The 52,158-nt window shown below is 40.9% G+C and overlaps 1 protein-coding gene and 1 pseudogene across 1 annotated transcript; both read right to left on the minus strand.

Moving 5' to 3' along the window:
• Window positions 1-8,220: 8,220 nt before the first annotated feature.
• On the minus strand, window positions 8,221-26,450 carry LOC147610840 (uncharacterized; annotated as a pseudogene).
• Window positions 26,451-45,147: 18,697 nt separating this feature from the next.
• On the minus strand, window positions 45,148-47,465 carry LOC147610841 (cytochrome b5-like). The gene is made up of 3 exons (XM_086785461.1): window positions 47,189-47,465; window positions 45,612-45,678; window positions 45,148-45,521 (listed from the first exon to the last, which is right to left on the minus strand). Exons 1-3 carry the CDS (start codon window positions 47,264-47,266, stop codon window positions 45,268-45,270), a joined length of 399 nt encoding a protein of 132 aa, XP_086641587.1. The 5' UTR covers window positions 47,267-47,465; the 3' UTR covers window positions 45,148-45,267.
• Between the last annotated feature and the right edge of the window lie 4,693 nt (window positions 47,466-52,158).

Here is a 52,158-nt window from a genome sequence, read left to right on the forward strand (position 1 = left end):
GATCTTCGGGCTCCATGTTCCAGACATAGTTTATGTGGAGCATCAATAGCTTATCCAAAATCCTGAGTCTTGCATGTAATGTGCACACATGCACTTGACATAGTGGAATGTCCAAGATTGGGTTCCAAGCATTGTCCTCCTGGTCACGACTAGGTGGCTTGCTCTGGTCACAACTTAATATGCCATTATGCCATACCTTTGATCCTTTCCTCTGTTCAGCATAAAAAACGATTGCTTTTTTTGCACCCACCTGTTTTTGACTTTTGCCTTTGCTAGGTTGTTTCCCTTTTACTCTTGAGTCTACTGCTGTCTTGGAATGACAACACTAAACACATGAGAATAAAGTATTCGCACCTGTTTTACAACCCAACATACACTTCAAGGTTTTTAGATCGCCACCCAAGTGCCATTCAACGTTAAAGCAGCCTATTCCGGGAACATCAAGCTTTTGACCATTGACCTGACAAGAGACGACATGTTGAATGCCAGACCGTTCAAAATACCACCTCAAGGTATCATGGTTCTCTTTTGGGAGGACCCATGCTGCTTGCCACCAGATGTTCTTCTTCTGATTGAATGCCGTAGTAGTCTTGCTTATGCCCTTGATCCCTATTGTTGCTGTCTTCAGTTGCATCCAACTCTTGGGTCTCTAAAGGCTTTCCTCTAAGTGCTCGGCTCATCAAGGTTAAACTAACACGCTCCAGTCTTTGACCTTTAACCACTTGACATTCATCCAGCTTCAAGACAAACACAGCATTTCCACCTGTCTCTTCAAGTGTGAGGCCATAGTACTGAATCATTGCTTTTTGTAGCACTTCCATGTCAATGTAGACATTGTTATATGCATTGTATTCAAAGGGTTTGATTGTTGGCATTGGCATAATATCCTCCACCCACTTGTACCCACCATTAAACATGGATGCAATATCACCATTAGCACACTTCTTTGCCATCTGTAAGCTATAAAGTGTTGGAAGCAAGGATTGCGTAACTCCCTTTGCTCGCAACCCTAAAGTGATTGACCTGTACATTGCTCTATAACCTTTCTGGCTAATACCTGCTGAGTCACATATATCAAGCATCTCTTTGGGTGTGACAATTTCTTTGATTTCCTTCAAGAAATGTTGATGAAGGGTCTCTCGCAGCTTATCATTACCAGAACCTATTATCATTTCCATGATATCCTTCTCCTGAAGGACATGCTGAAGAAGGGAGACATTAACATTGTCCTCAGCGTTGTTACATCCTAGTATAGCTGTTGCACATGCCCTACAATCGCAAGAGTCACCCATGAGAAATGCTTTATTCATTAATTGCTTCTCAAAGTTGCTATAATTCCTACAAAAAAATTTACCTGGTTGTTTGTTTACGCCTCTTGCATGCACCTGCTGTCTTAGAAAGTAACCCATCAGCTTTACGTTTTCTTTGCCTTGCATGATATTCAATGGGAAGGTGAGTGAAATGGTGAACACGATGCTGAAGATTATGAGTGGAGTGTTGAAGACGAACATAATTATCGGTAAATTGATTTATTGTGCGCACACGATCCGCTAAATTATTCTTCTGCACCTCAAGCTCCTCTGAGAGCTCTTTAATCCTCTGCATCAAACTATTGATCTGCTTAGTCAATGTCGCTTGAAGCTGGTCGAAGGCAAATTGTGTTTGCCTCTTTTCAGCTGCCTCATCTACCCACAACATGTGTAATCTCTTACAATAGCCAAGAAGCCCATTGAAACCATCACCAACAAACTTAAAAAAACTTGTAATGCTTTTGAATGGTGGAGGGGCACCAGATATTGGATCTGGTGGATAAAGATTTCCATCAATCCAAAGATCAATGGCCTTTGCTCCTTGCATTCGAAGCTGATCGTATGAAATATTGGGTGCAACATGCCTACTGTGTAGGGTTGCGTATTCTGTCTCCAAATCAACCTGAAGGCAGATCTTAGAAGGCTTATTGGTGATGTCTTGTAGTGCCATCTACAAGAAAGTAGGCTTGTAAGCTTGGGTTGAATAGGAGTGGAAGGAGCAAGATATGGTATCAAAAAATAATGGGAAGAATGGAGATGAGGGTTGCTTCTCTAGAGCTGCATTGTGGATAGAGAAAGAAGCCAGAAAGGGAGCCAAAGAAACATAGAGAGGGTTGGCAATGGTGAGACGAAAATGCAAAGGAGACAATGCATCATGGGAAGCTTCTTTAGTGCAAGCTATGGCTGCTAAGCAATACAAAGAGAGAATACATCATGAAAAGGTTCTTCTGTGCAAGTCATGGCTACTACTATGGGTTTAGAGAGAGAACCAAGTATTGTAGAGAGAATGCTCCTGGTAAGCTTCTTCCTTTGCAAGCCATGGCTACTACTGTGGGTTTGGAGAGAGAAGGCTCATTTAGGAGTACAGACCTGCTAGCTATGGAGAGAGGACCAAGTATTGTAGAGAGAATGCTCATGGTAAGCTTCTTCCTTGCAAGCGATGGCTATACTACTGTGGGTTTGGAGAGAGAAGGCTCATCTAGGAGTACAGATCTGCTAGCTATGGCTTTTGGAGTAGAGAAAGACGCTTTTTTCCATGGAGAAGGAGTGCAGGGCATTTTAGAGAGAGGATTTAGAGAGAGAAAGAGATCTGGTGCACACACAAAAAAGGGGGGAAGAAAGTGACGAATTTTTGGAATGTTTGAAGTTCGAAAAGGTAGAGAAGGCTATGATAACTGACTGACAGCCCATTACAAAGCTTTAAAGACACCTAAGTGGCCCGATCTAAGAATATCTCCTTTTTTTTATTTTTTTTTGTTTTTGTGAAAAATCAAATATATGCTTTTAGGACTAGGCCTCTAGGCTTGGTCAAAGATGGATTAGCATTTTAAGCATTTCACTAAACGTCTAAATTAAAGGGCCCAAGAAGACTCTATTGAGTTCCTAATGAAAGCAGATGGGATTCCAAAGGCCTTTGAATCGTTTGGTACTGACCCCATGGAAAATATTATGACAATGGGGTTGCCACCAAGCGATATAAAACAAACAAGACTCCAGAGGGCTTCGAAATGCTTGGTACTGACCCCACAAAAAACATTATCACAATGGAGTCGGTACCAAGCGATATAAAGCAGACATGATTCCGGAGGCCTTTGAATCACTTGGTACTGACCCAGTGACCAACGTTATCACAGTGGGGTCGGTACCAAGCGATATAAAACAAATAGGACTCTAGAGGGCCTCAAATCGCTTAGTAGTACTGACCCCACGAAAAATATTATGACAATGGGGTCGGTACTCTAGAGGGCTTCAAATCGCTTAGTACTGACCCCACGAAAAATATTATGACAATGGGGTCGGTACCATTGGTACCAAGCGATATAAAACAAACAGGACTCCAGAATCGCTTGGTACTGACCCCATGACCAACATTATCATAGTTGGGGTGGTACCAAGCGATATAAAACAAACAGGACTCCAGAGGACTTCGAATCGTTTGGTACTGACCCCACAAAAAACATTATGACAATGGGGTTGGAACCAAGTGATATGAAACAAACAAGAGTCCAGAGGGCTTAGAATCGCATGTTACTAATCCCATGTCACAGTGGGGTCGGTACCAAGCGATATAAAGCAGGCAGGATTCCGAAGGCCTTTGAATCGCTTGGTACTAACCCCATGGAAAACATTATGACAATGAGGTTGCCACCAAGCGATATAAAACAAACAGGACTCCATAGGGCTTCGAAACGCTTGGTACTGATCCCACGAAAAACATTATGACAATGGGGTCGGTACCAAGCGATATAAAGTAGATAGGATTCTAGAGGCCTTTGAATTGCTTGGTACTGACCCCACGAATTACTTTGAATCACTTGGTACTAACCCCACGAAAAACATTATCCCCTTATGGATAGGATTCTAGAGGCCTTTGAATTGCTTGGTACTGACCCCACGAATTACTTTGAATCACTTGGTACTAACCCCACGAAAAACATTATCCCCTTATGGAGTCGGAACCAAGCGATATGCAAAGAAAAAAACCCACAGGTCGGAACCAAGCGATATGCACAGATAAAAACCCACAAGTCGGAACCAACAAAACGTTAATAGAGGGTCTGAAAGAACTCTGAAATACCTGCAATGGATGTAGAGGTGATATGCATAGACAAAAACCCACAGGTCGGAACCAACAAAACGTTAATAGAGGGTCTAAAAGAACTTTGAAATACCTGCAATGGATGTAGAGGCGATATGCACAGACAAAAACCCACAGGTCGGAACCAACAAAACGTTAATAGAGGGTCCGAAAGAACTCTAAAATACCTGCAATGGATGTAGAGGCCGATGGCGTTTGGCTCAGTTTGAGGAGGCTGATGTAGTCGGAGACTTGGAGGACGATGGATGTAGCAGCGATGACGTTTGGCTCTTGCTAGTTTTTGAGAGACTCAGAGGTGAAAAAAATAAACACATGAAAGAAAGGAGAGGAGTGAGCACATAGTACATACCATATTGATGTGTCATTAATGCATCCAACCTTTTAAATGTCCGCACGAGTGGTATGAGTCGATAACGTCCCAAATCTCCGTTGGGAGCAGTGTTCAGCGAAAATATTTTTGAGAAACGTACCCAAATTCCCATTGGACTCTTCTCAAACCAGCAAATCAAGCAATTTGGGACATATATTTTTAGAACTTTACACTATTTCATAAATTTTCTTTGTAAGCTAAAATCCGTTTAGGTCTAAGTCTAATTGGAAATCCTCAAAGCTAACCGGCTTTGTGATAAGCTGAGACACCCATTTGCATTGAGTAAGATACGTTGCATTGAGTAAGATACGTTGCCGTCCCTCTGCATCACCAACGCCATCGCCCCTTTGTCTTGGAAAATTGAAGCTTTCAATTTTTTCTGCAGGTATGCCCATCTCTACCTCGCTCCCTCCCTCCCTCCCTCTCCCTCCCTCTCTCTTTCTCTCTCAAAAACACTCAAAAGGTACAAGATCAACACACACACACACACACGATGAGGTGGGGGGGCGAGCCAGTTTGAGCCCCCCTCCACTAAAGCAAAAACCTTTATATTTTTTTTTGTAAATATGAAGGCCAAGTAAGTTTATAGGCTTTCACGTTGAAGGTTAGGGCAGGCCATCAATTTTCAGGCTTGGAAGACATACTATTTCAGCTTACAAAATACAACTAAAATACAAAATATACCGCTTGTATGTTTAATATATAAAGGCTTCATCTAAAAAAAAAACTTATTGGCCCCTTTAAGTCTCTTTAAATTTAGGGGTTAGTACTAAGCGGTGAGATAGGCTCGTGAATTCCACGTGAGCCCTCTACCGCTTGGTATTGACCCCTCTTTTTTAGTGCTAGTACATGGGGTCAGTACTAAGCGGTGAGATAGGCTCGTGAATTCCGCGTGAGCCCTCTACCGCTTGGTATTGACCCCTCTTTTTTAGTGCTAGTACTAAGCAACAAGGGGCTTGCATGTGTATATCCAAATCTCCTTACTGACCCCATGTATAACAAGCGTGCATGTTCTAAGCAATAGACAAAGTCATGAAGAGGAGGCTTAGCCGTTGTCTTGAAAAGATTCCCAACTGCATTAATAGAGTAGAGGAGAAATGCCCAATACACTCAAAGAAGTGTCGCCTACTCCAATTTAGTTATGGTTTTCTTTGTTTTTTGCATCTTCTTATTGAGGACTCAAAGCCCGAGATAGTGATTTTGGCAAGCACTCAAGTGCCAATCGAGGATGATGGGGTTGAGGAAGAGGTGGCTATAGACCCAGCAGAGGAGAGGGCAGAAGCCAAAAAGGAAACCTTTGAGGCTAATGCATCCCTTATCCCCTTCGATGCAGCACCTATTTCATTGGAAGACAGTCAATCTAATGAGAATGAATAGGGGGAGTTGTCACTACCTTCCTTGCCCAACTTTACTATGGCAACCCAAGCTGATTATGTATTATTAATAGACATTATGCAACATTTCAATATTCGTGAAGACTACTGCTTGGCTGCCTTAGCAAATTTTAGTGAAGCAGACATGGGCTGGATAGAGGAAGGAGTTGACAATTATCTACTAGCTGATTCTACAGTCCAAGACTTTCAGTACCTGCCTGGCAAGGAGATATTAAAGAAGATGTTCGATGAAGCTAGGACATATGAAACCCAATTTCCTTCCGAGGAGGAGGCTGCATCAACTGTCGACCATCTTGGTTTGGCAGATATGGGCAATTTTTTGGCACTTGTTGTGCATGAAGACAGTAAGTCCACGATCCCTTTGTGGACAAGATCCATGCTTGAGGGTGATGAAAATCAACAAGTAATATAGCCGAAGATTTTTCAAACTATAAGAATTTGATTTACGTGGACTTTGTCGATTATGTTAATTAAACATATAACATTGGTACCAAGTTTTTGTATATGATGTGATGATTTCCTAAACAGAGCGGGAGGCTCAAGATCATCCGGAGCTTCCACTTCAAAGTCAACAGGTCATTAAAAGGATGTTGCTCTCGGTCAATATATAAGACATTTGAATCCTCAAAAGGTATGCGCAATTTATGACACTTGCTTAAAATTGACAATAGCAAGCAATGACATGAGTCATGATGATTACAATTTTAATACGCAGATCATTATATTTCACAAGGAGTTCTCAATAGACAATGCAAAATCCCCTTTATTCGCATTCAAAGTACTATCCAGGTGGTGCTTGTTGAGAAACAGTTTGCACTGCGGGTGTTTGGTCAGGGGTATGGTTGCCAAGCACTAAGATGCCCCTACTACCTGTCATATACAACGCATGCTATTGTAGCGGGAATTACAGACCCAGACACATTGCATCCATATGGCAAAAGATATCTAATAACGACAAGAAAAAGCCGGTTGGAATTGTTTTCTCCAACGGTGCAGATGCCAAAAATAGATCTCTCGGCATGAAGAGGAAGAAGAGGAAAAGGAAGATGAAGAAGGAAGACCACTGAAGAAGATCAAGCCCACCTCATCTAGACCACCTCATCTAGACCACCTTCTCCCAACCCTGACTCTTGAGCGACGCCACAACTGATGGCGCTCTCTCGCAGTTGACTAATTCCAAGCGCATTATCGCTTTTCTTTGTTAATCAAGCCCACCTCATCTAGACCACCTTCTCCCAACCCTGACTCTTGAGTGACGCCACAACTGATGGCGCTCTCTCGCAGCTGACTAATTCCAAGCGCATTATCGCTTTTCTTTGTTAATCAATTGTATTGCACGTGTCAATGATGAGGACTTGAATGTGTCTTTTGTTTTGCTTTGTGAATCAATTTTTTGGAAGTCCATTGATGTAACTCTTAAAGACTATTGGCTCGATTGTTGCCTCCACCATGTCTAGTGTGCTTAAAGTAACCTGTTCTTGCCATGTAATGTGACTTCTCCATGCTTTGAGTTAACCATATTGACAATGAACCGTATGTCTTTGCGAAATATGGTGAATGATTATATAGTATATGCTGCAATCAATGACAAAACAGAAAAAAATCAGATGTATGTATTAGTTGGTTTCACAGTATTGAGATTGCAGCAGTTTTTAAAGTTCTTACCATGTAATGAGTTACATGTTGATCACTCCATCCTGCAATGAATGTCTTCCTCCAAGTCTCTAATATGTTTTCAAATAATTTTATCTCATTATTACTCTAGATCTTTTTCTTCATTAATGCAAAGATCTTATCAAGTGATATCCACACATCTGCCTTCCGATTTTGGATTGAACCTTCATTTCCAATGTCCTTTACTGCATTATGTAGATCTTTCCATCAATTTTGCTTGTTTTTATCTTGATAATCTTTGAGGCAGTATGACAAAAATCTTTTAGCTTTCACACACCACCGATTGATGGTTTTTTTGGTACTTTGCTGTCCCCTTGTGACCGCTTATCGTCCTCCTCAATTTTAACATGCCCCCCATGCAAGCCAATGTCTGATAGCACTTTTTTTATTGCTTTGATTGCTTTTAAAGATTCTTTTTTAGGCTTTAACATCCATGCAAAGCATATGTACAAATACACCAGCTTCTCTACAATTTTACATAGTGCATGCAATGTGCATATGTGCACTCTAGATAGAGGAATATTAAGCATTGCTTTGAAATCTTTATCTTTTAAATGCCTATTAGGAGCTTTGTTCCATAGTACACGATCTAAAGTCTTGGCACTTGACATGCAATATAGACATGGACTCTTTGCATTTGCGCCTTTGCTTATGTTATACATGCATTTTTAGAGTCTTCAAATCACCTGCCATGTGCCATTCCACTTTATAGTCACCGAAACTAGGCACATGAAGGGCCCTTCCATTTATTTGCTCACTAATTAGTGATGGAATTGTAGTTTGATGAAACACCCAATGCAAAATTTCAAAGTCTTCTTTATCCACCTTTGTCATTAGGAGAAGAATCTCATGTTTAATACAAGTTTCGTGTCTAAATTATTTCAACGTAATACACAGTCATATTCAATGATAAAGAAGATACCTCAAAAGATCCAAGCGGCAATATGTTATTCTCCAATTGAACACTAAAATATCTTGCATCATCATTTGTAATTGATGTGTCTAAGGCCCTGTTCATTAGAGTGATAGTAACCCTCTCTCCATTTTTCTATTCTTTAAAATCTCACACTCATTCAATTTCAAAACAAATTTTAGAACTCCTTCACATTCTTCTTGACTAATCTCAAAGAATTGAACTCCGTACCTTTGCAAAGCTTCAAGATTAAAGAAAATATTGTTATGCTGGTTAAAGAGTACCTCTTTGTCTTTAGCCAACGAATGTTGCTTCAATATGTACTGGTGAATCAAGCTTCTCAAACACCTTTGAGTTCACATGTTGGCGTGCAGAATTTACTTGCATTAGTTTTGGAAGTAACGAATCTTTATGCTTCTTACTTTGACATTTCTTTGCTAGTGCCTTAAATAGTATACTATATGCTTTCTGAGAGATGCCAGTGTCATCCAGCATTGCTTGCACCTAAGTTGCATCGAGCTGGTTCTTGTTCATAAAAGAAGACACATGCTTCTCATTGATTTTTTGAAACTTCTTTTGATACATCATCTCTTCCACTATTCCTTTTGGTACCAAATGACTGTAATGCACTCCAGCTTCGGAATGTACCTTTTCAGCAGCCAGGAAAACTGAAAAAATGCAGGGGAGAAGAGAGCTTGAGCTCTTGCAAGCACACACACACTCACAAAACCCTAAAAGAGAGCACACAAGGTGAGAGGGTGAAAATCTTCTTCTTCTTCACTCAACACTCAACACATCATATACAAAGATAAGAGCACACACTATATGAAAAGGTACTTAACCAAATACATACTAGGGTTCTCTATAGTGTAAACCCAACTAAATGAGCTGGCGCTATAACTATGCCAGTCTCTAGAATGGCTGTCACACAGCATGTCATCCCACTGGCCGCATATCACCCATGATCTCACCAACCATGCCAGTGGTGTAAGTGTGGGGCCTATCCCCCAGGCGGGTCATCAATGTCCACCGCCTCACTAGATGAGCCCGATATCTCAACACTCCCCCTCGAAATCAACTCCATCTCATGTACACCAAGTGAAGCCCTGAATTTACGGAGCTTCTCTGTACCCAATGCTTTGGTGAAGATGTCAGCAACCTGATCCTGTGTGTTGACATAAACAAGGTCAACGTCTCCTGCCAAGACCTTCTCTCTGACAAAATGGTAGTGGACCTCTATATGCTTCGTACGAGCATGAAAAATTGGATTCCTGGCCAACTGTATACTGCTAATGTTGTCACAGAAAATGACAACTTGTCTATCCACTGATAGACCCAAATCTGCAAGTAGCTTTCTCAACCAAGCTACCTCACATGCTGCCATATTAGCTCCTCTGTACTCGGCCTCTTTACTGGATAAAGAAACCGTAGGCTGCTTCTTGCTGCTCCAAGTCACAGCAGTACTCCCCAAAGAAAACATGAAGCCACTAGTAGATCTTCTATCTGGTATACTACCACCAGCCCAATCAGCATCTGTGTATCCATGTACACATATCTCTGTCCCAGTTTCATAAAATAGTCCACAATGCAAAGTAGACCTCACATACCTCAGTATGCGTCTAAATGCATCCAAATGCGGTTTCTGAGGAACCTACATAAGCTGACTCACCAACCCAATAGCATAGCTCAAATTTGGCCTGGTGATCGTCATGTAGATCAAGCTTCCTACTATGCGCCTATACATAGTAGGATCCTCCAAAATCTCTCCCGAATCTGCACTCAACTTGCCATTCTGATCCAATGGCACTGAGATAGGCTTATAGACTGTTATACCATACTTGGACAACATGTCCAAGCCATACTGTCTCTGCAGTAATCCAATACCATGTGGTGACCTAATCACCTCAACGCCATTCTGATCCAATGGCACTGAGATAGGCTTACAGCCTGTCATACCATACTTAGACAACATGTCCAAGCCATACTGTCTCTGCAGTAATCCAATACCATGTGGTGACCTAATCACCTCAATGCCCAAGAAATATCTGAGCTCCCCTAGATCCTTCATCTCAAACTTCTGTCTAAGCAAGATCTTTACATCAAAGATCTCTGCATCATGGTCCCCTATAATGATCAGGTCATCTACATAGATGACAATAAAAGCACAACCCCTCTATCACCGTGTCTCACATACAGCGAGAAATCTGCATTGGCTACATGAAAGCCAATAGTGACAGGATATTTAAAAATCTTGTCAAACCATGCTCTTGGTGCTTGTTTTAAGCCATACAAGGCTTTCTTCAACCTGCAAACATGCTCGGGGTGACTCACATCCTCATAACTAGGTGATTGCAACATATACACCTCTTCCTATAAATCCCCATGTAAGAATGCATTCTTTACATCCATTTGATGTAAAGACCATTGCTTTGACATAGCCACTGCTATCACAACTCTCACTGTTACCATCTTGGCAACTAGGATGAAAGTTTCCTCATAATCAATGCCATATGTCTGCACATATCCTTTGGCTACCAATCTAGCCTTGTACCTGCTTATGCTTCCATCACTGTTATGTTTTACTTTGTACACCCACTTGCATCCAATGGCTTTCTTGCCTTTAGGCAATTGCACTAAATCCCAAGTCTCATTTCCATATAGTGCATCCATCTCCTCATCCATAGCTTTCTCCCAACACACATTCCCAACAGCCTCATCAATGCATGTGGGCTCTATAACCTGTACAACTTTTGCCATGTATGCATAGTGATGTGCCACATAACCATCATAGGTAAACCTCTGCACAGGATTCTTCACTCTCCCAGATCTTCGCAGCTTTGCATTCATGGCTTCCATAGCCTTCTTTACACCAGGTGTTCTCATAGCTGGTATCCCAAGCTCCTCATCAAGGCTCATCTTTAAGCCAATAGACTCTCCACCATCAACATGAGAATGCCCTGCAAAAATGTCAGGCAGACTAAGGAGCTCAACCACTTTCTCTTTGCCTTTATGTGATGTACTAATCACATTTGTAGGACTAGTATTATGATGCAGCCTACCACTCCATGGTCTATCAACTGAACCACTAGATGAGGACTCTCCTGGTCCACTCAAAGACTGTGATTACTGACTTACATTCTATGCAACCACATTTCCACTCACATCAGTCCCAATAGCTTCTTTTTCAGCAGCATACCAGCTGCTCATCTCATCAAAAACAACATCCCTGCTTACCCTCAACTCACGTGTAGCAGGGTAATAACACCTGTATCCCTTTTTCTCAAGGGAATACCCAATAAACACACATTTTTCAGCTTTTGGATCCAGCTTAGTTCTCAGCTCATCTGGCACATGCACATATGCAATGCATCCAAAGACTTTCAGATGAGACAAATCAGGTTTTCTACCAGTAAACCTCTCCTCTGGAGTTATATCATGTATGGCTGCAGTAGGAGTTCTGTTCATGATGTAAATTGTTGTAGAAACAGCCTCATCCCAATAGCTATGCGGCATATTCTTCTCTTCACATGCGCAATCTCGACAATGTGCCTGTTTTTTTGCTTAGCAACTCCATTTTGCTGCGGAGTGTATCTGCACGTAAACTATCTCCGAATACCATTCTTCTTCAAAAATTCAGAGAACTCATTGGAGAGGTACTCTCTCCCTCCATCTGACCTTAGGCACTTTACATATTTTCCTGTTTGCTTTTCAACCATAACTCTGAAATTCTGAAAATGAGTGAACACCTCACCCTTCTCCTTCATGAAGTATACCCACACTTTCCTTGTGTGGTCATCAATAAATGTCACATAGTACCTGCAGCCTCTCATAGACATGGTCTTCGTAGGACCCCGTACATCTGAATGCACAACATCTAGTGCATTTCTGCTCACATTTCTGTTACATGAAAATACATGCTTTGTTTGCTTTCCAAATTGGCATGCTTCATATATTTTTTGCATACCTTCAACTTTAAACTTTGGTAGCCTTGTTGTTGGAATTAGGGTTGCAGGAATGCACACACAACTTCAAGAAGATGAGGAAGCTTGAGCACAACACAGTAGTGTATTATGAGTGCCAAAAATGAAAGATTACCAGCCCTAGAAGATAATGGGCGTATATACAATGCACGGGGGAAAAAACCTCCTAGTGAGGGAAAAAGTGCCCCGGCGGTCCTAAGTGTGTTCACACACATCACTACTATAATATGGTAACAAATCCCCCCTGGAGTGATGCGGTGAACAAGAGCTAGCACTCATGTATAGGGAAGTGTCTAGCTATGTGGACGAATCCACAAAAGGGAGTAAGCCCAAAGCTTTGCGAAAAGCTTCGAACTTCTCACGAGGCAGAGCCTTTGTGAAAAGGTCTGCAAGGTTATCCTGTGTTGGCACATAAGCCAAACTGATCTCTCCTGCAGAGAGTCTCTCCCTGACATAATGGTAGTGCACCTCAATGTGCTTCGTACGAGCATGGAACACTGGGTTCCGCGCAACTGCCAATGCGCTCTGACTGTCAGTGAAGATGGTGGTGGCAGATGGCTGCCCAACACCCAAATCAGCCATAAGGCGTCTGAGCCACACACACTCAACCGTAGCTGTGAAAGCTGCCCTGTACTCAGCTTCACAACTAGAAGTGGCCACAGTAGGCTGCTTCTTGCTCAACCATGATATGCATGAGCTTCCAAGCATGAAGCAAAAACCACTCGTGGACACGCGTGTGTCATAACAACCAGCCCAGTCAGAATCTGAAAAAACATGTAAATCTGGCGGCAATGATCCCCCCTTGGGATAAAACAACCCAAGATGCCGAGTACCACTCAAATAGCGAAAGATACGCTTCACTGCCTGCCAATGCTTAATGCCTGGGCTATGCATAAATCTGCTCACCTGTGAGACTGCAAACTGAATGTCTGGCCTCGTAATGCATACATAAATGAGGCAACCAACAGCTGTCTGATAGAGTGTGACATCAAAGTGATCTCCAGCATCATGAAGACTCAACTTCAAACCTGTCTCCATTGGAGTAGCAATAGGCTTGCAGTCTTCAAGGCCAAATCTCCGCAACAATGTTTCAATATACTTTGTCTGACACAAAGCAATACCTCCATCACACTGCTTAAATTGTATCCCCAAATAATGATGCAAATGCCCCAAATCTGACATCTCAAAAGAGGCATTCAAATCAGCCTTAAAATCAGCAATATGACTCTCATTTGGTCCTGTGAGCAGCATGTCATCGACATAGAGAGCAATGATTAGATGTACACCATCCACACGTTTAACATACAAAGTGCTTTCTGTTGGACTATTCTGAAACCCATGTGCAGTCAAATATGCATGTATTTTTTCATACCAAGCTCGTGGAGCTTGCTTTAAACCATATAAAGCCTTTTTTAACCTGCACACTTTGTTTTCCTGCCCTCTTTGAACAAAACCACGAGGCTGCGATACATACACCTCCTCATGCAAATCTCCATTTAAGAACGCAGTCTTTATGTCCAGCTGATGTACATTCCAACCATTATGAGCTGCTAATGCACAGATGCTACGAACAGTGGTCATACGACATGTGGGAGCAAAAGTCTCATCAAAATCAATGCCCTTCTCTTGAGCATAACCTTTTGCAACAAGCCTAGCCTTATGGCGATCCACTGTGCCATCAGGCTTACGCTTCAATTTGTATACCCACTTAGTGCCAATGGCCTTCTTGCCAGGGGGCAAGTCACATAAAGACCATGTACCATTCTTCATAATAGCATCGTATTCTGCTTGCATAGCAGCCATCCAATTTTCTGAACTTTGTGCCTCATCAAATGAAACAGGCTCACTTTCATCACACATACTAGAAACAGCCAATGCATAACAATCTGACGCATAAGAGGCACCATGAGAGCCAGAACGAGTGCGACTAGACAAAGGGGCATCCAACTTGCTGTCACACAAAGTCTGCACCAGCCATCTAGGCATATTCCTAGAGCCCTCAATCTCTTGTCTCTCATCCTCAAGTGCATCATGCACATCTGCATCAGATATAGGCTGATCTGTGCCATCATTTAAAACCTGCATAGGCTGAAAAACTGCCTCATGAGGTATTGCACTTGACTGTGCACCACTGAAAAGAGGCAACAATGTATCATAGACATCACGTGAGCTGATATCTGTCTCCTTAGTACATGAAACCAAGGGCTGAACTGCATCTTCCACAAATACAACATCACGGCTAACCAAAATGCGCTTTGTTTGTGGATGATACAAACGATAGCCTTTGCTCTCAGCACTATATCCAACAAAAATACATTTGACAGCTTTGTCATCCAATTTTCTGCGATGTTGCACAGGCACTAATGCATATGCCAGGCAACCAAAAACACGTAAATGGCCAACAGATGGCTTGCGGCTATGCCAAGCCTCATATGGAGTGACAACCTGTAATGCTTTGGTGGGACACCTGTTTAGTACATAAGTGGCACACATGACAGCCTCAAGCCAAAAACCATGTGGTAGACTTTGACTCTTAACCATACATCTTGCCATTTCCATGAGAGACCTGTTTTTTCTCTCAGCCACACCATTTTGCTGTGGTGTATACGGCACTGTACATTGGTGTTTTATCCCACGCTCAGCCAGAAATGCATTAAATTCTGAAGACATATACTCCCCCCCTCGATCTGAACGGAGGGTGCCCATCTTACTTTCTGACACATTTTCAGCCATAACCAAAAACTGTTTGAAGCACAAAAACACTTCGGACTTTGCTTTCAAAAGATATACCCATGCATGCCTGGTAAAATCATCAATGAAAGTCACGAAGTAAAGGTAGTTTCCAAATGATGGAGTTTGCATGGGACCACAAACATCACTGTGAACAAGCTGCAATCTGCGTTCAGCTCTCACTGATCCATCTTTGGGAAAGGAAGTACGCTGCATTTTACCCAATATGCAGCCCTCACAAACATGCTTGACAGGTGCCTCAAGCTTAGGCAAAGAAGACACCATTTCAGATTTCTGCAGGCGCAGCAAACTTGCAAAATTCAGATGACCAAAACGTGCATGCCACAGTTTTGCATTTGAAATAGCCTGCGTATCCATAATAGCACATGCTGAATCCTCTACACATTTGCCATCCATATTGAGCTTATACAGCCCTCGACATAGTGAACCAGATGCTACAATGATGTCACCACAAGAGAGATCATGAACAGTACATCTGTCATCCACAAATTTTACAACCAAACCTGTTTTGGCAAATGCGGAGACTGACAGCAGATTCTTTTTGATCCCTGGCACATACAATGCATCAAAAAGTGTAAAGGTGTTGCAATTTGCAACATTCAGCACAATCTGTCCAACTCCTTTAACGGGATAAGAGGAGTTATTGGCACAAGTGACAGTATTCCCTGTGGGAGCAGACTCAAGGAAAGTGAATAAACTGCGCTGCGAGGTGATATGCTTAGTGGCACCACTGTCAAAGTACCATACATCTGAATCTACTGCAGACATACATGTGTCATGCAAAGATGGGTCATAACTGCACTGCGCATTGAATGCCCATTCTGTATCTTGAACAACATTAGCAGATTCATTGTTAGAAGGAGAGGCATCTGCAACAGCCATACCAGCCTCTTTCTTCTTAGCCTCTTTCGCAGCCAGCTTAGGACACGCTTTGATGACATGATCATTTCCCTTACAGTACTTGCAAAATGTCTTCTGTTTGTCACCCTTCTTCTCATCTTTGTCTTCCTTCTTTGGTTGCGCAGCATTTGCAGATTTCTGCTTACTAGAAGAAAAGCCAGCTTTACCTTTCCCGCTTCTCTGACTAGCAACGAAAGCTTGATCTGCGACACGCATAATATTCCTGTTTTGCCTTGACTGGTCTTCTTGCAGCAAAACAGAAACTAACTCCTCAAATGATAAGGCATTGGGATTGCCTTTCATCATCAAGCGAAGAGTGGAAGCAAAACCCTGATAAGAATCTGGTAGACCATTCAAAACAGTCTGCACAAGTGAACTGTCTGACAGGATTTCATCTGCAGAAATGAGCTGCTCTTTGAAATCCTTGATCTTTGTCAAAAAGCTATCCATAGAATCACCTTCGTTCATATGCTCACTCTCCAACTGTTTTCGGAGGTAAGCAACACGAGCCTCATTTCTTGCCTGATACAATGTGGCAAGTACATCCCAAGCATCCTTAGAAGTCCTGCAGGAGCGAATATGTGGGATAATGGTACGTTTGACAGACAGCGCAATCAAGGCATGAGCCTGCGCATCTCTACCATCCCAACGAATCTGCTCTGCTGAAAGTGGTGGTTCTCGAACAGCTGCTACAGCACTTGTGCCTGCACCATCATCAACAGTACCTGTTTCTGATGTGTTTGCAGCATTCCCAGCCACAATAGGACGTGCATCAATACCCTGCACAATGTTCCATAACCCCTTTGCTACCAATACATGTCGCATCATATATGCCCACAATGGATAGTTGGTGCCATCCAACTTATCCTCAGCAGCCAACATGCGGAATACATCATTGTTGTCAGCCATGGCCAATGACTGTACTACTAGATGTAAATGCTGTCTGTAAGAGGTAAACCTGTATAAAATCGACCTGTGCTATGTAGCACAACCCGAAACAGACGAATGGGCACCTGTCCTGCAGATTTTAATCTTGACAGAAAATTTGCACAGTAGGACGATTTTGCCTGCGCAGTACTTGGAATGCAAAAACGGAGGGCGAAATGACTCCAGATCAAAATTCTGAAACGAACATGCCCTACGGGCTCTCCCACGGCATATACTAACCTGCAGACGCTCGTGAAACCTCGTCGCAATCAGAGGAGATGAAGCGGCAGGTGTCGGTGATGCTGCCCGGGAGGAGGAAGCCTGCTCTGATACCAATTGTTGGAATTAGGGTTGCAGGAATGCACACACAACTTCAAGAAGATGAGGAAGCTTGAGCACAACACAGTAGTGTATTATGAGTGCCAAAAATGAAAGATTACTAGCCCTAGAAGATAATGGGCGTATATACAATGCACGGGGGAAAAAACCTCCTAGTGAGGGAAAAAGTGCCCCGACGGTCCTAAGTGTGTTCACACACATCACTACTATAATATGGTAACACTTGTCACAATTCCTTTAGTCTATATAGACTTCATTCTCTGCACATTCACATGTCCAATTCTTTTATGCCAAATGTCTGTGTCTGCAACAATTCTTGAACCATTTACAAACATCGCAGCACTCACTTCAGGCATGTTTACATTCAACGTAAACATTCCGCCCACTCTATTGCCTTTTGCAACCAACCTGCACTTGTCTTTAAAGTCTTCTACATAACAACCATCAGGGTTAAACCGAACCTGCAAACCCTGCTCAATCATCTGACCAACTGAAACCAGATTCTTTGTTATGTTCGGAACATGAAGTACATCTGCAAGATACGTCACTTTGCCATCCTGTGCATAGACAATGGCACATCTCCAACATGGGCAATTAGATGAGCAGTGTCATCCCCTGTTTCCACAAAACTTGGTCTTTCAAGGTTTTTCATCTCCTTGAACCACTCCCCATGACTTGTCATGTGGTTCGAAGCACCTGAATCAACGTACCATACATCATCTTTATGTGCCTCTTCTACATTTTCAGACATGGCATTAACGACATGCTGCATAACAAACAACCTTTCATTATCCTCATTGTTTCTGCTCGTCGAGGATGCATAGTTGTTTTGCTGCAATTTTTCATTTTGCATGTCAGCCTGCTTCTTATAACAATCTGCTTGCACATGTCCAGGCTTACCACAATAAAAGCATCCACGTGTATTATTATACTGCCTTCGCCAATTTCCACGACCTCAACTGCTGTATTTTCTACAGCGGTACTGTAGTACACTCAAATGTCACAACCAATGACCTCAATGTGCATACATACACCCAATGGTGGCAACTGTTGACCTCCTTGCAGCACACACAGTGTCTGCAAAACCAATCTATCTTCCTACAGTTCTTAAAACAGAGTTCCATAGAGAATCGATGACTTACCCACGCAGTGCTCAAAATCGCCTGCTTTCTAAAAAACGGAGGTCGTAAAACGCACTCAAAACGTGTTTTCATCCTGAAAAATGTTGTCCAATAGGATAGCTTTACTCCTGCGACGATAGGACAAAATAGTTGCCCTATAACTTTACTCCTGTGAAGAAAGCTCCTCAATTAGAGATCGTTTGCCGATGCCTCCCGTAGAGCTCCTGACAAGGGTGTAGTCGCCAACACAAATAGGGAAGAGTAGTTGAAGCTCTTACCCTCATACCGCTTCCTGTGCTTCTCTTCCTTGTAGCTCATCCCTTAGCATGAACCAAGCTCTGATACCATGAAAAGATGCAGGGGAGAAGAGAGCTTGAGCTCTTGCAAGCACACACACACTCACAAAACCCTAAAAGAGAGCACACAAGGTGAGAGGCTGAAAATCTTCTTCTTCTTCACTCAACACTCAACACAACATATACAAAGATAAGAGTACACACTATATGAAAAAGTACTCAACCAAATACATACTAGGGTTCTCTATAGTGTGAACCCAACTAAATGAGCTGGCGCTATAACTATGCTAGTCTCTAGAATGGCTGTCACACAGCCTGTCATCCCACTGGCCGCATATCACCCATGATCTTACCAACCATGCCAGTGGTTTAAGTATGGGGCCTATCCCCCAGGCGGGTCATCAGTGTCAACCGTCTCACTAGATGAGCTCGATATCTCAACAAAAACCCCCATGGTCGAGATGATGATTAAAGCTTTCCTTGAATCTATTAAATGCATAATTTTCTCAAATCTGTGAAATATTGGTTCTGATGACAAGTTTTACGTACATCCAACAAAGAATGCTGCCTCATGATGATGAAACCTCATTGAAAGAATATGTATATTTTAATATATTTAAACCTATATTATAATAGTAAAAAATATTGAATTGCAAATTTGGATATATTTTAAACCTTTTAAACCTTTTTTATTTTAATTCCATAACCATCAATAACACCACTGAGCTAAACTTGTGGCAAAGTTGTCATGAAATGTTAGACGAGGAATGTTAGAGCTATGAGTTTGCCTCACTTCTAGAGCCGAAAGGCTCTAAAAATTGGATGCACATTCTTGTAACTACAGACATCCTCCCAATTTGAACATGCAAGAGATATGCCATAACAATGGCAAGGAAATCACTTCCATATATATGTTGAGCGCTACAGCAAAGCAACATGTGCCAGAATTTGAAACCGCTTCCATATATATGTTGAACGCTATAGCAATGCAACATGCACAGCACCATAATTTAAAGGCAATGTCCACAATCAAGAGATGGGAGCTTGGGGCCCAAAAAGATAGAAAAGGGCTAACCTATATCTTTTCTAGGGAGGAAAAGAAGTCCATTGGCTTTGATACGTTGAAGCCATAGACTCCCATGTAGACTTCTACCTTCAGTGGTAGAAGGAGCTTAATCTTCCTAAAGTCCCGGTTAGGTTAATGGCCCCACTAAGAGAGATGAACATGCATGATCGAATGAGTCTATAAAACTCTCTTACTCAATAGGAAGAGGTCAGTTGGTAGAAGGAGCTTAATCTTCCTAAAGTTCCGGTTAAGTTAATGGCCCCACTAAGAGAGATGAACATACATGATCGAATGAGTCTATAAAACTCTCTTACTCAATAGGAAGGGCATAGAACAAAGCCTTGGCAGAGGTTGAAAAAGAAGCTAAGTGCATTCGCTACAAGAGAGCGCCTGCACTAATAAGTGCATAAGCATTTCAAAACATATAATGTGGGTGACCACTTTGTACACTTTGAGAAGGTGAAGAGAACCTTTGACGGAAGCCTGGAACATCTTACGATGGACCGATTGAAGTTAAGGAGGTCAATATAGCAGGACCTGTGAAAACGAGGATCCCAAACCTGTATACATTTGAAAGGACCTCTCTCTAGAAGAAGAAAAATACCTCATTGACCTACTCATAGAAATCCAAGATTGCTTTGCTTAGAAATATATTGACATGAAGGGTGTACCCCTAGAGAAGGTCAAACACACTATTCCCATTGTGGAAGGAAGACGGCCATCAAGGCATAGTCCAGAATGGTTAAGGATGAAATTGAGAAACTCATCGAAGCTAGATTCATTTACAAGATAGAGCCAATAGAATGCCATTACCATTCATCACAGAGTATGTGCTGGAACGAGTAGCAGCTGTAGGCAGCTTCCTTGATGGGGCTTCGCGTGCTATAATCAAGTGGAAATAGAGCTGAATGATCAACATGAGACTGTATTTTTCACATAGTGGGACACATACATACATGGCCTATCCAACACCCCATGCACTTTTCAAAGGCTTATGTGTACAGCATACAAGGAAAACCTTATGGAGTTCTTTGAGGTTTTCATGGATGACCTTTGTGTCAATTCCAAATGGAAAGCACATCTCTGGTGCCTTAGGAAGGTCTTGGAAAGATGTAAATTATATAGAATATTCCTTAACCCACTTAAATGCCAATTTTGGGTGAGGCATGGAGTAATACTAGGCCACATTGTTTTTTAACATGGCATCTCTATGATGACAACAAGGTAAAGCTAATTCTTGAGCTTCCACCACCCACTAACTTCAAGGGTGTCCAATGCTTCATGGGACATGTCAGATAGTATAGAAGATTTATAATCATGTACACTGACATAGCAAGACCCATGTACATGCTACTAGTCATTTTTGAGTGGACAAATGAGTGTCAAAAAGCCTATATGACACTCTTAAGAAAGCGTTAGCAAGTGCACCAATCCTAAGATCTCCTAAGTAGGGTATTATTTTCCATGTTCACATAGATGCCTTAGCTTTCACAATTGGCCACATTCATAACATGGGTTTCCTTGTTAGCTTTACCAGCCGTGCATACCAATTGAACGATGCCCAAACAAAACTACCCCACCACAAAAAGGGAAGGAATCTTAATGGTCTATGCTATAAAGAAGTATCCCCATTATCTACGAACAAATTCATATTTTTCATAGACCATCAGGTGCTTCTCTACTTGGTCAATAAGCCTTGTGCCATGGGAAGGATAACCCTAGGGCTCTTGATCTTACTAGAGTTGATTTCACAATGATGACGATGTGGAAAAACTCATAGCATGTTCATGCCGATCACTTGTCGCGCATCCCCAATCATCGTTGGCAGTCAGAGTGGAGGATGAACTTATTGTTGCCTGACTATTCAAATTTTGCATTGTTCTAGAATGGGCTGAAGAGATTGCCCACTATTTAGCTAGCAGTTTTTCCTGCAAGAGAGATAGAGTACGATGCTTTATCAAAAAGAGAGCCCCTTACCAATTGATTGTGGGACAATTGTACAAGTTAGTCCAAGATGGGATCATGAGGCGCTATCCTTAATAATTTGAATACGTTGATATCCTTGAGTAAGCCCACTCTGATGTAGCTAGAGGACATTTCTCAATAGACACCATCGCGAAAAATTTCTACTAGCAAGCTTGTGGTGGCCCAATTTATTTAGAGATGCATCTGAAATTATAAAAGGTTGTATAATGAATGTTAGCGACTCACTAGGGTTCACAACCGTGACAAAATGCCTTTAGTGCCTCTACAACCATGTGAGAAATGGGGCATTTTGTCATCAGACTGATTAGTCCAATAGCTTAGTCCAATAGCTTAGTGAACTCAAGCGTGATTTATCATTGCTACTGCTACTACTCACTAATACTATACAAAATGGGTGAAGGGCCATACTACCACAAAGGTTAATGCCAAGGCAATAACCAAATTCCTTTATTAAAATATAATCACTAGGTTTGGGTGTTGAAACCACTAGGATCACGGGGAGACACACCATCCAACCGAATATCATATGGTTCATTACTTCAATCATATTACCATAACTGAAAAATTAATAAATAATCAGAAAAGCATAGCATAGCATGAAAACACAAGAGAGAATCATTGGGTGCAATCTATCCCCCCTCAAGAAGTGTCAACTTCCTTCCACCTCTTGAGTATTTATGCTTTATTAATAAAAAATAGACCATAAGCCAAAAATAGATGTACGCTTATGCATGGGCTTGCTCTTTACAAAAATGGGGGTTGCTTTTAACACAAGCTTAGGTAAAGTGTTTCTATCTAACCACTAAAGGATAATTACAAAAAGAACCCCAAGGGCTAATTCACGTGTAAATAAATAAGTCCACGTGCCCAATATAACAAAAGTGGGTGGCTGAATAGGTTCATGCCCGAATACATCAAAATGGGTTGGCCAATAACAATACAAAATCTCATAGTAGATACTATGGCAAAATACCAAAATGAGAATCATCCCGATAATAGATCGCACCATATCGCCACCATCACATCCCAGCCATTCTGGCTTACGAGCACAAAGCCCGTCAATCTCACCAACCTAAAAGGTTGTCCATTCAAACACACTACAAGTTAGCAACACATGCTAAAATTCCATAGCACATAAGTAATAAATTTAACACTTAGTTCTAGCTATCCCTAATTTCATATGTCCTACACATAGAATATTTGGAATCACCCAAGTGCCATGCTATGAACATAGTGGTAATTAGGCATCCCCAATTAACCACAAAAGGATGAACGAACAAACCGTGACATCCCTCCTGCCCGGGATAACAAATGCCCTCAGTTGCATCATATCAACTGGCTCGTGTTTGAAAGTAAGATTGGATGATGTCAGGATAGGTGCGAAAAAACTGCTCAGGTAGGAATGGGTCCCCTATAAGGTCTCAAAAGACTAAAATGAAAGGAGTTATAAATTCTCCAATGAGAAGGAAGTGAAAGCCTATATGCTAGGTCATTAACCTTATGATGAGCAATTTGAAAAGGATCATAAAAACGAGGAGCAAACTTAACAACAGGGTTAGTCTCAATACTTTTAAGACATCTCTTTTCAATATAAAGCAAAACATATTGATCTTCTTGAAAAACCATGTGCTTTCTTTTCTTATTAGCTTGTTTAGTGTATTTTTCTTGTGCATTAGAAATAGCTTTACAAACATGATCATGAATGGAGGTGAAATCAATGGTGAATTGATCTGTAGCTTCAATAGTATGTGACAAACGAGTGATAGGAGTAGGTAAAACTTTTCCATACACAATTGCAAAAGGTGCTTTTCCAGTGAATGAATGAGGTGTTTTGTTATATGCAAATTGCAAAATATGGATATACTTAGCCCATTGTTTAGGTTGTGATGAAATATATGCACGAAGTAAATCAAATATTGTGCTATTTGTCACTTCTATTTGATCATTAGATTCAAGATGAAATGTAGTGAAAAAATCCAATTTAGTGCCTAGATTATCAAATAATGTAGTCCAGAAATCACCGTAAAACTTAGAATCTCTATAAAAAACAATCACTTGTGGTAAACCATGATGTGTGAAAATGTGTTTAACAAATAAATGTACAGCTTGATGTGCAGTAAGAGTATTTTTACAAGGAAAGAAATATGCGTGTTTGTTGCTAAACCAATCAATAATGGTCCAAATCATATCATTATGGTTTGTAGTCAATGGAAAACCAATGATAAAATCCATAGAAATCTGTTCCCAAAGAGCGTTAGGAATTGGAAGTGGCATGAGTAAACCAAGTTTCTTACCCTTATAACTTTTCACTTCTTGAGACAAACATCACATTTAGACACAAATTTAGCTACATCCTTTTTCATTTTAGGCCAATAAAAGTCATTAGAGATAGTCTGGAATGTAGATGAAACACCTCGATGCCCCGCATAAGGTGGCTGATGTAATTCCTCTAAAGTAGAATGTATAAAAGGTCGAGTAATGCATAATCTTTTCTAAGATATCCATCATCGTAGGAATACTCAGCAAAAGGGGTCCAATGATTTTCTCTCAATCCAAACCAAATATCACTAAAGTCAAGGTCTTGGTCATAAGTCTCACACATAGAGTCAAAAGATGTATTCTCAATCACAAAAATATTTTGAATGGAAGGTCTTCTACTCAAAGCATCAGCCACATTTTCTTTACCAGGTTGGTATTGAATAATAGGCTGAAAACTTTGAATAAAAGTTGCCCATTTAATATGTCTATCCGAAATAAGTGGTTGAGAAAGCAAGTGTTTGATACTCTGCTCAGTTTTTATAAGAAATTCTGAGCCCATTAAATAATGTTTCCAAATTTTCAATGCATGGATTACAACAGATAACTCCTTGTCAAATAGGTACTATACTTACTTTCAGGTAAGAGGAAATTTCCTACTCTTGAAAGCAATAGGATGACCATTGCATTAATACAGCACCAATGTCCTTACCACTCTAGCATCGATTACAACCACAAAGAAAGAACGTGAAAAATCAGGTAATTGTAACATAGGTGCATGAGTAAGTGCATATTTTAATGCAAGAAAGATTTATCTTGAAGTTCAGTCCATTTATAGGGTTTTGTTTTCTTGAGAAGTTCAGTGAGATAGTGTGTCTTATATGCAAAATTACGTACAAATTTGCGATAATAGCTACACAACCCTAGAAAAGATCGTAATTCATGAAGATTCTTGGGATGCGGCCATGTCGCAATAGTTTCTATTTTCTTGGGATCAACATGGATGCCTTTAGCAGAAACTATATGTCCCAAATACTCAATCTCACTCTGGAGGAAGAAACCACTCTTTTCGGGATTAATGTAAAGTTCATTTTCCTCGAGAAAATTAAATACAATTTCCAAGTGTTTTTCGTGCTCTTCTTTAGATTTACTAAAAACTAAGATATCATCGAAAAAGACAACCCACAAAGTTTTGATGTTCAAGAAAAATCCTATTCATCATACGACTAAAAGTTGTAGGAGCATTAGTAAGACCGAATGGCATCACTAAAAACTCAAAGTTACCAGTCTAAGTTCTGAAAGCAGTTTTATAGATATCTTGCTCGGTCATTCTTACTTGATGATATCTAGATTTTAGGTCAATTTTTCTAAAGATGCTAGCTCCCCTTAATTTATCTAGTAGATCATCAACTCTAGGAAGTGTTCTTGTTGAGAGCCCTGTAGTTTACACACATATCGATAAGTACCATTTGTCTTTTTTACAAGAAGGACTGGTGCTCCATATGGCGAACTACTTGGTATGATGTCCTTGAGAAAGCAATTCCTCGATTTGAGTCTAAATTTCCCTTTGCTCAAGAGGGTTAACTCTATAAGGTGCTCTACAAAGCGGTGCACTACCAGGAATAATGTCTATCTGATGATCTTCAAGACGTGATCTAGGGAGTCCATGAGGTAACTCATTGAGAAAGTAGTCAGAGAATTCAGAAATGAAAGAGTGATGGGATATATCCCTAGGAGGTGGTTCTTGAGCACTAAGCTGGTTAACCAAAATTAAAAAAGTTTTCTCCCTCTTCCTCAAAGCCCTTTTGGCTTGAGCATGGCTCAAAAGTGGTTGATCCTTACCTTAAAAAATTCCTTGTAAATAAACATTCTTACCATGATGTATAAAAGACATTGTGTGCTTTGCATAATCAATATGTGGTGTGTACTCATGTCGAAAAGGCATTCCCAAAATCATGTCAATACCATGCAAAGGTGCTACGAAGACAGTACGTTCATCCGTCGAAAATTATGCAATAGAAAAAGCAAGATTCTTCACTTTCTTAGTGCAATTATACTTTTGGTTTTAAAAAGCAGCCTTTACTTTAAAAGGAGAAGGAATCATGTCAACATGAAGAGCATGTGCAAGACATTCAGAAATAAAATCATATGTACTACCATTACCTTATCTTGAAATTTTTCCTTCATTTTAAGTAAAGTATGTGGTGAAAAAGAATGAGGATCAAGGTTAGAAGTACCTTCTTGATCAAATTTACCATTGAGCTCGTTACCATCAAACTCTGGCTCGTAGTTGTCGTCGTAAGAATCATCATCGTCTCTAGTACCAGTGTCTTCATCTCCATCCACCATGTTAAGCCATGCAATTGGCTTCTTCTTGTTGTTGTTGTTGTTGTCATTTGGATACTTATTAGCATAGTGTCCTCTCTGATGTGGTAAGTGTAACATCGAACATTGTTTGCTTTTTCATCTCGAGTCAATGAATCTAGAACATCTGTCTTCTTTGGTTCTCCACTCACTCCATTACTATGGTTGCCAATCTTTGCTTTAATGTTGTTGTTGAATTGCTGGCTTCTTTGATCTTGACCCTTGTTAAAAGGTCGTTTGAATGAAGAATTGCTGGCTTCTTTGATCTTGACCCTTGTTAAAAGGTCTTTTGAATGAAGAATTGCTGGCTTCTTTGATCTTGACCCTTGTTAAAAGGTCGTTTGAATGAAGAATGCCTGTCAAAACCACTAGAAGATGTCGAATCTTTGGAGAATTTAGAAATACGATTCTCTTGTTGGAACCTTGGCACAACATTTTTCTTTTCACAATTTAATGCAAGAGATTTAGTAGAGGTAAGAGTATGAGGACGAAACATATTAACCTCCGCTCTAATATTTTGATCCAACCCTCAGATAAACTTTCTTTTAAGATGCGTTTCATGTACTTTTTCTATAGAATGAAAGAGCATTCCAAAATTTTTCAATGTAAGTTTGGACATCCTCCCCTTTCAATTGTCTAAGAGTGTCCCAATGCTGTCGGGTTTTGGCCTTGTACTAAGGAGGTAGAAAGTGTCTCTTAATTTCGTGCTGAAAATCCTCCCAAGTATGAGGTTTATGTTGCCCATTCTTGGTAGCATTCCACCATAAAGTAGCATTCTGAATCAAAAGATTCGCAGCACACTTGACCTTGTCTTTCTCGAAAAATTTCTCCCCCGAAAAATAGTCATCAAATTGGCTAAGCCAAGCTAAAAGAGTGCGTGCATCCTTCTTTCCATCAAAATTTTGAAAAGAAAAGGCCTTACGAGACTAATGCAAGATTCTTTCTGAGAGCCGTTTTGTTGAAATATCAAGCTCGTATACAGCTGGAGGATAGCACATGGGTGCTGACAGAGTGACAGTATGGTAGATAGATATCGTGTGGTGTGTTTATGACCGCGTCCAGTTGGTCATGTGTGGTGTGGACATTACATTAGGTTTACTTTGTAGTGTGGACATAACACTATGTTGTGTTCCCTTTTGTGTGTGTGAGAGAGATGGTGACTATGGCTTCTCTCTTTCTTTATGGTTGATTATTATGGATTAGGGTTTGCTTCTCTTGTGTGTGTTACATCCTGCTCCTGTTTTTTTTATCATGGTATCAGAGCCAAGAGCTCATTAGCTAAGTTGTGAGAGTGAGTGAGAGAAGAGAGAAGAAGAAGAAAAAGCTGTGAAGGAAGCCATTGGAGCTTGGAGCAAAGGAAAAGCTGTGGAGCACACACCGGCATCAGATCTGAGAGCTAAGGACCATTGGTGAGTGTAGCAAGACCCCCTCTGCGGATTGCAGGTATCAAAGAGCAAGTTCAGTGAAGATTAAAGTGCATAAAGCAAGCAGAAAATTTCTGGTTTTGAAGCTTTCATGGAAAGCTTGTGAAGGAATGTATTTTGTCAAATGTATTGGGACAAATACAAAGGAAACACAGAGGTTCTCATGTATTGTGAAAGGGCACATGTATTAGCAACACTGGAGCAAACCATTGCATGAAAATTGATGCATTACAGGCAATTTGTGAAGGAAAAAATTCTGGTTTTTTGGACTCTACAAAACCAGAGAATATATGCCCCGTGGAGGATCAATTGTGGCAATTCTACTCAAAATTGGAGCTAGCCCTTCATACCCATGATAGATTAGGTCATTGCTAAGAGACCTATCAAGTCATTGGTGATTTCCCCTCTCTCCTAGAGCTCCAGGAGAGCAGGCGGCGTTTTCTGGATGAGTTTCTTGGAAAGTTTGCAATGAATTTGCTCTAATTCACTCATTTGGACACCAAATTGAATGCTTTAAAGCTTGGAGAGTTTAGCAAAGACATTGCTAAGGCTTTATGATGATTGGTTGCAGCTCATTTCATGCATTTGGAGCTCATTGAAGTGATTTATCAGAGGTGTGCAGGTTTGCAGAAATTCTATCCAGAAACAGAGCATTTTTAATCAAGGCATTAATCTTTGTCTATATCAAATTGGCCTAATTCCTTTGGTACAAGTAAAGTCCTATGAGTTGCTAAACTTTTGAATCAAAAAGTTTTGGATTTGGAGAAGATTTGAAGGAGATAGAGCAATTTTAGTGAGAGGTGGTACCTGACAGGTGCAGAAAAATTCAAACCAGAGGTTACAAAAATTGGTGGTTCTCATTCCCCTTGAAGAATTGGATCAAACCCTTCTAGGATATGTTGGAGCAATGTGTTGGGAAGCTAATGCAAGTTGAATCATTGAATTTGGACAAGATTTGAAGGATTTAGAGCATAATCTTGACTGGTTACTGGCGAGAATTTACTGGCGAGAAAAAAACCAGAAAATTTTTTGTGAAGGAGTTTCATTTGATTTCAACTTTGATCGAGTGTACATTGTTGGTGAACCATTGTGGGATGTTAATGCACACAATTTGCAAGCATTTGATGTGATTTGGAGAGATTTGGAGCATTACAGGTACTTCATACATTGCATCGAAAGGGTACATCTACTCTATTTTTTTGCAACAATGGGAGATGGTCCGATACAGATTGTTGGCGAGAAGCTTGATCGCACTAACTTTCAAGTGTGGAAGTTTCGAATGAAGAGTTTTTTGAAAGGCAAAGGTTTATGGAGTCTTGTCTCAGAGGAAGATCCGGAGCCATACTTACCTCCTCAACCAAATAATGCTCAGTTACTGGCTCACAAGCAATGGGTAGAGCGATCTTCGAAGGTGTTGCATTATTTCTCAATATGTGTAACAGATGCCTTGCTCATTCACATCCAAGATGCAGATACACCGAAAGAAGCATGGGGTATATTGTGCCGAATGTATGAGACAGACACTGGTGCAAGGAAGATACAACTGAAGCAACAGATTCACAGTGTAACACGAAGGAATAGGAGCATACATGAGTATGTTCAGGAAATCAAGGGTTATGCAGATTCCTTGTCATCGATCCATGCCCCGATGGATGATGATGATTTGGTTGCTCTCACATTGCGTGGTTTAGGCAAAGAGTACAAATCCTTTGACACTTCCATCTCAGTAAGATTGGGAGGAATGCCAGACTTTAATGAGCTTGTGTCATTGCTCATTGTGGAAGAATTGAAGCTTGGCCTTGGTGGTATGAGTATTACAGGTGCTGCATCCTCGTCAAGCAATGATGAACATGCAAGAAATCAGGCTTTTTACTCATCTAGAGGCTCTCGAGGCAGGGGGAGATTTACCCCTCGAGGCCGTGGAGGACGTGGTTGGAATGACAGGTCTACTCAACCACAATCAAATCAGAATTTTCAGAATTCACAGTCCTCATTTGGATCACGTGGAGGTCGTGGATTTCAATCCCATAGGGGGAGATTTGGAACAGGTGCTCGTGGTAGAGGACGATGGCAAGGTCCTCAACAAAATTTGAATGGGATTGAATGTTACTATTGTGGCAAACTTGGACATTTGGCAAAAGATTGCTACAAAAAGCAGAATGATGCGAGGAATGGAAGACCACAACATGGAAATTATGCATCTACCAGTAACAATGATGGGAGTTCAAACCATCTTTTTGCAATGAAGCATGTTATGGGGACAATGGATTCTCAGAATGCTCGAGATGAGTCATGGTATATGGATTCAGGTGCCTCAAACCACATGACATGTCATGGTGAGTGGTTTGAGAAGATGCAACCATTGGATACAAATGGTTATGTGGTCACAGGAGATGATACTCAGCATCTTATAACACATGTTGGCAGTGTGCCTTTGAAGATGCATGATGGAAATGTGAAAAATATGTCAGAAGTGTTATATGTACCATCCATTACAAAGAGTTTGGCATCAGTAGGCCAAATGGTTGAGCAGGGATTACAAGTAAGATTCAATGAGAAAGGCTGTTTTGTGGAAGATTTCAAGCATGGCTGTAGATTGGTTGCCAAGGGCAAGAAGGAAGGAAGGTTGTTCAAATTGGATGCAGGCATACCAGAATTGAGCTCAGCCATGTTTTCAAAGAGCAATGGGATTGTGCAGGACATTGACATGTGGCACAAGAGGATTGGTCATGTCAATATACAGAGATTAAAGAACATGCAAACAAGGGGCATTGTCAGTGGATTGCCTCGATTCAAATATGATGGTCATATGCATGTTTGTGAAGCCTGTCAGTTTGGAAAGTAGGCAAGGTTGAGGTTTCCTAGGGAAGGAAACATGAGTAATAGACCACTTGAAATAGTGCACAGTGATGTATGGGGCCCTGCACAAAATCCATCTATCAAAGGAAGTCTATACTATGTGACATTTATAGATGATTTCAGCAGGATGACATGGATATATTTTTTGAGAGAGAAGAGTGAAGTGCTGGAAAAATTCATGGATTTCAAGGCTCTTGTAGAAAAACAATATGGCTGTTGGATTAAGTGTCTGAGAACAGATGGAGGTGGTGAATACACCTCAAAAGCCTTTGAGCATTTCTTGCGGAAGCATGGGATAAGGAGACAGTTGACATGCAGGTATACACCTCAGCAGAATGGTGTGGCTGAGAGAAAGAATCGTGTCATATGTGAAGTGGCAAGGGCAATGCTCAATGAAAAGAGCATGCCAGATTACTATTGGGCAGAAGCATGTGCTACTGCAGTGTATATCCTGAACAAATCACCTACAGCAGCCATTCATGGAAGCACGCCAGAGATGCGGCTTACAGGTTACAGGCCAGATATTGGACATCTGAAAGTCTTTGGATGTGTAGCTTATGTTCATGTGCCTGATGAAACAAGACGGAAGTTGGATCCTAAAGCAGAGAAATGTGTCTTTGTTGGATATGCACAGGATCGAAAGGCTTACAAATGCTATAACCCTCAAACTAGACAAGTAGTCATCTCACGTGATGTGGTGTTTGATGAGCTTGCTAGTTGGTACAAAGCAAGAGATGAGGGAGTCATTGACACACTTGAGGCTAATGTACCTCTGAACTTGCCATCACAAGCAAGTTCTAGTTCTACTACTATGTCTGGGCCAGCAGCAGAAGCTGAGAGTAGTAGCAGTGTACGTCCATGGTCAGGACGTCTGAGGCATGAGAGTGTGAGCACTGGCAGTAGTGCTATGGATAAAGGCAAGAAGAAAGTCGAGGGAATTGGGATCACAGGGGAGTCCTCTAGTTCTGAGAGTTTGGATGAGGAGCTCGGGATACCTGTTGTACGCACACCTGGTGTTAGGCAGGACAGATATGTGCCACCACATGCTCGTGTTACAGGTGTACAGAGTGACCCGCATGCATTGCGGAGATCCCAGAGAGTCAGATATCCAGTTGAGAGACTGACATATAGAGATTTTGCTATGCATTATGCATACATGACATCTATGGTAAAGCATGTGGAACCTACATGCTATTCAGAGGCTATTGGAGAGCATGTATGGCAGAAAGCCATGGATGAAGAGATGGATGCTTTGGACAAAAATGATACATGGGAATTGGCTGAGTTACCTAAAGGAAAGAATGCAATTGGATGCAAATGGGTGTATAAGGTAAAGTGCAAGTCAGATGGCAGCCTAGAGAGACATAAGGCAAGGCTGGTCGCTAAAGGATATGCACAAACTTATGGTCTTGATTATGATGAAACTTTCAGCCCAGTGGCTAAAATGGCGACAGTGAGGTCTATCATTGCATTAGCAGCACAAAAAGGTTGGGCTTTACATCAAATGGATGTCAAAAATGCTTTCTTGAATGGTGATCTACAAGAAGAGGTGTACATGGAACAGCCAGAAGGTTATGTACATCCAAAATATCCGACTTTTGTTTGCAGGTTAAAGAAAGCACTCTATGGTTTGAAGCAAGCACCTCGTGCTTGGAGTGACAAAATCAGCAGATATCTTGTCAGTATTGGATTTGTGGTTGGAAATGCAGACTCTTCACTTTATGTGAAGAAGACACATGATGGTATCGTGATGATAGTCATTTATGTTGATGATTTGATTATCACAGGTGATTGTGGGAAAGGCATTGATGAGGTTAAGGCCTCTTTATGCAAAGAGTTTGATATGAAAGACCTTGGTGATTTGAGGTTCTTTCTTGGCATTGAGGTGATTAGAACAGGCAAGGGTATATGGTTGGTGCAAAGGCAATATGCACTGGACATGCTGGCAAAGTATGGTATGACAGCATGCAAACCAATGTTGACACCATTAGAGCAAAACATGAAGCTTAGGGCTGATTTGGGTGATGAGCTTGATGATATCACCATGTACAGGCAAATGGTTGGTAGCCTTATCTACATGACCATTACGAGGCCAGATCTCAGTTATGCAGTTGGTTTGGTGAGTCAGTTTATGCAGAGTCCTCGTAAACCTCACTTGGATGCTGTGAGACGGATTCTGAGATATGTCAAAACTACCGCGCATTATGGTCTTTTCTATGAGGCAGGAAAAGACATGCATGTCTATGGATATACAGATGCAGATTGGGCCGGTAGTGCATATGACAGGAGATCTACCAGTGGCTATGTTTTCAGCCTTGGTAGTGGAGCTGTGAGCTGGAGCAGTAAAAAGCAACCTACAGTTGCTTTATCTACCACAGAGGCAGAGTATCGTGGAGCAGCCATAGCTGCATGTGAGGCTATGTGGTTGAAGAAATTGCTAGATGATGTCAGGATACAGAGTGATATGAGAGTTGTCATTCATTGTGACAACATGAGTAGTATTCAGCTTGCTAGCAACCCAGTTTATCATGCCAGGACCAAACATATTGAGGTCCACTATCACTTCATCAGAGAGAAGGTGCTAGATGGGCATGTTGATTTGACATATGTGCAGACAGATGAGCAGGTTGCAGATATCTTTACCAAAGCACTTGGTAAAGATAAGTTCGAGTATTTCCGTACTAGATTGGGAGTCCTAGAGATGGACATGTCGAGCTTGAGGGGGAGTGTTGAAATATCAAGCTCGTATACAGCTGGAGGATAGCACATGGGTGCTGACAGAGTGACAGTATGGTAGATAGATATCGTGTGGTGTGTTTATGACCGCGTCCAGTTGGTCATGTGTGGTGTGGACATTACATTAGGTTTACTTTGTAGTGTGGACATAACACTATGTTGTGTTCCCTTTTGTGTGTGTGAGAGAGATGGTGACTATGGCTTCTCTCTTTCTTTATGGTTGATTATTATGGATTAGGGTTTGCTTCTCTTGTGTGTGTTACATCCTGCTCCTGTTTTTTTTATCACGTTTGAGCATCTAAAGTTGCTTTCACGGTTCGAAGAATAGAATCCTCATCACTATCGCCTTCAATGTCATGCTTATGCCTTTTACGTGATTTCAATTGGTCTTCTAATGCAATTCTATAAGTGCGTTCATTGAATAATTGTGCTTGGAAAGCTGTGAGTTGCTCTTGAATAGATAGAAGTGTAGGTAAATTAGCCCATGAAAAATAAAAGATAAGAAAAAGTTAGAAATACTTATATGATTTTTCGCTTGTGGTAATAATTTTGAAGATCATGAATCCCGTGGCAATTAGAAGAGTGGTGTGGTCATCCAACACAATCACCAAAGTGCTTAAAGTAGCCTCGATGCATTGGAAGGTCGTCCGATAGAAAAAAAATATTGAGAATCGAGAGTAAATTTAAGCTTCAGGAAGGCATAAAATAACAAAATTTGAAAATCCTGCAACTTTGAATTGCTGTAATTTATTGAGTCGAACTAGAATAAGAAACTGAAAATATTTCCAGTTCAAAGCTGGGCCAAATTTGGACAAATTCGAGCTGATTTTGATGAAGTTTTGGCTTGAAGAAGCTTGGCATATGAATCCCCTCTTATCTTTTTAGACCTTTTTGAGTAAAGAAAAGATGTAATTTTTCTCCACCGTTGATTTCTACAGAGCTTTCTCCACCGTTGTAAATTCAAATCCCTGGATCTTCCACAAAACCCCTCAGACAAGGTATAAGATTTATTCAAGAGGACACGTTGGACGCATCTGACGGAGCAGATCTTCAAATCGGTTGCAGAACTGAAAGCCAAATTCCCAAGCAAAGAAGAAGGCATCGTTCGCGTTTTTAGGGTGGCTTGACGGGCGGGAATTCGCAGTCGTGTTTGAAAGCTAAGCTTAAGCTTTGTTTTAAAAGCTTTGCTTAAGCTTTGTCTTAAGCTTAGTATTATGCCTTGTTTAAGGCTTTGGATAAAGTCTTTACCCCTTGGATATATGCTTGATGTGACCTTGAAAAAGAGACCTTCAACCAAGCCTCCAACCCTTGATATCTTCTTTCACAGAAACCTGAAAATTGCACGTACCTTCTGTCTTTCTTTTGCAAAGCCTTCCTCCCTTTGATTTTTCTCAATGTTTTTCACCTTCTCTCCCCCCCTTTGCTCTGATACCATTGAAACCACTAGGATCACGGGGAGACACACCATCCAACCAAATACCATCTGGTTCATTACTTCAATCATATTACCATAACTAAAAAATTAATAAATAATCATAAAAGCATAGCATAGCATGAAAACACGAGAGAATCATTAGGTGCAATCTATCCCCCCTCAAGAAGTGTCGGCTTCCTTCCACCTCTTGAGTATTTATGCTTTATTAATCAAAAATAGCCCATAAGCCAAAAATAGATGCACGCTTATGCATGGGCTTGCCCTTTACAAAAATGGGGGTTGCTTTTTAACACAAGCTTAGGGAAAGTGTTCCTATCTAACCACTAAAGGATAATTACAAAAAGAACCCCAAGGGCTAATTCACGTGCAAATAAATAAGTCCATGCCTAATATTAAAAAAGTGGGCGGCTCAATAAGTCCATGCCCGAATACATCAAAATGGAGTGGCCAATAACAATACAAAATCTCGTAGTAGATACTACGGCAAAATACCAAAATGAGAACCATCCCGGTAATAGCTCGCACCATATCACTGCCATCACGTCCCAGCCATTCTGGCTTACGAGCACAAAGCCTATCAATCTCACCAACCTATAAGGTTGTCCATTCAAACACACTACAAGTTAGCAAACACATGCTAAAAGTCCATGATAGCACATAAGTAATAAATCCAACACTTAGTTCTAGCTATCCCTAATTTCGTATGTCCTACACATGGAATATTCGGAATCACCCAAGTGCCATGCTACGAACATAGTGGTAATTAGGCATCCCCAATTAACCACAGAAGGATGGACAAACAAATTGTGACAGGTGTTCCCTCGAATTAATAAGTGACAGAGGGACCCACGTCATCAATGATGTAATCAAGTTCCTACTGAGCGAATTTATGGTAGTGCATCACAAATCCTCATCCTACTACCCCCAAGCCAATTGCCAGGCTGAGCTATCTTGACCGAAATAGTGGAAGCCTCATGCAATGATTGGGAATAGAAGTTACCACCACTGCTCTTTGGGCTTATAAAATGACCTACAATATAGCCATCCGCACAACACCTTTCAATTCATTCCCATGGAATTCTTAGTATAACAAGCTTAAGAATTACCAAGGAAAGGTTGACAGGAAATGTAATGACCACCACTGGTTGTTTGAACATGAATGCTTGGAAGAAGCCAGACTGCATGTCATCTACTATACAGAATGATAGTCGAAAAGTTGAGCTACAAGGAATGGGCCGATGAAAAGTGCAAAGAAAAACATATAAAATTTAGAGACATGTTTCTCATGTACAATACAAAAACCAAAAGCACAAGCTAAAGTATAAAGGGATGGGATTGCAAGAATCAACACACATTCAAACACTTGTTGGCAGTGTGGAAATGCAAGTATTCTTCAATGGTAGCAAACTTAGATGCTACTACGGCCCTTTAACTGAGAATGACTTGAAGGATCTTCATCAAAACAAAGAGAAGAAAAACGTGAGACCTAGTGAGAAGCTAAGGCTAGACAAGAAAAGTTGAATAACCGACACATTTCTGTGAACATGGCCCAACTCGTTGACTTAGAAGAGGAGCATTAGGAGATGAAGTCCGCCAGGCTAGGCATGACCACAAAGACTAGCCTAGAACACAAGTTTGTACTCATGAACCTAAGTGGTAGCCATAACCTGATGTCCCACGCTACAACCATTGTTGACACCCACAAATGCGAGAATTGAAGGAGTAGACACATTCAAAACAACATAAGATCGTTCATTGCCATGTTTTACATTGGGAATAATCCCGTGGAAGGGAACTTCTATGTTATGCCTGTAGGTACCATACGTGAAGAAGTGCTTCTCGGACGACAAGGATGGAGAGGGGGCATAATCGATGCCAAATAGATTGGGACTCATGCACTACTATCTTGCAACAACTAGCAACCGGATAGGTAATTATCCTAATGATAGATGAGGAGCCTAGTTCTTGTCAAAATTCAACACCAAAAAAACCATTCTCCTATCACAAAATTGCTCCAACCCATTGAACAACCAAAGGTAACCCATACCCCTAACAAGCCGCTTAAAATGAGACCGATTCTATAGTTGACCATAGGGTAAGTCACCAAGCATCCCATTAAAAGCCTCGCCTCAGTATAATCAATCTTTGCCACCGCGACAAACACAAGTGACCTCTCTAAAAACTATCCCAACTAACACCAATACTGCTAACATATCTAACCTTGTAGAATCAGGACCACATATCCCCCAGCAACACCAATATTTCCATGATAATGGAAAAGAAAAATGGTGGGTACCAAAAGTAATGCTCTAAGCACAAGGTTACTATGTAGGGCAAAGGAAAATTTGGGTACCAAAAAGGAAGGTCCAACATACACCAGTCATCAAAGCCACTCCACCAACTAGACCACGTAGGACAAAAACAACTCTGGCTACCCAAGGAAGTGCAGTCAGCACCAACCCATTGATGAACAATGACCTCGACAAAAATGTGGCACCTAAAGATGGTGGGTGCTTGACACACTTCTAGTGGCCCAAAGGGTGTGCAGTCTCACAAAACCAAACCGTCTCGATAAACAAGACGACTTAACAAAAATGTGCCACCTAAATATGGTGGGTGCTTGACACGCTTCTAGTGGCCCATGTTGGATAAGTGTCATCTCCAGATGGTGTCACACTAGTGGCACACTCTTTAGCCTCTAGGCATTTTTGGGATTTATAGTATTCATTTCCATTTTTTCCTATTTACACACATTTTTGGGTGGAGGAAAGGGTGGAGGAACTTTCCTATATATATGAGGCATTGTAGTTCATTTCTAATGAAGTTGGCTAGTGGTTCATTGATGATTTCTTGAGTGCATTGTCTCTTCTCTCATCTCTTCTTTCTCACATGGTATCAGAGCAAGGTGGTGGCGCACATAGAGCCTCCTTATCCTTCTTCCTCTCTACCTCTAGTCCTCTTCAACAACCCCGCTTTCAATTACGTTTTTTCATTCTTGATTATCTGCTAAATGATTGCGTTTTTGAGGATTGTGCTTGTACACCCTACTGGAATCATCATGGTCTACAACTTTGCAGAAGAAAGTTTTCGCAAATTCCTCATTGTTTTTGAGTTATTCTTCGCAGACTGCCTACATGCAGAATTTCTGCATGCATTTTTTACAGAAGCTTTCACATCCTTGATTATTTGCTAAACGAATGCGTTTTTGAGGAATGTGCTTGCGAAACCTACTGGAATCATCGTGGTCTACAACTTTGTAGAAAAAAGTTTTCGCAAATTCCTCACCGTTTTTGAGTTATTCTTCGCAGACTGCCTGCATGCAGAATTTCTGCTTGCGTTTTTTGCAGAAGCCCTTACTCATCATCCTTGCACTCATTCAATGATGCAAGAGGCTTCAAACCAGCCCCTTACCATCCTCTACAAGTGTGTTTTTAAAGCACTTCAATCCGAGTCCTACAACTCTACTTGCGGTGAAAACATTGCCAACTAGTTTTCCCTACATGCGGTAGCATTTTTTTGGAGGCTTCTTGTGGATAGATTTCTTGGCTGCGTTTTCATCATCAACTTCAGCCCTCTTCATGGTGTTTTGAGGTACATATTCATCCTCTTTTCTATACCTTTCTACCAGCTAAAAATTCCACTTTGCTACACACTTTGTGTTTGCGTTTTTGTGGACAATCAACTCCTCCATACTCCTTCTACCTAAGGCTACATTCTCAGCCCTCTTTTGGTGGTTTCTACGGAGTCTATTGGTTTATATATCGGCTACGTTTTGTGGCTGCATTTTTTTCGTACTATCTTTGTACATATTTTGGAGATACTTCCTTGGTGGACAGCCCATCTATTGGCTGCGTTTTTGGAGGTACGACACTTCTTCCCTTGTGTTTTCCTACCCTCCACTCCCTATGGGATCTCGGAAGTCCTCTACTCCAAAAGACAAAGGCAAACTTGAAGATACTATGGATCTTACATCTCCTACGATGGTTGTGGACCGGCAACTCCTACAACGGAAGTTGGTGCAATTCCTTCTTCGGTAGGTGCTTCTACTTTCTCTTTTCTGTCATATACATTACCTTCTACGGATCCTTTCTCTCTTTCTTCTTTGTCATTTATGCCTTCCTATCCACATACTTCTATGCCCTCTATGGTATATCCCCCTACATCATCTATGCCTTTTATGGCAACTTCATCTACTATGATTCCTCCTTCTACTACTTCCACTACCACTCCTCTCCCCACTCAATCATATCAGCCCTTTAACCCATTCACTCAATCTTTGAGCCTTCCAAGTCTTTCCGATTCACAAAAGCTTACTCCAAACAACTACCACACTTGGTCCTTGTTTATGAAACTTCTTTTGGAAAGCGCCGGGGTGTGGTCTATAATCATTTCTCCTCATATGGTGCCTTCTCAATATCAAACCTATATGGATGCATGGGCCAAAGCTTTACTTGTGCATGGCACGTCTACATGGTTGTGTCTCAATTTCTCTCTACAAGGAGTACGGCTCAACAATTATGGCACGCTATACAAATGCAATATGGAAGACTTTCAACGGTTAAGATGGCTAAGTTGGAAGAAGATTTGGATAAGCTTTCTATCTCCGAATCCGACAACATAGTGGAGAAGCTTGGAGAATTCAATCAAATCAAGCGGCAACTTGAAGAGTTTGGTACATTGGTACGCAATCCGTGGTACGCAATCCGGTCCACAAGCTACTTGGTAAATTGCCTTCTTCTTTTGAATCGTTCAAAGATAACATCTTTCTTCGAGTTCCTTTCCTTTCCTTTGAAGAGACTATGGGTCTTCTTCATGATAAGTGCCTTACTCGCAAGCAAAACAAAAAGGACTCGGCTTTTGTAAGCCAAGGCAAGGGCAAAGGCAAAGGCAAGGGGAATGATCAACGCAAAGGCTCTAATTCCAATGCTAAAGATTCTTCAACCAAAGGCGACAAGGACAAATCAAAGGATTCTTCCAAGGAGTGCACTTTCTGTGGTCATAGTGGCCATACGGAGGATCGTTGTTTTGCGCGGCATCCAAGAAGGTAAAAGAACTTGAATCCAAATCTAAGGGTTCTTCTACATCAACAACTTCTCACGACGACAAAAACAAAGACAAGAAGGAAGACGGTAATGCCAAGATTGCATATGTTGCTATGTCTTCTACTTCTTCATGTGACACATCACTTGTGGTAATCAAAGATCTTGATACGCATACTGGGGATGAGTGGATTGCCGATAGTGGTGCCACCTCTCACATGACGAATAGTTCTTCCTTATTGGAAAACTATAAGTCTATCTCTTCATCAGTACACATTGGTGATGCTTCGTCTCTCCCTGTGATTGGTATTGGTGATGTTTCTTTTGGAGATGCTATCTTACATGATGTTTTACATGTGCCTAAGATGTCTGCTAACTTATTTTCTATCTCTAAGGCTACTTCTAAAGGTCGGGGTTTACTTTGATGATGAAGTGATTGAAATCATTGATAGACAGTCACTTTCTTGTGTGGCACATGGTTATCAAAATGCTGGGTTTTATCATATAAGCTCTTTTACAGCACAGTTGCCACCACATGAGTCTCATCTTCTTCAATTATTTGCTTCTCCTAAAGCACTTGTTTCTAATGAAGATAGTGATCCATGGCATTTCCGATTTGGCCATGTTCCTCTTGCTACTTTGCAACATCTTGTCTCACATGACATGGTTACAGGTCTACCAAAGCTTCAGAAACCTCGCTATCACATTTGTTCTTCTTGTGCTCAAGGAAAGCAACATCGGGCTTCTTTTCCAGAGGAGGCTACTCATAGGGCCACACGCATACTTGGGCTTATTCATGCTGATCTTGCAGGGCCTATGGAAGTACACTCACTTGGTGGATCCAAGTATTATATGCTTCTTATGGATGACTTCTCTTGCAAATCATGGGTTTATTTCTTACCTAAGAAGTCTGATGCTCTTTCTCAAATTCTGAATCACCTTGGATGTTCATCTACTCCGACACTCATCTACTCAGATTCACAGAGTGCTATTGCTTTAGCCAAAAATCCAATTATTCGAGGACGATCCAAACACATTGATGTTCATTTTCATTTTGTTCGTGATTGGATTTTTGAAGGTCGCCTTCAGCCTGAGTATTGTCCTACCAAAGATAATGTTGCTGATTTGTTTACTAAGCCTCTTCCTCGACCTACTTTGGATTATCTTCTTCAGCGCGTTGGCGTTGGTCCTCCCATCTGGAGGTGTTGGAAAGGTGGTTCCCCCGACCACTTCAGTCATCACAACAAAAAGAACCAAGGAGAGAGCAATCGAAACCCAAGGCTACCAACAACACGGAAACCCTAGGTGCAACCTTAGCAAAGGGTAAGGGAAAAATTGACCAATTTACGGAGCCCCAGGACCATCTCCAAACATACCTTGGATAGTATATTCATTCCACCTCAAACTCAGTAGCCTATGATGTAGTTGAAGGCCTTACACAACCCACTTACCTACCGCAACTGGCCTCCCTCTCAAGCCTTGTTAAGTGGGCCAAAAATAGGTACCTCACCCATGCCACATGAAGCAGGATACAATTAAAAAACCTCATGGAAAATGTCAAAGAAAGAAAGAGAGAGAGAGAGAGAGAGAGAGAGAGAGAGAGAGAGAGAGAGAGAGAGAGAGAGAGAGTCGAAGAAAGGAGTTGAGAAGAGGCAAAGAAGAAAGCAAAAACAAAAGAAAGTAGAAACAAAAGAAAGCATAGGGATGGAGACTTGTGAAGGAGAGTTCGCAACAAGTAGGCCAATCATTAGTGATTGTTTATGTAAAATGGTTCTCTAATCACTGGCCTTCTAGGTACATCTTAGGATGGGGGGGCATGGTGGGTGAAACCCTGGTCCATGGTACAGTCCATCGCCTTGATTGCTAGTGCTCAGAATACCACTAACTAAGGCACTTCATCACTCACAAAAAAAAACCTTGTGCAAGATGCGCACACATGTTCTCATTTGCACATCGCGTTTTCATTTTCTGTACACACATGTTCTCATTGTACGGTCAATGAAGGTAAGACTATCGATGGGGGATCGGCTCATGGTCAGCACAGGCAATGGCCCATAAGAGAGGCTTGTCTAGCTTCTTTTGGTCACTGCCCTTCCAATGGGGTATCATTTGAGGTAGTGGTTTTCCAACTTATGGATATCGACATGTGCCTTGGGTGATGAGGGCTTTTTTGTGGTGGAGGAGTTCCTGGTAGGTTGCTTGAGTGACCCTTTCGGTTATGGCTTAGTTACACTCCTCATGCACATTTCCATATTTTTGTGCATGCACGTTCATATCTCAGCACACACATTCATTTGTGTGAATGCATGTACGTTGTTCTACGTACACACATTCCCAAAAAAAGTTATAAATATAAAAGGCTTAGTTACACTCCTCATGCATATTTCCATATTTTTGTGCATGCACGTTCATATCTCAGCACGCACATTCAGACGTGTGAATGCACGTACGTTGTTCTACGTACACACATTCCCAAGAATGGTATGTGAACATACGTACCTACATTCCCAAGAAAAAGTTATAAATATAGAAGGCCCTCCTCTAATTTTCTATTATTCACTCTCCAACTAGCCAAATTTATCCAAAATACTCCCAATCTTAATGAGAAAACACACAATCCCATTCTCACAATTGAGTTTGAGTCTTCTTGCTCTTGTGATTGAAGTTACTTATATGATTTCTCTTCTTCTTTGTTGCATGCATGCTTAGCGATTATGTGGGTGAGTGATGGTGTTGATGTAGATTCTCTTCTCCCTCTCTCCTTCTCTTGTCTATTCTCTCATGCCCTCACTCACCATGGCATTAAAGTAGAGGAGGTTGAGATTTCCATAGCTCTCTCTCTCTTTGCTCCCCACCCATTTGCAAAGCTCGTTGTGGTGACAAAAAGGAGGCAAGGTTGAGAACCCTAGCTCTCCACAAGAAAGAGTACCAGGAGTGGCTTGAGGTGCAAATTTAAGACCCTTGCATTCTCTTCTTCTTCTCTCTATCTTGTAAGGCTCAAGTGTTCTCAATCAGTGAACATATGATAACCATTTCGAAGGGGAGCTCGAGCGTTGTGGTTTTTCTTTGTGAGCTAACAATACAATCTATGGCATCTTATTACAAGCTCTACAAATGTCAATCGACATGGCATGAGATTCTATGTTTCATACTCAAAATTTTTAACTGAAGTGGTCCGAGCAGTTGTGTTTGACTCGTTGTATCATGGGATGAGTCTTCCATGTAAGGATTGGTTACCCTTGCATATGTAAATATGATTGGTTTCCCAATTGTGAACTAATGTTACGTCTCTCATATGTAAGACCTTCCGAGGATCATGGTGTATGATCCTCTTCTCTTTGCATCGTGAAGGATTTCCAAAGGTTTAGTGGTGTTCTTATATTTGTTCTCGTCTTGCAAGCAACAAGCTTGACCACACGAGGCTTGTGTCTATAAGTGGTGAGCTTCCCCAAGCCTCCCAACAATCCTTGGTGATTATGCTGACATCGACATCGTTATCCAAGATTGCAAAGACCGTCAGGCCTTTATAAACGACATGTAACACAACGTTCATTTCATTTCTTTCAAAGTAGTGCCCTAACTTATTCATGGAAACTTTTGGTTGTCCTTTTTGTTGTATGGAAGAACAACATTCATGTGGCACAACTTATCCACCTCCTATTTAGGTTTAAGTTCAGCTATGTGGACTCTTAAATTTCCATTCATCCAATCGCATAAGTCTCTTCAAAGTTGAGAAATTTTCTATAAAAGAGAACATATCGAGACATGTGGGTGCACTAGCTCATCCGTCGCATCCTCTCTTCGTTGTCACACCGAAATGCTCCTTGCCAAAGGGCTGAAGGTAGAGCTCTCTATGCCTTGATGGAAGCAACAGGAGATCCGTCTTCATGATGGTTCTCTCTCACAAAAGGTGGAGAAGAAGAGGAAGCTAATGCAAGAAGAAAACCTAAAATCAAACCTATCTAGCATGCATCCGAAGACGAAAGTAAACTATTGCAAGGAAATGATTATGTATTGCTTATTATCAAAAATGACTTATATACAAGTGACTAGTTTCCATACTCGATTGGCCAAACTTAAAATAGTTCAACCTCTATTACTAGTCTTAAGCAACTATGTACACTAACTCCGTAGACTTTCCCTATTTGACATTAAGTGCATGTAAAGTTGCTTTATAAGTTTCAGTGTCGTCTTACAAAAGTTAAGTGCATGTTCATGTGAGTAAGATAGCAAAGTGCCTTACGATAGGTCGGGCGAGCAAAACGATGTTAACTAACAAAGTGATTAACAAAAAGTAAACCAAAGCACATACAAAGAGAATTCTTTTAAATATTGCTAAATTTTATACCAAGGTGTCATATACATTGTTATGTGTACAATTATATTAAAAAACCAAGAATAAAAACACCACAATACAAAGCAAGCAAGATTATTAGATTAAATGGATACTTTCGTATGAAGAATGAAATACTCTCTTGTGATAAGAACATATGACGATTGCATGTTGCTAGTCTTGTTATGGTATTGACAATAAATAGCAGACCCTATTATCCGAGTTAATTTGGTTGATGGAGTAGGATAGAGAAAACAATGAGTCCCTAATATAGGTGGCAAAGGCCTAAAGTGAAATTACAACTTCAACACTAATTGCTTAGGGCATGCTCTTAAATAGCTTATTTATTGTGCTTTGGGCTTCCAATCCAAACGAAAAGGGATGTGAAGGATTTAACCAATTACTTAAGTTGGTTGTGTAGAATAAGAGTACATGTACAATTTTTCGTATGAAGTATATCATGTTGCAAATCAATACTCCACTGTTCTCATGTTGACTACGCAAGTACTGACTAGGTCTTTACTATAAGGCCTTGGACACACAAACAAAGCCCAATTTGGGCATTAACATGAGGCTATATGTGGCAAGATGATTAAGAGACAACTAAGGTGACAACTAAGGTAGGTTTACCATCATGCCGAATAGATTGCATGCAAGAGCCAATTGCTATACCCGTATCAAACCAGAAAGAGGGAGACTTCCAATGACATATTATCCTCAAGCTACAAGGCCCATGTCTATTGTTTAGTGTATTATTATTCCAATTGAATGATATGGTTGATTAGGCCCAATTGGCCTCAAAGTAAGATAATCGACATGGACCAAGCATGATTTCAAAAAAAAAAAAGACAAGGCATTGTTCACAAGAAACTTGTGTATTGAAGTAAATTCAGCATTGCTTGATGTTGAAGCAAGAATAAAAGCAGGGGCTTAATATGGTGTATTGGAACATAATGTGATGGATGAATGCTCCACACTAGGCAGTAGATTTTGTATAAAAACGTACTGCAACAGCAAAACCCAAGATTGCAAGAGGAACAACAAACTGCAAGATTTTGACAAAAAACTCCGAGCTTTTGTCATGGTTATATTCAGGCTGCTTGGGGGGCGTGTAGGTTGTACTCTTGGGGACGGATGACGGTTCAATGTCCCCAATGTAGTAATCAATGAGCATGTCTCTGGCAGTTTTAGAATGTCCGACATCCTCAAAATCATTGGTGGCATCCTTGGCTACAAATACAGGTTTTTAATTTAAAAAAAAAACAAATCTGAAGTATGCTTTACAGAACATGAACAATGTGTTTACATATAGCTTTATACCTGTTGCTGACAAAAGTACATCGTCTCCTCCCGGATGCTCTTCTAAGAACCTTGTGACATCGTACACCTGACAAAAGGTCCCAAACGAGCCAGTATCAGTATTAACTTTTATGACCATGAGCCATAAGATGCTCAGGGATTGAAACTTGAGCTTGAAGTTAACATGACGTGATCCCTTATGACTAGTTATGTTGGAGTAATACAAATGCCCTTCAAGAGTAGTAATGGCGAATTGGGTCTTGTTTTCCACCAGCTTAAATATATTTGCACCTTGTGGGCGTTTCTCTGAAGCCTGCACATGGCCTATTTAACGACTATTTCGGGGTCGAAAAGAGGGTGACGGTAGCTTGGAATACAAACATTCCAGGTTTGGGCATCCTTGACCCCCCTCACATGGAATGCAAAAACACATTTGCAGACGTAACAAACATTTCACAAGGGGTTCTGCCATGACATGTAATGCAAAGCACCTGTTAGTGAGCTTGTGGTCTATCTGTATCTTGCTTGCAGACTTGTACAGCGATGGTTGCTGTGTCAGTGGAGCATCGGTTCTCTCTAGAACAGCACTCAAAAGAACAGGATTCCCTAAGGACATATTTGTGTGTCAGAAAATCTGGAGAGCAAAGTTAGGGGCTATGTGAAAGAGGAAGGCCAAGGGGATTCCCCAGAGTTCATTACCTAGAGGAGACCATGAAGGCTGGCGCACATGGGGGCTTCGAACCCCGCCGCGTCTGCACTTCAAAGTGCCTTTTTGTGGACGCCAACTCGCTATCCTGCACATGAGGGCTTCGAACCCTCGCCGCGTCTGCACTCCAACTCGCCTTTTTGGGAAATGCAGGCAAGAACCTGTGCACGGGAAATCCAGATGACGTGCAGGTTCGTCGTTTGGTACTGGACGCGGCGTGTACTCTGTGCAATGCAAGGTTGCTGAATTTTTGACGTGGTGGGGAGAATATTCTATTCTCCTCAACCCGCCACAGCCCCCATCGCACCATGTGCGGGGGCCTTGAACAAGCTCTTGCCAGGTTTCCCCACACACATGTGTGCCTTTTGTCTGGCATTAGGGAATGCTATATTACAGGACATGTAACAAATTGGCACTAGCCGTTTCACATTGATGCCTTCCATGCTAGACATGACATTCGGCCAGCCCATCATGTATCCCACATCCGGGCATCATGAAGCATCATGAAGAGGACATGGAAAGATTCGCCTGCGGCAAAGATACATCTGGAACAATATATATATTTAATAGATGTGGGGACAAGAAGCTGTCTAATCCTGTTTTTCTTTGTTGGAGTGGTACTTACAGAAAATAAAATAACTTGGTTATTAAATGTCTGGATTTTTTTTCTTTCTTTTTAAATCATTGCATAGGAAAAACGAAGACATGCATAAAAGAAAATTAATCTTGACAATTCCCTACAGAATCTCTTCCAATAAAAGGCATAGAGCCTTGAAATAAATACAGATCTAATTTAGTAAAATCAACAGTTCTCTGAAAATCGTTCAAGGATTTTGGAGGGGGTATTTGTGCAGATCAGCCTGCAACAGATTAAGAGAAGAAAACGGCGTACCTTGCCCCCAATAAGAAGCCAGCAATCTTCGGAGCTGCTGTGTTCAGTGACCTGCGCAAAGCTGAAGATCTTCGACATAGCCGGGGAAAACCCTAATTCGGCAGAACAGGAGACAGGAAACCCTAATTTTTTTCGAAGAAGCAGCAGGCCTTTTCAAATGCGGGGGGGCGAAGACAAGTCAGCGCAGCGCTTTTTGTTCCTGGTTTTTGAGCTCACCTTTGTCTGGTCCTTGTTTCAGGGATTCCGAATTCCATCAAGTTTGAAATCCCTTCACGTAGGTGGGTTTCCCACGGCAAAGAAAAGTATGCCAACCGCCCTTACTCTTGGGTTCAAGATTTTCACACCCTCACATGCTTCTTTACACGGAGAGGCCACCCTTAAGTGACCTCTCCTAAGCTTGGCCCTTCGCCCTTCATGTTGTATTTAACCGTGTTCTGTATCTAGAAACTTCTTCTACTTCTGGTTTCGGCATCACTTGATTCCACTACTTAAAGCCAACTTGGCATGGCACACACCATTTTCTCTATGCAGTCGCATGTTTGCTAAAATTTAGTTCAAATTGCAACTCAGTACGGTGGATAGGGCTTTCAAATTTCCCAGCCAGGGATTGGGTTCAATTCCCTCGCACTACACTCGTGCGTTGCTATAAAAGCATGGGGGCGAGGCAAGACCGGCCTAGGGTGTGTATGTAACTATCTTGCAAAATATTTCTCACATCTCAAATGGCACTTTTGGCTTCCATTTAAAGAGTGGCCAATCTTTTTAAAGCTTTAGTTCAATAGCTAATGGTGCTTTTATTCATTGTAAATGGTAGTTTTAGACGGCCATGTCTACATTCGCCTTATCCTAAAATTTGGCATTTCATGTACCATTTAATATAGCACTTTTAGACTATCAATATTCTCATTTAATATGTCATTTATTGCTCCATTTCTTCTACCATACACATTTTCATTTGATGTCATTCTTTTTGACAACTTTTTATGCCATGCAATTTATTATGTCCATTTTTTCCCTTTCTGTTCCATTTAAGTTTGAATGCATTTTTTTCCATTTTTTCCTTTTCTGTTAAGTTTGAATGTATTTCATCATAAATTATGACACTACGTTTTTCATTTGTTGTAAGCAACATGTAGGGGTGTGTGTGCGTGTGCATGTGCATGCGCATTTCTACATCAAAAGCATCTTTTGAGTATCAAGAGAAAGATCTATGGGAGTTCTATTCACATTGAAAATGTGTCATGGTCTAGTTGTAAGACGGGAAGACGTGGGTGCACGGGGGGTCGAGGGGAATTGGGGGTGAGTGGGTAAGAAGGGGTGGGTTAGTGGGTGGTTTACAGTATGTGACACTCTCAAGAGTCGCACATGTAGCAAAAAAAAAAATGTTATACAAATATATACTATATTCAATTAACAATAATATATTTTTTATATTTTATACAAAATAATATAAAAAATATACTACAAATATATAGTACTATATCAGTGTAATGGTATAAAGATTATATAAATATAATTTTTGAATTATATGGAATACATCCTATACATGATTTTTTTAATTTTATAATAATAAAGTTATTATTTTCATTGTACGATTTATACTATATTGTTATATATATTATTATATGATATAATTTATTATGTAACATATCTATAATTTATCTTTGGTAATGTTATTTGATGTGTGTTTACATATTATATTAGTAATATAACTTAAGGTATCATATTCTTAAAATATTATAGAGGATATTACTAATATAATATGTTTTTACATATTATATTAAGTTATATTAGTAATACAACTTAAGGTATCATATTCTAAAAAATATTGTACAGGATATAATTCCTATTATACATATTATACTATTATATACAACTTGATAAAGGCAATCAAGCCTTGACACTTAGACATGGCCAAAACATACATACATGGATCCAACCTAAATCTACCCAGAGAAGCTCTAAAAGTACTTCCATCTTCCCTACTCACACAAAACAAGATGGGAGAAGAGGGGGTGTGAAATGCTCACAAAGTAATATGTCCACTTGTTGAATGTCCATCTAAGACTCATCACCCAACTATAGGCTCCCAATTGGATATAAAGATGAGCCACCTCCGAGATAGAGACCATGTAACCCTGACTAATTTCACCCTATGAAGGCATACATGTCCCAATTGGATATAAAGATGAGCCACCTCCGAGATAGAGACCATGTAACCCTGACTAATTTCACACTATAAAGGCATACATGTTCCATACCATGCACCTCTGCTCACCCAAGCAATCATGCATGTTCCATACCATGCACCTTCCCTCACCCAAAACTATTGTGCATGTTCTATACCATGCACCTCCCCTCACGCAAACTGCCATGCATGTTCCATACCATGCACCTCTAGTGCCGCTCACTTAAACTATCATTGATGCAACTAGTTTTAATGACCTGCCTAGTAGCTTGGTCCTTAGGAGGATCCTCTCCTAAGATTTAATCCCATTGAGGAACTGGTAGAGGTGCACTACCAATATCATGGGGAATTGCTAATTGTCACTAGGAGCACACAAGAGCTCAACTGAGCAACCAATATTGTTGCATACAATGGACAATCACAGTATGTCACTTACCTCATGAATGCTCGGATTCCTTGATCCTCGATGGAGCACGCGAGATCTTGACCTTTGCATTATTATAGAGTGCACAAGAGAAGCTCCACCCTCCTCGTAGCTTGATCTCTCATTCAGACACACACTCACACACATGCAAACAAGCACACTAGAGGTCAAATGAAGCAAGGTAAGTGATTGGCAAGAAGAAGAGAGTAGAGAAGAATAGCACTCAATTGCTTAGCATAGGAGAATAGAGTTTACATTTTGTCTTATCTCCTTGGTTTTTAGGTTTTACACCATTCAGGTGACCAAAGCTAAAAAAACTGAGCCTCCTAGACACTAGTGTAAACCTTATACTCGGTGGGTACCCTTAATTAAGCTATCCCGTAGTGTGCCTTTCATATATAAGTGGCGATCGTGCATGTAAAATAATACATTATAATTGTGTAGTGTGAATTCGACCTTCCAACACCCATGGTCAAAAGAGGTGAAAATGATGAAGTGGCTCAAGTGTCGTGAGACAACAGCCACAACTGATGAGGGTTAACATGCCTCCCTTCCTGATGCAAATTCCATCCCAATGAAGATGAGTTAATCTTACATGCAGAATAGGTTGGTGTTTCATGATTGTGTTATGGATCTTGTGGGAATGTGTCAAGAGGTCTGGCAAGATTTGCATGATAACTAAAGTGTTCTTGTTGAAAATAGTATAATTTTAATAACGATATAATACTTAAGCATATAATTGTGAAACTTTGTTTATGACTAGTTGAATTTCCCTAGTTATTACAAGGATTAATATTAAAGTTGGTCAAAAAGATAAGTATAGCTACCTCTTTCTAACCTATCAAAGGAAATCACCCACTATGGTCCAAAAGGGACAAATGGTTCGTAACATTATTTCATAGAATGATGGTATGAGTTCATAATATCTTTCCTTTCTCCATCGTTCTCTACAAATTCTTCTTGGGCAGTCTTTACTTCATAGGGTCCATTTATTGGGTAAAGCATACTTAGGTCATCATGTCTTGTGGGGTTTTTCCTACCAGGGACCGAAGGAATCCCTTCCCATAGCACCTAAAGTAAGTTCTACAATGCTAGCATAAGTAGGACATTGTGGAGGGCATGTGATGCTCACAGGAAAGACATGGCACAATGGGGTGAAATTATAAGAAAAATAAGTCAACAAAGATAGTTCCACAACATCGCTCTCCCAATGATGCATAAAATAGCGCAAATGAGTTTGGAAAGGGGGAATACCTAATTTCCCTTAATAGTACCAATCCATATAATCCATGTCCAAGATAGGGGCACCTTTATCACTCCATGATGAAAAGTCCATGCTCTAATTAAAAAAAGTAATATGAGATAGACTTACATTTTAATTATGCTCTTTCTGATCGTCTTTAAAAAAAATGTTTTGTGTATATGTGTTATCTTACTGTACATGTTGGTGTGCAAGCCATATTGTTGTGGGGCTAGCTTTTGCCAATAAGATCCCTCCCTATACGGGCATGAAAATTGCTAGGGAGTAAAAATGTGGGGACAGAAGTGTAGAAAATAGTATGTTTTTCCCCCTTCCTACTTCATGTCATACTTTTTTATCTCGAAAGGCGTTCTAGGTCTTACTTAACGATCCTCTCCAGCTTTGCTCCATCAATGTTAGTTGTTTAGAGGCACACCTCTCTAGCTTTGCTCCATCAATGTTAGTTGTTTAGAGGCACACCTCGTTGTTTATTGTTATGACACGCTTATTTCCATCTTCAAGGGTCGTAAGAGGATTTCATAAGATTGGATAGGGATTATGGATTTTTCCTCCTGAATGAGCATTAGAGGTGGCGCTTGGGGAAAAATGAGTTCCTTTTGTGCGATGGACTCCCCTTGGGACATGAATGGGGTTTGGATTTGGATATTTAATGAGGGTACTGTAACCTTTTTCATAGAAGTAGAAGCTTCCCCAGGCGTCCCCCTTTCTGAGGTACTCGTTAACCTTGGGTATCTTTTAGGGATCCAGATTTGTTGGGGTGTGAATGAGTGCATAGAGCATAAGCAAACAAGCACTAGAGTGTGCTGAGCAGAGAGTGCAAGAGATAGAGAGATATGGAGCAACTATGCTGAATTTATTGAAATGATACAGTCCCAAGCAAGAGACACGAAGAGTCTCATAAGTGAGGGAGCAAAAGGAAAGACTAGACTATGAGAAAAGTGAGAGGCCAGCCCACCTATTTACAGGTAAGAGGGGCTGGCCGACTCGACAAGAGAACCTGGCCGACTGGACATGGTTATGTTGGCCGACTGGGAAAAAAGGTACACAACATAGGAAAAATCCCAAAAAAATGTGCAAAATAGGGTGGCCAGCCCATA

This window comes from Cibotium barometz, chromosome 48 (assembly GCF_041138505.1).
Source record: "Cibotium barometz isolate CiBa-2024 chromosome 48, ASM4113850v1, whole genome shotgun sequence".
NCBI lineage: Eukaryota > Viridiplantae > Streptophyta > Polypodiopsida > Cyatheales > Cibotiaceae > Cibotium > Cibotium barometz.

Bases quoted from the DNA above. Each gene is read 5' to 3' on its own strand.
- LOC147610841 (XM_086785461.1), bottom strand. From the start codon at position 47,266: ATGTCGAAGATCTTCAGCTTTGCGCAGGTCACTGAACACAGCAGCTCC. The intron at 45,679-47,188 runs GTACGCCGTTTT...ACCTTTTGTCAG, and splicing joins GGCTTCTTATTGGGGGCAAG to GTGTACGATGTCACAAGGTT. The intron at 45,522-45,611 runs GTATAAAGCTAT...CTGTATTTGTAG, and splicing joins TGTACTTTTGTCAGCAACAG to CCAAGGATGCCACCAATGAT.